At 39.0% G+C, this 72,089-nt stretch overlaps 2 protein-coding genes across 4 annotated transcripts; both read right to left on the reverse strand.

Moving 5' to 3' along the window:
* Positions 1–19,414: 19,414 nt before the first annotated feature.
* On the reverse strand, positions 19,415–23,197 carry LOC140891883 (probable E3 ubiquitin-protein ligase BAH1-like). 2 transcript variants are annotated; one of them, XM_073300554.1, is made up of 6 exons: positions 22,895–23,197; positions 21,352–21,538; positions 20,961–21,036; positions 20,747–20,884; positions 19,997–20,055; positions 19,415–19,911 (listed from the first exon to the last, which is right to left on the reverse strand). In XM_073300554.1, exons 1-6 carry the CDS (start codon positions 23,055–23,057, stop codon positions 19,806–19,808), a joined length of 729 nt encoding a protein of 242 aa, XP_073156655.1. In that variant the 5' UTR covers positions 23,058–23,197; the 3' UTR covers positions 19,415–19,805. The 2 variants fall into 2 exon arrangements, with proteins under 2 accessions (XP_073156655.1, XP_073156654.1); XM_073300553.1 differs by having other exon boundaries at positions 19,421–19,911; positions 20,961–21,203; positions 21,297–21,538; positions 22,895–23,190.
* A 25,595-nt stretch (positions 23,198–48,792) lies between these two features.
* On the reverse strand, positions 48,793–54,428 carry LOC140887344 (probable glutamate carboxypeptidase AMP1). Of its 2 annotated transcripts, none has more exons than XM_073294531.1 (10): positions 53,462–54,428; positions 52,201–52,443; positions 51,595–51,747; positions 51,399–51,467; positions 50,637–50,718; positions 50,412–50,495; positions 50,165–50,253; positions 49,761–49,874; positions 49,493–49,627; positions 48,793–49,058 (listed from the first exon to the last, which is right to left on the reverse strand). In XM_073294531.1, the coding sequence occupies exons 1-10, from the start codon at positions 54,404–54,406 to the stop codon at positions 48,882–48,884; spliced, it is 2,091 nt and encodes a 696-aa protein (XP_073150632.1). In that variant the 5' UTR covers positions 54,407–54,428; the 3' UTR covers positions 48,793–48,881. The 2 variants fall into 2 exon arrangements, with proteins under 2 accessions (XP_073150632.1, XP_073150631.1); XM_073294530.1 differs by having other exon boundaries at positions 50,637–50,724.
* Positions 54,429–72,089: the final 17,661 nt, after the last annotated feature.

The raw sequence follows: 72,089 nt of genomic DNA on the forward strand, positions 1-72,089 counted from the left end.
CAGTGGATTTGCATGCTTATGTGTTGCATATTATATGACATAATGCATGTTATTGTTTTAAAATATTATGCTGCATGTGCATATCTTATTGAGCATGTATCTCCTTCGAGATAACCTAGAGTTGTAGGGAGCTCAGCCCTTGTTAGAATGTTTGACACTGAGAGTCACAGTGACCGAAGGGTCGAGCGGACTCCAGTGATCTAAATGACATTTTGATCCACGTCCAGTTAGAAGTGGGTGGATGTACCCACTGGTTTGACTCCCCGATGGTACTACTCATATCTTAGGCGCCAGTCTGAGCAGATTCTGATTTGTTTACCCTGATATGGATACCCATTCATTACATTGTGTGCATCATATTTGTATGTTTACCAGTATTAGCGTATTGAGCTTTAGCGCTCACATTGTAAGGCCCGGGATTAATTGATTTAATCCGAGATTATTTAATTTTAATTCGAAGAAATTTAATTTGAGAATTTTTAGAGTTTAGATTTAAATTCTAATATTCTTAAATTATTTAGTATTGAAATTGAATTAAAATAAGGGTCGAGGACCGAATTGAAAATTATGAAGAAGTAGGGGCCGAAATGCAATTTCTACATGTAGTGGAGGACACTTGTCATGAATTATGTAACCAACGTGTACGTGTGGATTTGCATCATTCTCAACAGAAGAAGTCGAGATCTTCATTATTTGCAACTCCCAAGTCTATTTCTCATATTTCAAATTTAAATATCTTTTGATCCGGCCAACCGAATTTAATTTCGAGCATAGTTCCGGAATCCTTGCGATGAGAGCTTCGATATGATGTAAGTATCTTTATTTTCCAACATGTTTCGGCATGGTTATGTTTGGAGAAATCAGAATCGAGCATGAATATGTGTTTTTGAGTTTCTATGTATTGTATATTCGAAGTTGGATCAAAGAACGGATGTCGTATGAATTCTTCTGCTTTTCCAGCTTTAGTTCAAAACCTTGCACCTCTGATATGCTAAGATTTTGATGTATTCTTGCTGTTATGTGTTGTATATGATTGTTGGATTGAATTCAATATAGTTTTGGTTATCAATTTTCAGTCGCTACGCCGCTGGTTTATGATTTGAATCCGTTTTGATATCTTGTGATTAAGCTGTGTATGAAGTGTGTTGTTGCTGATAAATGTAGCTTGAATATCATTCATTTTCAGCCTTGTATTGAAGATATCGACTCAAGGAATTCCGTATTTGAATCGGCGAAGAAGTGATGAAGGTTTGAAGTTAGTTTGATTGGATTAATTGTGATAAGGTTTGAGCAGATTTGTGATATATGTGTTCTTATTGTGTTGTTCAGATTTGAAGAACCTCAAGAACGAAGAAAAGAGAAGTTATAAGATGACATTTAGATTTAAGGGATTTGAAACTCGAGAACTACGATTCTTGAGTTATCCCGCTAAAAATCACATACTTGATTTTATATGTGTTTTGATATAGAACTTGAATTGTGAATCCATATCACGTAAATGGATCTTTGAATTATGTTATTTACCTTTGATGTTGAGTCGATTACAATCCCCAAGGCCCGGATATATCCAGATAAAGATCGTTTACGAATCTTGATTCCAAGATTGGAAATGAACAAACGAATCTTGAGACCAATATCAGATACGAAATCTCGAGAACGCGGATCAAATGCCTTTATTAAATATGCGTTCTATTTATGTTATAGCTTGAATTGAATTGTTATCGTTAACGCATGTTTATGTCGATTATACTGAGAATTATATTATCACCGGAGTTATCCGGCTGTTGTCAAGTTTTGTATGTGTGCATGACAACAAATTGGGCAGGAGCTAGCCAGAGACGACGAGGGTAGCTCGAGAGAGAGTCTTAGCAAGTGGTGACTTGGGTTTTAGCAGTAGTTATGAACCATAGACTTGTCAAGCATGTTAGAAGTCATGAGACTTATGTATAATTTTTGAATAATACAAGTTAAACTCTTGTATATTTGGTTCTTTCAATGTTTTGTTGAGTTTTAAGCTCTGAGTTTGATGTAACTTATGCTTGGAAACATGTTTGTATGTTGATATGTATGTCAATATATGTTTTAGACTTGAAATAACATGTTTTAGAATGGAGTTTTCAGAACAGAGCTTGAGCTGCCAAAACAGGGCATTTTCTACCCAGAGCAGCGACCGAACTGCAGAATTTTGCAGCTCGGGCGCACCCCCATTTTTTCCAACCAGAAGGTTCGGCTTGAGGCAGCGCTCGAGCGGTGGTTTTTGACCGCTTGAGCGCACACCTTTTTAAAAAAGAAAAAAATTTCTTGTTTGATCTTTCTCCTTTCTTAATTTATTTAATGATGCCTATTCATTAATTACCCATTAAAATCGAGATTAGAAACCCGGGCCCCCACAACAGGTGGTATCAGAGCGAAGTTAGTTCCTGGAGTGAGAATAGATGAGCAGGGTAGATATAGTCTGATTTATTTATTTTTCTCGCATGAAATTGAGTTTCCTATTTGACTACATGATTATATTTTATGCGAGTATCTTTATTTGGAAACTATATCATACTTGACTTTTGATCAAAACTCGATCTCCTGAGACTGCATTATTATGCCAATCAGAAGGGGGACTGAAACAGAATGGTTGAATCTGATATATTGTTTTATTGTGCACTAATCTGTTTGAATATCAGATATGCCTCCTCGACAAACACAAGTCATTAGATAGACAGTTGCTATTCCTCTGGCAGAACTAGCACCAGTACCACAGACAATGGCAGAACCTCTGAATGCTCAGGGTAGTACATCTGCTGATCCAATGAGTGCGACTGCAACACCGATGAAAACGTTGCTAAAAATATTTCAGTCATTTAAACCTCCAACACTGAAGAGAACTGAGAATTCAGTGGAATGTTAGAGTTGGCTAGAAGATATTGATCAGCTATTTGAATCCCTAGACTATTCTGATGATCGTAGGATTCGACTTGTTGCACACCAACTTCATGAAGTTGCTAAAAGTTGGTGGATTGCAGCAAAGAAAGCATTGGAGAATCGAGGTACAATCATTACTTGGTCTGTGTTTAAAACTGTTGTTTATCAACGGTTCTTTCCAGTATCCTACAAAAAAGATAAAGGAGCGGAATTAGCTAGTTTGCAACAGGGAAAACTGAATATCGAGGAATATGTAGCCAAGTTTACTAGTCTGTTGAAGTTTGCTCCGCACATAGCCAAAAATGATGAAGCTCAGGTAGATCAATTTATCAATGTGTTGAATTCGGATGTGTTTACATTGTTAAATGCGGGAAGACCCAACAACTTTGCAGAAGCACTGAATAGAGCAAAAAGGATGGAAGCTAATTTAATCAGACAACGAGGAGTACCGTTTGTACCACAGCCAGCTAGACAACCCCAGGATCAGCCACAAGCTTCTCAACCACCACCCAGATTCGAGGGAGAAAGTGGTAGCAGCAGTAGAAGAGATTTTGATAAGTGTATTTTATACACTTAATTTATATATGATCTTAATTGTTAAATATTTGTTTCGAGCAGATTTATGTGGGTATTGAGTTGTTTTTGTGATTGTAGGAAATTATCGAGATTTTGTGAATTATGGAATTTTGAGGAGAAAAATAAGAAGTTTAGAAGAGAAAGGAAAAGAAAAGAAGAAAGAAGAAAAGAAAAGGAAACAACGTACAGAGTCAGGAGAGGTTAATGGGCTTTTTGTTATTGGGCCAAGAAAGAATTCTTTAGCGCTCCTTGTTAGCGCTTCTTCAAGAGTTAACGCGCAGAGTTCTGAAATCTGAGAATTGAGATTTTGAGTTGAAGGCACGCCCGCACCGTCTATTGAGCGCCCGCCCCGTTGCTGGATTGGAAAATTTTATTATTTCGGGCAATTAATTCTTGGGCTTGATTTTGTGGGCTTTTGCTGAGCAATATAAAAAGGAATTTTCTTCAGAGGAGAAAAGAGGAGAGCCACCACACACACATTAGGATATCAGAGATTGAGATCGTGAACTTTGAGGATTTTTCTGGAGCTTAACTGAAGAACGAAGACGGAGTTCGATAGTCCGGACACGGTGTCGACGAAGGATTTGTTTCTTATCTTTTATTTAATTCTGAACATGTTTGGATTTATTATTTATTGTTTTCAGAATTTTATTATGAACTAATTTTTATAGTCTAGAGGTCGGATGGAACCTGGTGTAGACACTTTCATTAATTTTTGATTTTATTGAATTGGATTTCTTCTAGATTAATTGTTTTTTCTAGAATTGATTGTCTTTTCAATTATCTGATCAATAATTGATTTGTTATATTTATTTGAAATCATTGCTCGGGAGAGGGGATTTTGAATAGGACATTAGAAAATACACTGCTAATTATTTATGCAGCTCGGGAGAGTGTATGATTTTAACAGAGCTTTTAAAAAGAACATTGTTTTGTGATAGATCACTGCGATAAATTCTTAATAGGGATATTGGAATTTAATTGTAATTGATAAACATTATTTGTTGCTCGGGAGAGGAAAATAATAAACGTAAGTGTTCTTGGCTATTAATCGATTGGAATTCATGAAGATTAATTAATTAGGATTGATTGTTGTTGAAACCAGGTGAAATCTATACCTCTAGACCATTTTTCTCTGATTGATTTTTAATCTGAAAGTTGTGTGCGTGCTTTTAAATCATCTGATTATTTATTTTATTGCAAAATTCTCAAAGTTTGATTTTCTAGATAAATTTTGGACAATTCTAATTACAAGTACTAAATATTTTCATTTTACTCCCTATGGGATCGATATCTGATTTAATCACTAGATTTTAATTTAGAGTTTTTTTTTTATTTTAAGTTACTAATTAATTTTTTCTTATCTTTTAATTGCAGTCTATGCAACGATCTCAAAGTGCTAATTCTCTATTGTTTGATCCGGAGATCGAGCGTACTGCACGTGCTTTAAGACGAGCTAGAAGAGAAGAAATTGAAAGAATTGCTGAACAAGAAGCAAATCAAGCTCTCCTAGTGCCTATTAGAGATCACTTCAGACCGACGATCCAGGCTCACTATTCTGGAATCGCTCGAGGAACTATCAATGCAAACAATTTTGAGCTGAAGCCTGCATTGATCAACATGGTTCAACAGAACCAATTTAATGGGAGCGCCACTGCCGATCCTTATCTACACCTACGCACCTTTTTGGAGATAACCGATACGGTAAAAGTTAATGGTGTGTCTAAGGATATTATATGCTTACGCTTGTTTCCATTTTCTCTCAGGGATCAAGCCAGAAGTTGGTTGCAATCACTGCCACTTGGAAGCATCACTACTTGGGAGCTGATGGCAGAAAAATTTCTTGCAAAATATTTTCCTCCTGCCAAAACCACCCAACTGAAGATCGAGATCAGCACCTTCCGGCAGATGGACACTGAACAGTTATACGAGGCATGGGAAAGGTATAAAGAATTATTAAGACGTTGTCCTAACCACAATTTTGCAGATTGGGAACAGATCGAGTGGTTTTACAACGGACTGAATGCGCCTACAAGGATGAATGTTGATTCTGCTGCTGGAGGTACTATATTTGTGAAGGATCATGTTCAGGCTTATGATATGTTAGAGGAGATGACGGTCAATAGTTTCCAATGGCCATCAGAGCATATAGGAGTAAAGAAGCCAGCTGGAGTGTATGCAGTGGATCCTCTCACGTCCATCACTGCTCAATTATCTGCACTAACTACACAGGTAGCTTCTCTGAATAAAATTAATGTTGCAGATTCAACTGGAGTTGAAGGATCACCGGCCATAGAGCAAGTCAATTATATAAATCCAAATGGCTACCGAGGATATGGAGGCTATAGAGGTAACCCTGTCCCAAATACTTATCATCCTAGCTTGCGTAATCATGAAAATTTTTTGTATGCTAACAATAAAAATGTGTTGAATCCTTCGGGATTCAATACAAACAAGGATGAGGGTAAGCAGTCGTTGGAGGATGTGGTTAGTACTTTTGTGCAGGAATCAGGTAAGAGGATGGCGAGAACTGAGTCTCGACTTGACAGTTTGGAGACGCACATGGCCAACATGGGCGCAGTGTTGCAATCCATGGAGACTAGTATTAGGCAGTTAGCGAACGCACTGAAGGACAACAATCACGGTCAGTTCCCTAGCAATACTGAGGTGAATCCCAAGGAGCAGTGCAATGCCATCGAAGTGCGGATTGCCAAAGACATTGGAGTCCAAATTCCTACTGTTGCGGATAAGAAACGTGAGGAAAAAGTTGAGGAGAAAGAGAAGGAGCTTGAATCTGAGCCAAAACCGATGTATAAACCTTCACTTCCATATCCGCAAAGGTTCAAGAAAAAAGCATTGGACGAGCAATTTTCCAAGTTCTTGGAGATTTTTAAGAAGATTCACATCAACATTCCCTTTGCTGAAGCTTTGGAGCAAATGCCGAATTATGCGAAGTTCATCAAGGAGGTGATGTCCAAGAAGAGGAGGCTGCTAGAGAACGAGGTAGTGAATTTAACGGAAGAGTGCAGTGCGGTGCTCCAAAAGAAGATGCCACAAAAGCTTAAGGATCCAGGGAGTTTTACTATTCCTTGCACTATTGGCTCTTCTTATTTTAATAATGCACTTTGCGATTTAGAAGCTAGCATTAATCTCATGCCCTTGTCTGTTTTCAGGAGCTTAGGACTTGGTGAGGTGAAGCCCACCATGATCGCGTTGCAGTTGGCTGATCGATCTATCACATATCCGCTTGGAATCATTGAAGATATTTTGGTAAAAGTAGATAAATTTATTTTTCCAGCGGATTTTTTCTGTGTTAGATATGGAGGAGGATGCAAACATGCCCCTGATATTGGGGAGACCTTTCTTGGCCACTGCCGATGCCAAGATAGAGGTGAAGAGAGGTGCATTGTCAATGGGTGTGGACGGTGAGAGTGTAATTTTTAATATATTCATGAAGTCATCTAACACCCCTATTGAAAAATTATGCTTGATAGAGCCGGTTATGAATTTGGAGGGTCGTTCAAAAGCCGACATTGCGGTTGATTCATCAAACGAGAGAGCGCCAAAATCACCAAAGAAGGCCACGAAAAAAGCAAAATTTAAAAGGCGGTTCGTGGAATTTATTTGGCGAGTGAAAGAGAAGGGAAAGAATTAATCCCGTTAAAGTCGGGCTGACGACTTTAAACCAAGCGCTACTTGGGAGGCAACCCAAGCATTTTCTTTTATTTTATTTTATTTTATTTGTTTTTATTTTTAGTTTATTTAATTTTTGTTATTTAATTAGCAGTGTATTTTTTTTATTATTTTAAATTTTTGAGCTAATTTTTCTTAATTTTCAAAAATTTGCAGGCTCCAGAAATCTCAAATTCGAGCAAGGGCGCGATCTCAAATTCGAGCAAGAGGCGCGCCCGCCCCATTTATGGGAGCGCCCGCGCCTTACCTGACGAAAGTGGAGTTATTTGGCGACTTAAAGGCGCGCCCGCGCCACTCCATTCGAGCACCCGCGCCTCCCCTTCGTTGCACTAATACACGATAGCTCTTCCACCAGCGCAATCGCGCCCTCTCAATTGCGCCTAAGACAGCGCTAACGCGCATCCTCTACCACGCCACACAAGCGCTATCACGCTCTCTCTACAGCGCTGCATCCTAGAGCTAACGCGCTCTTTAATAGCGCTCTCTTAAGCGCTAACGCGCATCTCCATCAGCGCTATCGCGCTCTTCAACATCGCTCTCCATCAAGCGCTATCGCGCTCCTTACTAGCGCAACATTAGGCGCTATCGCGCTTCTGAACAGCGGCATTATTAGGCGCTATCGCACAAGCATTACTTCAGAAATTTAAAAGCACACTCCAGAGTCTACTCCTCCCAGACTTAAATCACGATCCCTCGTTCGAGTCCATCTTTAAATCTTACGCACTGGCACGATCATCGTAAATCTTCCACTCAACAAAATATCATCATCTCAAGAATTTTGATCTTGATTACAAGGCAGAGATTCTCAAAATTGGTCTTGCTCCATCTACGCTTGTCGAGAAAGGGGAATTTGGAGAATTTGGAAAATGTTATTCGTGAACGGTACAAAAGCTGAAATTTTATCTCTTACATTTGATTCTTGATAAATATTGTGATTTGAGGCTATTGGGTTGTCTGAGCTGTGGTGTGGAGTACGTTTGATGCAGTAAATTCTATATTATTTTATTCGTGCCTACCAAGTGTTTGTTGAATTGCTTGGGTTATATTTGAACGTTGGTTGCTGGAATTGTGGGGAGTTTAGTGCATTGTTTGAGGCATTTGATTTGATTTGAGTTGAATTATTGAGTTACAATGCCACCGAAAACCAAAGGGAAAGGAGCAATTTCTTCGTCCTATGCTGCTTCATCCTCTGCTGCTTCATATGATAGACACAGATTTTGGAATGCCACAGCAGATGAGTATTGTTTTGATGTAATGGAGCGAGGGATGCACAAAGAAAGAGGAATGAGTTTGAGAGAGCATAGTGCGCCGGCGTTAATTGAAGCTAAGAGAAGAGGTTGGGAGACATTTGTGAGGAGTCCACCAGATGCTGTTATATCATTGATTCATGAGTTTTATGCAAATTTGATGGTCAAAGACGTGAATCTGAAAGTTCGAGTTCGAGGGAAATTGGTGCCTTTTGATAAGAGTACAATTAACCGTCTCTATGAAATGCCGGATTTGGACATTTCTGATGATGAGTATGAGGTATTTAAGAATGAGTCATATCCAGAGAATATTGTAATTCAGACTTTGTGTCATGATGGGGCGGAATGGAAGAGGAATTCAAAGGATGAAGCTGTTACATTTCCATCCATCTTTCTTAGACGAGAAGCGAATAATTGGCATGAGTTTGTGGCTGCCAGAATTTTGCCATCTGGGCATACATCTGATGTGACTAAGGTTAGAGCTGGTCTTGTGTACTGCATTGTCACTGGAAAATCTGTTGATGCTGGGAGGGTGATTCAGGAGTCTATTATTGCTCCAGTTAGGGGTTCCTCGACTATCAGTTTACCCCACTCGTCTTTTATTACTCAACTTTGCCGGTTAGCTGGTGTTGTGTGGGATGATACGGAGCAGATTCTTCCAATTCGAGGTCCTATAAGAATTACTGGTGCATTGAGACGGGACAAGAAGAAGAAAGCAGCCAGTACTTCTGAACAGGCAGCTGAACCACCGCAACCCTCGGAGCCACTACCACACTTTGAGCCAGCACCTTCCCATTTGGAAGGACCTATGTCACTACCGACGCATCCGGCCACTGAGTACTCTACTCGTGATGATTCTACGGCCGTGCTTTCTCAGATGAAGAAGCAGTGGAAGATGATGCGAGCACATATGACATATATGCATGACTTCACTGCCGCTCTTGCCCAGAATTATCCGCCCACTGTTGTGCCTTATCCACCTCCTCCGCAGTGGTCTTCTGATGATACTACTGCTGCTGCACCTTCTTTCCATGGAGATGATGATGATTACGCCGAGTCCTGATGCTCGGTGTCGAAGGTATGAGTCTCTTGTTCTTTTTATTGTTTTTAATCATTAGGGACAATGATTACATTAAGTTTGGGGGGTGAATCAATGTTTGATTTAGTTGTTTGGTTGAAAGTTGAGTTTTGAATTTAATAGATAAAATTTTTGTTGAGTTTAGTTGTTTTTGGTTGAGTTGAGTTGAATTTAAAAGAAGTTGAGAAATATATAGATGCATGGCCAATGAAAAATATTTTTGTGCTATAATTGAAATCCATGATTGTCTACCTATCTGACAAATATTTTTGAAAATATGGAACCAATTAGATGAACAATTTCCTATATACTCTGTGATTAATACTTGAATCTGATTTTTGAGACATATAGACATAGATATGATTGAGGCATTGTTTGAAATTTTTGGGCCTAATTTTCATTGAATTTATCCTTAGTTGCCCATTTGAGCTACACTTGTATATTAGTACATTGAGGTACGAGAAAATCTGAATTTTTTTGTGAAAATCATCGTTAACTGCTGATGATTATTTTTTCTGCACTGATTGAGATTTGTATGATTTAATTATGGATTGAGACTTGTCTAGAACTAGTTCGAACACTCTTCGAGGTGAAATACGGGCAAAACTGAGATTAGGAATGATTTAGGCGATTTTTCTGAATTCGTTTGAGCCTTTCAAGCTACCTATTACTATTTTATCCCTAGTACCTTATTTGAGCTTTATTGAAAATCGAATGACATGCATGTAAACGTGTGATAAACCCCCATTCGTCATTATTTCAAGGTCCTACATTGACTACCTAATTAGCTTATACACTAATTCCTACCTTTAAGGGAGTAATTTGAATGCTAAATTGTGATATGCTCCTAGTTTTATTTGTGAAAAAAATGGAATGGTGTGATGATGAATTGAAAAGATGCAAAGAGGTAGTAGAAAAAAAAAATAATTGAAATTGTTGGGAAAAAGGAAAAAAAGTTGTGAAAAAGTTGAGAAATGAAGGAAGAAAGAATGTGAAATTATGAATGAAAAAGGAGTTGAAGTTAGAATGAGCATAAAAATATGAATTACTCCTTATTTTGAATTCTTATCCTTCATTTGTAGCCATGAGCCAGGCCTTACATTATAAGCTGAATAAGTCCTATTGACCGAGTCTCAGTTGCCCAATATACTAGTGGAGAAGAGTTGCAAGAATTTAGCCTATGGACTGTTGATTGATGCTTTTAATGATTATAAATTTTGATCGAAACACGCACACACTATTATTCTTTGCATTTACCTATTTGTGAGTGTTTTTTATTAATATCCTATATTTGATCCTATGCTATCCTTGAAAAGTCCTCATGATCTATGAATGTTTGAATTGAATTCGGATGAAGGTGTTTTGAAACGTGAGTTGCGGAGATTGTGAGTTTATGCGGTTATTATTTTGTGATTGGCTGAAACTTTCAAGTGTTAGTAGGTTGTATATGATTGGATTTGATATTTTTGTGAAATCATTGCTGAGGCCATTGTTCCATAATATTTCTTGACTATTCTTGTTGTTTTTTTTTGAGAGAATGAGTTTTTGGAATTTAATAGTTTTGCTCGGGACTAGCAAAAGTCTAAGTTTGGGGGTATTTGATAAGTGTATTTTATACACTTAATTTATATATGATCTTAATTGTTAAATATTTGTTTCGAGCAGATTTATGTGGGTATTGTGTTGTTTTTGTGATTGTAGGAAATTATCGAGATTTTGTGAATTATGGAATTTTGAGGAGAAAAATAAGAAGTTTAGAAGAGAAAGGAAAAGAAAAGAAGAAAGAAGAAAAGAAAAGGAAACAACGTACAGAGTCAGGAGAGGTTAATGGGCTTTTTGTTATTGGGCCAAGAAAGAATTCTTTAGCGCTCCTTGTTAGCGCTTCTTCAAGAGCTAACGCGCAGAGTTCTGAAATCTGAGAATTGAGATTTCGAGTTGAATGCGCACCCACGCCGTCTATTGAGCGCCCGCCCCGTTGCTGGATTGGAAAGTTTTATTATTTCGGGCAATTAATTCTTGGGCTTGATTTTGTGGGCTTTTGCTGAGCAATATAAAAAAGAATTTTCTTCAGAGGAGAAAAGAGGAGAGCCGCCACACACACATTAGGATATCAGAGATTGAGATCGTGAACTTTGAGGATTTTTCTGGAGCTTAACTGAAGAACGAAGACGGAGTTCGATAGTCCGGACACGGTGTCGACGACGGATTTGTTTCTTATCTTTTATTTAATTCTGAACATGTTTGGATTTATTATTTATTGTTTTCAGAATTTTATTATGAACTAATTTTTATAGTCTAGAGGTCGGATGGAACCTGGTGTAAACACTTTCATGAATTTTTGATTTTATTGAATTGGATTTCTTCTAGATTAATTGTTTTTTACTAGAATTGATTGTCTTTTCAATTATCTGATCAATAATTGATTTGTTATATTTATTTGAAATCATTGCTCGGGAGAGGGGATTTTGAATAGGACATTAGAAAATACACTGCTAATTATTTATGCAGCTCGGGAGAGTGTATGATTTTAACAGAGCTTTTAAAAAGAACATTGTTTTGTGATAGATCACTGCGATAAATTCTTAATAGGGATATTGGAATTTAATTGTAGTTGATAAACATTATTTGTTGCTCGGGAGAGGGAAATAATAAACGTAAGTGTTCTTGGCTATTAATCGATTGGAATTCATGAAGATTAATTAATTAGGATTGATTGTTGTTGAAACCAGGTGAAATCTATACCTCTAGACCATTTTTCTCTGATTGATTTTTAATCTGAAAGTTGTGTGTGTGCTTTTAAATCATCTGATTATTTATTTTATTGCAAAATTCTCAAAGTTTGATTTTCTAGATAAATTTTGGACAATTCTAATTACAAGTACTAAATATTTTCATTTTACTCCCAGTGGGATCGATATCTGATTTAATCACTATATTAAAACTTGACACTCGTACGCTTGCGAGGAAATTTCACAACAGATTTCTTCAAAGCCAAGGGAAAGCCATTTAAGAGGTCAGGAAGTGGTTCGTCCAGTTCTAGTGGGTCACGACAGTTTAGGCCTGGACAGAAAGCTAGTGCATCAGAGGTATATTGTGACAAATGCGGTGGTTGTCATGCCAGCAATAAGTGTAGAGGAGTTTTTGGTAGTTGCCACATATGCAAACAGACTGGTCATTTTGCTAGAATTTTCCCGCAACGTGGTCTTGAGAGAGCACCAGGTGGAAATTCATCTCAACCAGCACCTCAGTCTGATAGGAAATCCTCTGCCATACACTCATTTCAGCTGCAACCACAGGCTAGACCAGAAGGAAGTCAGACTGTGAGCCAACCGCCGAGACAACAGGCTCGAGTGTTTGAATTGACAGAGAAGCAAGCACAGGTAGCACCTGATGACGTTATAGCAGGTAGCTGTTCTCTTTTTGGTTATCCTTCTTATGTTTTGATAGATACAAGTGCATTTCATATATTTATCTCTGAACAATTTGCTATATTACATGCTTTTCCTGTTGAGCCATTGTCCGCTGTATTATTTGTCACTTCACCTTTGGGGACAGGTATCGTATCTGTGAAATCAGTTAAGAACTGTATGCTACAGTAAGAAGGTAATATGATTTAGATAGACTGTATTGTACTGGGTTTGTCAGATTTCGACTGCATTATCGGTAGTGATATGCTAACCAAGTACAGTGCAACAGTTGACTGTTTTCTGAAAGTTGTTCGATTCAGACCTGAGATGGCAGATGAGTGGAAGTTCTACGGTAAAGGTTCGAGATCTCGAATCCCTTTGATATATGTTCTATTTATGACCCATTTATTGCAGAAATGAGCAGAAGGATTTCTTATCTATGCCATAGATGTGTTGAAAACTAGCCCGAAATTGGCAGATTTGCTAGTGGTTAGTGAATTTGTTGATGTCTTTCCTGATGAGATTTCAGATTACCTCCATTGCGAGAGATAGACTTCAGTATTAAACTGATGCCAGATACACAACCTATTTCTAAAGCTCCTTATAGAATGGCACCAGTTGAATTGAAAGAATTGAAGGATCAACTTGAAGATCTTTTGGCTAAGGGGTGCATTAGACTAAGCATTTCACCTTGGGGCGCTCCAGTTCTGTTTGTACGCAATAAAGATGGATCTATGTGACTTTGCATTGACTATCGGCAATTGAACAAATCAATGATAAAGAATCGTTATCCTTTTCCTAGAATCGATGATTTGTTTGATCAGTTGCAGGGTTCTTCAATTTATTCCAAGATTGATCTGAGATCTGGATACCATCAGCTGAGAGTCAGAGATGAAGATATACCCAAAACTGCATTTAGAACAAGGTATGGTCATTTTGAGTTTATTGTTATGTCGTTTGTACTTACCAATGCACCAGCAGTGTTTATGGGTTTGATGAATCGAGTATTCCATAGATATCTTGATGATTTTGTTATTATCTTCATTGATGATATTCTGATATATTTCAAGAATCTGTGTGATCATGCAGAACATCTTAGAACTGTTTTACAGACTTTGAGAGCAGAAAATCTGTATGAAAAACTGTCAAAGTGCGAATTTTGGTTGAATAAATTTGGTTTCCTTGGGCATATCATTTTGAAAGATGGGATTTCTGTTGATTCGAACAAAGTCAAAGCAGTGATTAGTTGGCCTAGACCTACTTCAGTTCCGGAAATATGTAGTTTCACGGGCTTAGCAGGTTTACTATCGCAGATTTATCAGAGATTTTTCTACCATTGCGAAGCCTATAACACAACTGACACAGAAGAATGCACCGTATGTCTGGACTGAAGCATGTGAAGAAAGTTTTCTTGAGCTGAAGAAGAGGTTAACAACTGCACCAGTTCTGACGATTCCTTCAGGTATTGGTGATTTCACAGTTTATTGTGATGCTTCTCACAGGGGACTAGGATGTGTTCTTATGCGGCGAGGACATGTTATTGTTTATGCCTCGAGATAGTTGAAGCCACATGAGATTCGATATCCAATCCATGATCTTGAATTGGCCGTCATTGTATTTGCATTGAAGATTTGGCAACATTATCTTTACGGTGAGATGTTTGAGATTTATTCTGATCATAAAAGCTTGAAATATCTGTTTTCGCAGTCTGAATTGAACATGAGGCAAAGAAGATGACTTGATTTGTATAAAGATTTTGATTGCAAAATCAAATATTATCCAGGAAAGTCAAATGCTGCCGCAGATGCCCTAAGTAGGAAGGTATGTGCTCTATATTTATCTACTATAGGTGTATCTAACTTGATAGAAGAATGTTGTGTTTCTGGATTGATATTTGAGACAGATATGAGGTCTATTCGAGTTTGTGCTATCAGTGCTGAACCGGAGTTGTTGATCAAAATCAGAGAAGCACAGAAAGATGATCAGAGTATTCAGAAGTCGATTGAGATGGTCAGATCAGGGCATCAATCTGAATATTAGGTTAGGGCTGATTATGTTTTATATGTGAATAACAGAATTGTGGTTCCAGATGTTTCAGATTTGAGACAACAGATATTGAAAGAAGCTCATTGCAGTAGATTCTGTGTTCATCCTAGTGGCAAAAAAATGTACAACGATTTGAAAAATCAGTACTGGTGGAAACAAATGAAGTCTTATGTCACCAACTTTGTATCTCGTTGTTTGAATTGTCAACAAGTGAAGGTCGAAAGGAAGAAACCAGGTGGTTTATTTCATAGCTTATCTATTCCTGAATGGAAGTGAGATCACATTTCCATGGATTTCGTTACAAAGTTACCGCGTTCATCCCAAGGTTGCGATGCCATTTGGGTGATTATTGACAGATTGACGAAATCAGCGAGCTTCATTCCATACAAGATGACATATCGACACGATCAGATGGCAGATACATACGTCAGAGAAGTGGTCAGATTACATGGAGTGCCAAAGTCTATTGTATCTGATCAAGATCCTTGATTCACATCTTAATTTTGGCACAGTCTGCAACAAGCTCTACGTACTCGTTTGCACTTGAGTACTTCATATCATCCTCAAACTGACGGACAGTCAGAACGAACTATTCAAACACTTGAGGATATGCTTAGAGCTGTGGTGTTAGATTTTAACACTACTTGGCAAGATGCTCTACCGCTTGTGGAATTCTCTTATAATAACAGCTATCAGACAAGTATAGAGATGGCTCCTTTTGAAGCGTTGTATGGGATAAAGTGTAGATATCCTCTGTATTGGGATGATGTTTCAGAGGCACCTGAACTTGGGCCAGATATGATTCGAGAGATGATTGAGAAAGTAAAGCTTATTCAGCAGAAAATGAAAACAGCTCAGCATAGATAGGCTAGATATGCAAACGTCGGACGTAGACCGTTATGTTTTGAGCAGGGAGATAGAGTATTCTTGAAGATTCTTCGTTCAGGGGTACAGTCAGATTTGGAAAGAGAGGAAAGTTGTCTCCGAGGTTTATCGGTTTGTATGAGATTTTGGAGAAGATAGGCGATCTTGCTTATCGACTTTCATTGCCTCCATCTATATCTGGAATACATGATGTCTTTCATGTATCTATGCTTCGAAAATATCAGCCTGATATATCTCATATTCTTCAACCTAATGAAGCAGAACATGACGAGACTCTGAGTTATTTTGAACATCCTATTCAGATACTTAATTGCAAAGAAAAGAAACTCAGAAACAAGACGATACAGTTAGTCAAAGTTCAGTGGAATCGACATGGAGTTGAAGAATCGACATGGAAACTGAAGAGGATATGAAACAGAGATTTCCTGAGTTATTTCACTGATGTGAGTTCTTATTCAGTATTTCTGTTATTTTCTTATCTTATGTGTATATAGATTGCATGCAGTTTCGAGGACGAAATCATATCTTAGAGGGGGAGAAATGTAAGGCCCGAGATTATTTGATTTAAACCGAGGAAATTTAATTTGAGAATTTTTAGAGTTTAGATTTAAATTCTAATATTATTAAATTATTTAGGATTGAAATTGAATTAAAATAAGGGCCGAGGACCGAATTTCACATTATGAAGAAATTAGGGGCCAAAATGCAATTTCTGCATGTTGTGGGACACTTGACTTGAATTATGTAACCAACGTGTATGTGTGGATTTGAATCATTCTCAATAGATGACGTCGAGATCTTCATTCTTTGCAACTCCCAAGTCTATTTCTCATATTTCAAATTTAGATATTTTTTTATTCGGCCAACCGAATTTAATTCCGAGCATAGTTCTGGAATTATTGCGATGAGAGCTTTGATTTGATGTAAGTATCTCTGTTTTCCAAAATGTTTCGACATGGTGATGTTGGGAAAAATCAGAATGAGCATGAATATGTGTTCTTGAGTTTTTATGTCTTGTATATTCGAAGTTGAAACGAAGAACGGATGCCGTATGAATTCTTATGCTTTTCTAGCTTTAGTTCGAAACCTTGCACCTCTGATATGCTAAGATTTTGATGTATTCTTGCTGTTATGAGTTGTATATGATTGTTGGATTGAATTCAATATAGTTTTGGTTATCGATTTTCAGTCACTACGCCGCCGGTTATGATTTGAAGCCGTTTTGATATCTTGTGATTGAGCTGTGTATGAAGTGTGTTGTTGATGATAATTTTAGCTTGAATATCATTCATTTTTAGCCTTGTATTGAAGATATCGACTCAAGGAATTCTGTATCTGAATCGGCGAAGAAGGTTTGAAGTTAGTTTGATTGGATTAATTGTGATGAGGTTTGAGCAGATTTGTGATATATGTGTTCTTATTGTGTTGTTCAGATTTGAAGCACCTCAAGAACCAAAAAAAGAAAAGGTATAAGATGACATCGAGAGTTAATGGCTTTGAAACTCGAGAACTACGATTCTTGAGTTATTCCGCTAAAAATCACATACTTGATTTTATATGTGTTTTGACATAGAACTTGAATTGTGAATTCATCTCAGGTAAATGGATCTTTTAATTATGTTATTTACCTTTGATGTTGAGTCGGTTACGATCCCCAAGGCCGGATATATCCAGATCAAGATCGTTTACGAATCTTGATTCCAAGATCGGAAATGAACAAAAAAATCTTGAGACCGAGATCGGATACAAAATCTCGAGAACGTGGATCAAATGCCTTTATTAAATATGCGTTCTATTTATGTTATAGCTTGAATTGAATTGCTATCGTTAACGCATGTTTATATCGATTATACTAAGAATTATATTCTCACCGAAATTATCCGGTTGTTGTCTTGTTTTGTATGTGTGCATGACAACATATGGGGTAGGAGCTAGCCAGAGACGACGAGGGTAGCTCGAGAGAGAGTCTTAGAAAGCGGTGACTTGGGTTTTAGCAGTAGTTATGAACCATAGACTTGTCAAGCATGTTAGAAGTCATGAGACTTATGTATGATTTTGAAGAATACAAGTTAAACTCTTGTATAGTTGGTTCTTTTAATGTTTTGTTGAGTTTTAAGCACTGAGTTTGATGTAACTTATGCTTGGAAACATGTTAGGATCTTGATATGTATGTCAATGTATGTTTTAGACTTGAAATAACATGTTTTAGAAAGGAGTTTTCAGAACATAGTTTGAGCTTCCAAAACAGGGCATTTTCTGCCCAGGGCAGCGCCCGAACTGCAGAATTTTGCAGCTCGGGCGCACCCCCATTTTTTCCAACCCGAAGGTTGGGCTTGAGGCAACGCTCGAGCGGCGTTTTTTGACCGCTCGAGCGCACCCCTTTTTTTTAAAAAAAAAATTCTTGTTTGAGTTTTCTCCTTTCTTAATTTAATTAATGATGTCTATTCATTAATTATCTCGTAAGAATCGAGACTAGCAACCCGGGCCCCCACACACGTCCAGTTATTTTCTGTTTTGTCTGGACACCCCATTCGACGAGACAGTTGCAGGAAGTTCGTCTAGAGACTTGTAGTAGTCAGTGATCAAGGTGTGACAACAGGGTTAGCTGTTAGGATATATTCTATTATATTATTCTATCGGGTTGTATTATTTGGGTTTATTTGCCGGTTGTATTCTGTCGATTTAGTATTCTGATTTAATTTCTGCAGTGTGCTTGATTGTGTTTAAATTGCATGCGTAAGTTTCTGATTAATAGGTGATCGCAACGTGAGTCACTACAAAACTTTTCTGATTTTTCTCCATGGGTCACAAGTGCGTTAGTTGTTAATGATGATGTCATTTTCAAATTTCAAACTAAATCTTCTTAAGCTTGTGGGAGGAGGAGTTAGGAAAATTTGAATATGGCATAGAAATAGAAATGGATTCAACAAGTTAAGACTCGTGTTGAACACGATTTTCTTAAGAAGATTTTGTTCCGCTCTTGATGCTGACGGAATACGACAATCTTCTCCTAAGATATAACAACTTTAACTTGTGATAATAGCACAATAAAGCACAATAAATCACAAGTTCGGAAACCAAAAAAATTATAAACTCTCTTTGCAGAAAGAGGAGAAACAAGATGAATGTAGAAATATGATTTGAAAAATCTGAGAACCTCTGTGTAAGAATGATGTTTGATTCTCATATTTAAGTTGTTTGTCTGCAAGAACAAAACATTTCATCATGTTGTGAGTCTCTTGATTCAAATAACTGACAAGAACGGTCAAAAGAAGTCATTCACATGAAATGACATCAGAAAAACTAAAAAAAAAAAGTCAACTTCTCGTGAAAAAGTGCTTCAAGCACCTAGGCGCAACCCTGCCTAAGCCCAGACGTCTAGGCACCACCCATTTTTTTTCTTCTTCTTTTTCCGAGCTTCTCTGTGCATAATTTCAATTCATTAAGCTTTGTTTTTTTTATGTCTTTTCCCTCTATGCGTAATTTCAATTCATTGAGCTCCAAAATTTCCAACAGAAACCAGATGAAAATTTGCATGGGGAAATATATTTAATTGGCTAATACAACTTATAACTTGTTTTTAAAAAAAACTAAGTAAAATAATAATTTAAACAAATGTGAACATAAAATAATTTAACTCGGCACAGGTATTCACCAAAGGAATCTAATTTCGAAGGAGATTCTGAAAAAAATTGATACCGCAAATTATTCCTTCGTTTTCACTCCATGTGCATCAACATAAATTATCTACGTTAAACAATCTTTTGACACTAAATGCATCAAGGATCCATTGCCACAAAACCATTTGACCCACACTCCTTTACATCTTTTAATAAAGCAGTGTTTCTTCTCCCGTGACTTGGATAAAACTTGACCGATAATCCTTGACATATTCTAGGAGCATCGGAAAATATCAGGGCAATGTAGCATAGTATTCTACACGATCCACATAGGAAAACGTCAATATCCAATCATGTACTTGGACTGCATATCCCAGTACATCTTCGTCTGCCTCGAAATTTCAGCTCGTTCCTCAGCCGCCCTTTCCTTCCAGTACTCTTTGCATCTACAAAGTCGAAACATGTTAATTACGTGTGCTTACAATAAGAAAACATTAAGAGGGCGATGCGAAGTGAAGTTACGCTACTTACTGCTTCTTCAAGAGTAGAGATAATTCTATCATGTGTACCGCGTTACCATATACGCCCACCTGTATATCAAGGACCAAGATTTCCAAAATCAGACCACAGGTTTTGATAAACATAACTTAGACTACGAATATAAAGAAAATGAATGGGAAAGGTAAATAATTGCACAACAATGATTCTGTAAAGATCATCTTAGGACAGGAAAATATTTCTTCCAGCCTAATGAAAGATTCTGATACTAGAATTATCATCAATCAATGCATATGAAGTTATACTAAAACTATGAAATTGTCGGTATGTTGGACAACAACAATTGTCCCTACTGCTTTACATGGGTATCACATAGTATATCGCTCTAACCGAAGCATTTGGAGTTTCGGATAGTTGTACAGGTATTAGCAGCTATAACTTTTGATACGGCATACGGTTGAGTTATGATTTGCAAAACTGGCCGAGGAGACCAATCTTTGCTCATATAGACAGGATATTTCATACCCAGAAAGAATGCCATCCCATATAAAATGCTCTTCTTGAATGTGCTGATGCAGTCTTTTTCTTTAACAAGTTGCATTACTACTTGCATTGACAGATCTTCCGCCAGGTTCACGTATTTCAAATAAAATAGTTAAAAAGAAGTTCTTGGTAACAATATGAACACGAACATGTCCGTAGTTCCAAGGGATTATGTTTCGAATGTAAGATCATTAATATATCCAAATTTCTATATGTTGGTACGGCATTATGATATCTAACCTCCCTGCAGACGGGGCACTTCGATTCAGAACTTGCTGCTTTTGGGCCTTCAAAGATCATTACAGAAGCCGCAGAACAAGCACATGATTTGCAAAAAAGATGTCCGCAAACCAAGGCATATGGTTTGAAAACAAGTTCCTGGAAAGGATGACATTCGAAATCGGGTTACGCAACCACAGTGAAGGCATAAAACCGAAAAGGGTGAAAATTTTACCAAGCAAATGGGGCATAAAAGATTGTACTCTAATGTGACCATGTCTGGAAGCATCAATGTCATTTTGGGCTCTGTACTAGTCAGATCACAAGAGAATGGGTTAGGTTCATCAGACCTTCCACCGTTAGATTTACTATACATGTAGAAAGCCCCGAGTTCTATCAACCACGGTGATTGCAATATCTCTATGTGTTCGGAAAGCATTTTAGATTTAAATTTCCTTCCATTGGCCGAACTGTGTACCTAAGAAAATTCATTAGGACATAAAATGTAATCGGTCGAGACAGGGGAGATAGGATGCAGCAAAAAGTATTGACAGAACTTGTTACGGCTTACTTTATCATATTTCTTAAGGATTTTCCTTATAGCAAGAGCATTCATGATAACATACTCGATTAACATTTGACATTCTTCTTCCGTTGCTTGCTGGGGACTTTGAAAACATTGGCGCACAAAAGTAATGAACCTTTGAATTTTATGCTCGTGAAGACTGAGAAGGTGCCTCACTCTTGAACTAAAACATCCAGCTATTTCCGAAGCCTCCTTCGCCAATTCAGAGAAGAACTTCTGGTCGCACACTAAGAGATGCAAAAAAGACTGTTACGAATTGCCAATTCAGAGACGAACTTCTGGTCACACGCAACGAGATGCGGGAAAAAAAAACTATGTTACAAAGCATAATAGCCACACCAACTGTACATGATAAACACATGCAGGTTTTCAATTTTCAAATCTCAAAGTTAAGAAACAATAACATGATGCGTGGACTGCCATACGAATCTCAAACAAGGCCTACTTGAGAAAAAATACAAGTAAAATCATGTTTGTTGATTCCCATTTATTCAAATGTGAACTCGATCCAAAGTATCAAAAGTGAAGCATTGACCAAGGGATGGTATTTGGATTTAGGTTTTGTTAATTTCTACATTCAGAAACATTCCATGGAATTCTCAGCACATAACCAAGATCCATGGGGCAATCTGTGGATGAACTTGCGATGATGGTGCTCGGAGTTTCAGCTTAGGAAACTGTAGAAAGGACACAAAAAGTGTTGTAAGCAAAGAAAAGATCAAGAAAATTGACTTCATGCATAAAAAAAATTTGTTCTTTAAACATCACTAATCATTATGAAAAAGGGTATCAAGAAAGCACATAAAAAACCTCTGTTTCTCCTCCACAGAAGTGTTAAGGAATGAAGATGAAATCTCCTCTTTTAAAAGAAGATGACGAAGAAGGAAATTGGGGTTGCCAAAATCACCACATTTATGAGGTGAATCTATGCTCTGCTCCAAGATTAAAACTTCTTTGAACGTCACTAAAAGTTCACTAATCTGTTTCTTTTTCCAAAACATATAACATGGGGTGAATCTATGCTCTGCTCCAGGACTAAAACTTGTTACCCACTGATATTTACACTCCAGGTACGCATAGAGAGAATTGTCGTTCATGATGCATTTCAGCAACATCAAATGATGATTACGGGTACTAGCCGAACCAACCACTCACTTGAGGTAGAAAAAAACAAAAAGGAAATAATGAGATGTCTTCACACTACAAATATAAGAACAGAAAGGCTGTAGATTTATTCCATGGAAAAAAAAAAAGAAGAGTGATAAGGAGAAGTAGGTAATGACATAGGCATATAATTGACTCATGCGACACCTCATCATCGGATAGAAGCAATACTACGCGGGTGTCGAATTCGTAAAGCAACAAGATGAAATTACAAGAATTCCTCAGGGTTTTCCCCGAAATCGTAATTACATGTCCCTTTTTTAAGCAAGGATCAAAATTATTGAATGAAAAACTAACCATCCACTCTGCATTCTCAAATGTAAGCAGCAATTCAGCGATTTTGATTTTGAGTTTGAATTTGATGCAGAGAAATTGTTGGATATTAAAAACCTAGGGAAGAAGAAAAAGAGATGAGTGACCTGGGCAAGATTCGCATTGGCAAGGCGGAGACAGCGCATCGGAGCATCTGCTGCAACTTTTGAGCACATTCTTGAGCCTTTTATACTCGACGTGGCAGCAATCTTCCAATACCCTCTCCTGATGTGCCTCCAGATACTCCGTAAATGCCTCCCCGAATTTCATCCCAATTATTTGATCCCCTTCTCCTGCGTGTGAAACGGGAGAAGGTGGAAGATATAATGAGGAAGAGTTTAAAACTCAATGAAACCTATCGAATGAATGAATGGGAGTTCTGCTTTGCATGTAATCTGCTTTCCTCGTACACGTGTTTCTTTCATCCTTGGTGATAAGCCTCACTTACATCTTTTGATTCAAAATCATTTCTTTTTTTTTAGACCCAAAATAAGGGTTTTTTTTTCCACCTTTTTAGGCCCAAAATGACTGGGAACTGGCCTGGTATTGTGAAACGTCGGATTTTAATAGACTATACGATGATAAAATCTTCATTTTTCTTGATAATATTGATTATCTTGAGATTGTATCGAGATAAATTAATATAAAAAATATTGAAATTGTAAAGTTTTCGTATACAGATAAAATATATGCAATATAATCAGATTAGACTACTAAGTTATCTGCAACCAAGAAGGAATCAAATATTGGCGATAAAATTATATTCAAACTTTGAAAGTTAGGTGTCTTAGTTGAACCTAATTACTATTGGTGCCTATAAATATTGACTTCCTAATTAGAAAAATACACCACGAGAATTCTCTCTAAATTTTCAAGTAAGATAGGGTTACAGAAGTGGCGAAACGCTAGATACGGTTAGAGAAGAGGCGAAACGTTATGGCATAAGATATTATCAATATGCAGTCCAAATTTCAGCCCGATTCACGACCTTTTTTAAGAATTCTGCACATATCCTACTCGAGAAGAAAGCAACTTCTATTCGTCGTCCAGAAAAGAATTTAAACGACCTTCAAACCAGATCTCCACCATTCACAATTTAGAGGTTGTTAGGCTGAGTTTATAAGCTTTCAAAAATAACTTATAAGCTATTTTGGAACTTATAAGCTCTTAAATTTTGTTTGGTAAAAATATTTTCAAACAGCTTATAAGCTGTCAAAATAAGTTGTTTGATAACTTGACAGTTTTTTAAAAAAATAAGGGTGACCTTACTTTTTTGAAAAAATATCTTATTTTAAGATTATATCTCTCTAAAATATCCTTGAATATTTTCATAAATCTCCATAATATTCTCCACCCATTAAATATTAAATATTATTTTAAAAAAATTTCCAAATCACATAAATTTTTCTAAATTAAAATATTAAAATAGTTTTATTTTTTTAATATAGATTTATTCTAAACTTATTTTCATATATGTATAAGTCGAAACATTATTTTCATACGATTATACCCTTTTTGATAATTTTGACAATAAAAAGATGTTATACACCAAACATATCAATATCTTTAAGTTGTTTAAAATAAGTTTACCCAAACACTTTAACAGCTTATTTTTAATATAATTCCAAACAGCTTATAAGCTCTAAAAACAGCTTTTAAGCTTTAGGACCTTATAAATTCTTTTTAAAAAGTTTAGCCAAACATCCTCTTAGATAACGTCCTTATGAATATCCTAAGAAAATTTCATTTCGATACAACTATTCGATATGTCTGTAACCTTTCTGAAAGTTGTCTGAATTTTCTGTAAGTGGACTTTATGTTTTAAAGTAATATATATCTTAAAATTTGATTGTTCATAATATTTTGAAATTTTCTTAAGTGCTTTCGACTCTTGATACGACATGAATTATGTTTTGTTACAAATGATTTTACGTCACTGTTATGATTTGAATTAATAATGGAAAGAAAATTTTTGAACCATGATAATTAAGGCCCTGATGCGGTGGGTAATAATAAATGTTCTATGACCTTACCTTTTTAGAAGGATTACATATAGAGGACTGATCTGTTAGCCAAGAATAAGGAGATGAATATCAGTGTCATGAAAAGTCATGTTACGTATGATAAGTCAAGTTATATTATGGCAAGTCAAGTTACGTTGTGATAAGTTATGTTATGTCATCATAAGATATGCTATATTATGAATATGTTTATAAATTATGTTATGTTTTAAAGCCAAGTTTAAATTCTGTCGATAATATATATATGTGTGTGTGTATTTTTCAATATTCGTATGTTCGATCAGCTCACACTTGCTAAGTGACGACCATATCACTCACTCCTTAATTTTTCTCACTGATGATAGCGAAGAACGAGTAGAGGAAATAGAACAGCATATGTTTTGGGATGGTCAAGAAGAAAACTCTCGAGATCCACTTTTAAGTTGAAGTTTAATTATTGGTTTTTTCATTCTGATTTTTAAGTTATAATACGCTTCCACAATTTTATTTCGTTTTTGGGAATTTTGGATTTGTAAAGACAATTTATTATTGAGTTTATTTATAAAATAGACTTATTTTAGTTAAATTTTGAACAAAGAGGCTTGTTGTTTTCGAATTTTATTTGAAAGCAACGCCAATGTCATCGGCTTCGAGAGCAGGGCGTGACAAGTATTCTATCAAGTCTTGCTCAGTCTAGGCGTTAATGAGTGTGCAGTACCATATGGGGTCAACTCCGTATGATAACTCCAAATACTCTTCAATATCACTGCAGCGTCAGTCTCCATCATCACGACATCTTCCAGTGTCCGTGTTACGTGATTTCGTTCACAAGCGTACAGTGTCAAGTTTTAATATAGGAATTAAGTTCAACGATCTCTCAGAGAATGAATAAAATGATATTATATTAAACATTTGTAGCTAATAAAATATCAATCCTATTTAGAGCTCCGATGATGATATGAATTCAATTAACTAACAATTTCAGCGAATAAATTTAACCAACGATGAGTTAGCAAGACGTAAAATCAATGTGAAATAAGTTCTAGAGGTTCAACTTCACTTGACTATCCATCAAGATTAATTCCTATTCATTTCTTAATTTTAAAATGTTCTAATTTATTAGCGAAGAATCCAATCATTTTCTACTCTCTTTATCAAGTGATAGTAGAATTTCGTATCTAATATCAAACTCAATATTCCTATCAAAGTATGAATATTAAATCCGATAAACAGCACAATAATTCTTATGATGGATTTAATGGAGTTATATGTCTTCCGAACAATATAAACACCAACAATGTATTTTTTTATGTCGTATTCAAAATTGTTGGGATACCGCTTCCTTGTGCCCAAGACGCAGAGAAAGTTTTAAATTTTTTTTGACATTCAAAACATACTTGGACACTCGTATTATTTAACTAACATTCATATGATATTATAGAATTTATGTCTTTAGTTAATAGTTCACTTGTGTAGTGACCCGTCAAGAAATCACTATCTAAGCAACGCTTAAGCATGCAAAATAACTTACAAGACAAATAATAAATAAACCAGCGAAAACTTAAATAGTTCAACTAAAACTGCCGGCAAGGATACAACCGACCCTAAGGCAAATATTTATAAATTTTATGCAACCCAATCGAATGAAATACTAAATTCCACAAATGGAAACATAATGCAGTACAATCCACCCTGCTGCAGCTCAACGACCGCTACCTTCCGGTCCGTCCAACCTAAGTTCTACCCCGTAGAATTGGCTGTCCAAAACCGAGTACATCAGCTAACAATGCTCAATACTAAAGTATGAGTATACACATGCTATAAATGCTAAATGCAAATGAACGGTACCAGATCTATCACGGCAGAAACACTTGCTCAACAAATGGCGCCATGGTATGTAGCACACTGGGTTAGGGATGGCAACGGGGCGGGTTCGGGCAAACCCGAGACCCGCCCCGTGGACCCGGCGGGTCCAATCCGGGTTAGACCCGTTGGACCCGTCAAATTAAATATAATTTAAATTTTATTAAATAAAAAAATTAAATAAATTAAAAAATTAACAAATAATCATTAAAATTATTTTTTAAATTTATATTAATAATATTTAGGAAAAAAACATATTCCTAAAAATTAAAATATATCATTTTTTATTTAATTAATAATTAATAACAAAAGAAAAATCATAATAATATATTTTCATATTAAAAATATCATAATATATTAAAATTATTTAAATCCAAAAATATTATAAACTCAAATTAGGTATAAAATATTGATTATGTAATATAAATAATATAATTATATATATACATGTATATTTTATATTTATATTAAAATATATTTAATATATATTTTTGGCGGGGCGGGTTCGGGGCGGGTCCGGCCAAACCCGGGACCCGCCTCAGACCCACATGTGGACCCGCTTGGTCGGGTCTAAACCCGTCCCGCCGGGTCGGGTTCAATGCAGGGTCGGGTTTAGACCCGACCCATTGTCATCCCTACACTGGGTCGTCTCATCAGGAGATACTTCCATACCCTAAGAAATAAGTAGAATATCCGAACCCAAATCCATGGAATCCATACACAAAACTTCGGGGCTGAGAAACCCCTTTACTATTAATATCAAGGTGTAAGCTCAACGTGATAATACATGCAGCATAATAATCGTGACATAATAAATACACATATGTCATCTCATATAGACCATGCAAATATAGAACATGTATACTGGTATCTCGGATAGTACGTCCGTACCTCAGAATAAGCAACCTAACGATACTGGTTCTTTAGTCTAAGCCTATAAGCAGACAATCACTGTATCACTAAACGTGTACTAAAATCCTTAACTAGACTAATAGCTATTCGCCGAATCTAATCATAGTCTAGTGATATACCTGCGTTCGTAGTCAGCTTTTTTATGACGATTGCCCTAAACTCAAGGCAAAACACTGCTATGATCCCGGTAGCGCTTCAGCACCATCTAGCCCTTGAATACGATGCTCGGAAACCCCTAAAAACTAGCTAGAACGAGAGAGAATTTTGAGAAATGTTGTAAGAGAAGTGAAGCTCTCGGTCCCTATATATAGACCTCGATCGAAACGTCCGATCTCTTGTTCGAAGCTTTCGAACGCACTTCGAAACCTCCGATCGTCCTTCAAAGCTCCTTTTACCGAACGCGTGTCTTTGATTAGACAAAACATTGTTTGTCGACACAGTTTGGATTTACCACAATCTAGTTCAGAGCTTCCAAACTCTCTCAAGTCTAATCACCCAATCAAAACTCATACCCTGTCTGTTTTACCCAAGATCTGAGCTTCCGATATGTAGTTTGGGGCTTCCAAACTGCTCGGTACTTCCGTTTACCAACACTGGCTTCCGAACTGCTCTTCGGAACTTTCGAACTGTCTCAACACTAGAAACCCTCGAAACCATTTTTTATCGTTCCAAATCCTATTTTTCAACTCCTCAAACTCACTTGAGAACCCCTTAATCATGTTTAGGCAGTATATTAGCTTAATTATGAGTCGAGCTACTACATTCTCACTAGTTTAAGAGATTTTGTCCTTGAAATCCAAGCTAGGGTAATCAGAACAATAATCACTGAAGCAACCTTATTAAAACACTGCAGTTTCAAATGCTACTACTGCTCAAGAAAAAAAATACAATCAAAACAACTCCGGATGCTCGGAACGCATACGACTTTCTAACTCCCAAGTCGCTTTCTCGGTGCCTCGGCGCTGCCACTGAACCATAATTAAATGAATGCGTTCATTCCAAAGTACCTTGTCTTTCCTGTCTAGAATTCCAAGCGGTCTCTCCACGTATGACAAATCAGGCTCTAGCTGGACCTTTTTTGGATGCAGAATGTGCGACTCATCTACAATATACTGCGGAGTAACAATACATGGAACACATTGTGAATGCTAGAGAGATACGATGGTAATGCCAAATGGCAAGGCACATCTCCAAACTTTTCTAGTATCTCAAATGGACCAATGAATCTAGGCGCTAACTTGTCCTTCATATCGAATCTCATCACCTTCTGGAAATGCGATACTCGCAAGAAAACATGTTCTCCCGCCTTAAAATGCAATGGTCAGTGCTTAGTGTTGGCATAATTGTCCTGTCTGTCTTGCGCGGTCTTTATCTTTTTCTTGATCAACTCAAACTTGTCCATGATTTCCTAGATCAATTCCGGTCATTCAACTTGTCATTCCCCTACCTCGTCCCAAAATAAAGGTGTCTGACAACGACAACCATAAAGAGCCTCGAATGGTGTCACGCAATACTATGATGATAGCTATTGTTGTAAGCGAATTCTATCATCGGCAGGTGAACCTACCAGGATAATACAAAATACATCACTAAAGTCCTCAGCATATCTTATAATATCCAAATAGTCCTCTCGGACTGACCGTCAATTTTCGGATGATATGCAGTACTCAAACTCAACATAGTACCCAAAGATCGATGAAAGCTACCCCAAAATCATGAGGTAAACCTCGGATCTCTATTGCTGACTATGCTCAAAAGAACTCCATGCAATCGCAAAATCTACTGGATGTATAACCTTGCCATGCAATCAAAAGTAAACTCGTGGTTATACAGAAAAAAATGAGCAAATTTGGACAACTATCCACAATAACCCAAATAGCATCACACTGTCTGAAGGACATCAGCAAGTGGATGAAAAAAATCCATCGTCACTTGCTCCCACTTCCATTCTGGAATCTCCAAGCTCTGCAGCAGACCACCTGATTGACGATGCTCAGCCTTGACCGGCTGACAAACAAGACATCGAGAGATTAACTGGTAAACAAACTCTTCATACCTTTCTACCAGAATGTTACGTAGATACTTATACATCTTTGCACTGCCAGGGTGCATGGTGAATACACTACGATGAGCCTGAGACAAATCTCCTCTCACAAGGTCGAATCGTCAGGTTACTAGCACTCTACTAGACAAACATAACAATCAGTCTACCAGAGAAACATAACAATCCATTTTTCTGAAAATAGAAACCGAATGTGTTGTCTCCTTGAGCAAGTCTTGCTAATTTTTGCGTCTTCGGATCAAAAAACTGCATCTTTCGGATGCGGGCAAACAATTATGGCTCCGCTAGTACTGAAATTACTCGAATCTCCTGTTTTCCTTTCTTGTGATGGAACATGTAGTCCAAAGAACAACACTCCTGAACTGTACTACCCACTGCACTAGTACGGAGAGCACTAACACTCACCTTACGGCTAAGTGCGTCTGATACTGGATTCGCGGAACCTGGATGGTACTTAATCTCACAACCATAATACTTAAGAAGATCCATCCAATGACGCTGTCATATGTCCAACTCCGCCTGAGTGAACAAATACTTCAAACTCTTGTGGTCCGAAAAGATCTCAAACCGCTCGCCATACAGATAGTGGCGCCAAATATTCAGTGCAAACACAATCGATACAAGCTCTGGATCGTGCACTAGGTAATTCCCTTCATGAGTTTTCAAATGTCTAGAAGCATAGGCAATCACATGCCCATTCTGTGTCAGCACACAACCAAACCCTTGAATAGATGCATTGGTGTAAACTACATAGCCACGGGGTCCAGATGGTAAGGCAAGAATAGGCGCGATAGTCAGTCGACTCCTCAACTCGTCGAAGCTCTACTCATACTCGCTTGACCAGGCAAAAAAAATGTCCTTCCTTGTCAACTTTTTCAGCGGCCTAGCAATTTTTGAGAAATTCTCGATGAATCTTTGGTATAGCCTGCTAAACCCAAAATGCTACGAATCTATGAACATGTCGTAGGACGTGACCAATTCAATATAGCTTCAGTCTTACTCGATTCCACTGATACACCCTTCCAAGAAATGACATGACCAAGGAATACCACTGGGTATGTAGTGTGAGACCCCGTTTCTAATCTTCTAATCTCGAATAATTAACTACAATCGAACACAAAGAGCCGAGAAAATGAAACAAAATTTTTTTTTTGGATGAATAGTGCCGCGCTCGATCCTACGAGTTCGTAGGATCGAGCGCACCACAAATGCGCTAGGTGCTGCCCGAGAAATTCTAGGGCTGCGCTTGATCCTACAAACTCGTGGAATCGAGCGCACCCAAAAACGCCAAGTTACTGCCTCAACAATCAAAAGGCCGTGCTCGATCCTACGAACTCGTGGGATCGAGCGCGCCCTCTGCCCAGAAAACAACAGAACATAAATTAAGGCTATCCAACTCCATTCAAGCCATTCAAAACATAAACATGCATTACAAACTCCACATGCATAAACAATACAACACAAGTCGAATACAATCTAAGTTCGATGATATCAATCAATCGACTAATCAAAATATCCAAGTTCAAAAGGTACAATCCTACGACACACGATGTCTCACTTCTAACATTCTCACCCCGAGCTAACCCAAACGACTCGGTCCAACTCTTGATCCTCCTGTTGTCAAGTACACATACAAACAAAAACAACAGCCGGATAAACTGGTTAGTAATATAATTTCTAAGTAAAAAAGACAGGCATACAATATCAATTTAACATCTCATATCGAAATGTATCAATCAATAACAAATCAAAATGAGAATCAATGTATGCATGACTTTAAAACTCGGGATTATCAAGTCAGATAATCAAAATATCAATCGGTACTTGGTTGGGATCCCGGGGCCAAGTATTCACGAACAACTCACCGACACACCCATTTGGGGTGGATGTCGTTCAACTCAACCCCTAGACTTCAGAGCAACTATAAGAAGTATTCTAATACTTGGAAAAACTCAAAATCCAAGGCCACTCCAATATAGCTCCCTAAATCGTCTAATTTCAAAACGAATCGAATATTCGGCTCAATATGAATGCAAGTGTAAACAAATAAATCAATCAAGTTCACACCAACAAAATAACATGCAGTATGTGATTTTCGGGACTCGAGGATAAGTCGAACTCTAGTATTCAATCCCATTCAATTCAATGTCGTCTTTTACCTATCAAGTTCGTCGAGGATTCAAATCTGAAAATAACAACGAATTCAAATCAATAATCAAAACGAATCGAAATGGAGAAGCTCAAAAATATATCGTCTTCAATTCTCAAATCGATTCAACTCCCAAGTTTGATCCAAAACCGAAACTCCAATCCAAATCTGAAAATGAAGATTATACGGATTCGATATCAATCTACTAATTCAAACCAAACCCGAAAATCAAACCAAAACGAAACAACCGATAATCCAAACTCGATTTCGACGGCATAACGGCTATAAACGGTAAAACCAAAAATCTCCAACATCATCAAACAACTCCAAACAACCCATATCATCTTCTAAACCAACAAAACAATCAAAATCCAACCAAAATCCAAAACCCCATTTTCTAAATAGGCTCCAAAAAATCATATAAAATCCAAACTTTGTTCTTTTTCCGAACCGACTTCGAATACACGATCTATGCTAGCTCAAGAACAACATACTCGAATATTATCAAATTCTGAAGACTCGACAAAAATCAAAGTACGTTGATTGTAGCAAAACTTACGTCAAAACGAAGCCCTCGTTGCGGTGATCGTGAATCTCAACTCGGAACGAAAATCTAACGGTCGGATCGAGCTCGAAGTGAAATTCCAAATCTTGGAAAAGCTTGGTCTCGGCTTCAATGGGGGGAGGGCACGTGAGGGAGAGAGAGAGGATGAAGATAGAAGAGTCAACTTGCTAGATAATATATAAAATTCAAGTTTTGCACTTTAGCCCCTCAATTTCCCAAAATTTGCAAAATAACCTCTGCAAAATATCAAAATGGCCCTCAACTACTGAAAACTCTGATTATCTCAATTAAACTCAATTATAGTAAAATCGGGGCATTACAATTCTCCCCCTCTAAGATTCGATTTCGTCCTCGAAATCAGACAGATCACAACTGAAACAAGAAAGAATCAAGCTGAAGAAAACTCACATCAATCGAATAACTCTGGAAATCGCTGCCTCATATCAAATTCAGTCTCCCAAGTTGCTTCTTCAACTCCGTGATGACTCCAATGAATCTTCACTAACAGAATCGACTTGTTTCTGAGCTGCTTCTCTTTCCTGTCAAGAATCTGAATCGGTCTCTCTAAGTAACTCAGAGTCTCATCAAGTTCTGCCTCGTCCGGTTGAAGAACATGGGACGGATCCGGATGATATTCCGCAACATCGAAACGTGAAACACATCGTGGATGCCTGAAAGAGACGGAGGAAGAGCAATCCTATAGGCAAGATCGCCTATCTTTTCTAAAATTTCATACGGACCAATGAATCTCGGCGACAACTTCCCTCTTTTTCCGAATCTGACAATACCTCTGAAAGGAGAAATCTTCAAAAACACACGGTCTCCCTGATCAAAACACAGTGGTCTGCATCTGACATTCGCATACTTGGCCTGTCGATCTTGGGCTGTCTTCATTCTGGTTCGAATCAACTTCACCTGCTCTGCCATGTCACGAATCATATCTGGACCCAACTCAAGTGATTCTGAAATCTCATCCCAAAATAACGGAGATCTGCACTACTTCCCGTACAACGCTTCGAAAGGTGTCATTCCAATACTCGCTTGGAAACTGTTATTGTACGAAAATTCCACTATAGGCAAAGAATCTTTCCAACCTGAGCCAAAATCAAGCACTATTGCTCAAAGCATATATTCCAAGGTCTGGATCGTATGCTCGGACTGACCATCGGTCTGAGGGTGATACGCTGTGCTCAAGTGCAAACGATTACCCAATGCCTCCTGAAGACTGTGCCAAAAATGAGAAGTGAACCTTGGATCTCTGTCTGATACTATCGACTTCGGCACGCCGTGCAATCTCACAACCTCTCTGACATACAACTCGGCCATCTGATCGTGACAGTATGTCATCCTGTATGGAATGAAACAAGCTAATTTTGTCAACCGGTCAATCACTACCCAAATCGCATCACAATCTCTGACTGAATGCGGTAGTTTCGTGATGAAATCCATCGAGATGTGATCCCATTTCCATTCGGGGATAGGCAAACTGTGCAAGAATCCACCTGGTTTCTTCCTATTGTCTTTCACCTTTTGACAATTCAGACAACAGGACACAAACCTCGTGACGTCTCCCTTCAACCGTTTCCACCAGAACTGAGTCTTTAAGTCATTATACATCTTCCGGCCTCCGGGATGAACACTGAACCGACTGCAATGCACCTCTCGAATAATATGCTGTCTCAACTCAAAAACATCGGGCACAACAATACGGTTATTCACGAATAAAACATCACCCCTAACCTTAAATTCTGACTGATGACCTGATCTGACCTTCTCTATCGAACTCTGACTGCTCGGATCAGATCTCTGAGCCTCTCTAATCATCTGAAACAACTCTGGTTTGGCCTGAATCGCAAAAACTCTGATGGATCTCCTATCGGTCTCAAACTCCAAACCAGAAGTACAACATTCTCCAATCAACTGAGAGACACCAATCGTTGCAAGATATAAGGAACAAACTTTCTGACTAAAAGCGTCTGCAACTGCATTCGACTTTCCAGGATAATACTTGATCTCACAGTCGAAGTCCTTAAGCAAATTCATCCATCTCCTCTGTCTCATGTTCAGCTCGGACTGGGAAAACAAGTATTTCAGGCTCTTGTGTTCAGAAAATATCTCAAACGACTCACCATAAAGGTAATGGTGCCATGTCTTCGAAGCAAAAACTATCGCAGCAAGCTCAAGATCACGGATCAGATAACGAGTCTCGTGCGGCTTCAGCTGCCTCGAAGAATAAGCTATGAAGTGCTTCCTCTGCATCAGAATGAATCCAAGACCACGGTGAGAAGCATCATAGTAAACGGAAAAACCTCCTGTACCTGATGGAATAGACAAGATCGGAGCGCTGGTCAACCTCTTATTCAGTTCAATGAAACTGGCTTCGCACTCCTCGGACCAAACAAACGGTGCATTCTTCTAGGTAAACTGGGTAATTGGCTTTGCAATAGAAGAGAAATCTTTGATAAATCGGCGATAATACCCCGCTAAACCCATAAAGCTTCGAATTTCTGGCACTGATGTCGGTCTCGGCCAATTCATAACTGCCTCGATCTTACTGGGATCCACAGAAATTCCATCTCCTGATATAATGTGGCCTAGAAAAACAACTCGGTCCAACCAGAACTCGCACTCTGATAGCTTAGCATACAACTGTTCGGCTCGCAAAATCTGCAATACAATCCTCAGATGCTCTGCATGGTCTGAACGGTTCTTCGAATAGATCAGAATATCGTAAATAAAGATAATGACGAACTCATCTAAATACCGCTGAAAGATACGATTCATCAGATTCATAAAAATTGCTGGAGCATTGGTCAAACCAAAAGGCATTACTATGAACTCGAAATGCCTATATCTGGTTCTGAAGGCTGTCTTAGGCACATCCTCGTCGCGAACTCTCAGCTGATGATACCCTGATCTCAGATCTATCTTCGAATACACTGAAGAACCTTTGCAGTTGATCAAAAAGATCATCAATTCTAGGTAGAGGATACTTGTTCTTGACTGTCGCTTGATTCAACTGATCACGATAGTCGATGCAGAGTCGCATAGAACCGTCTTTCTTCCTCACAAAAAGGACCGGAGCACCCCAAGGCGATACTCTAGGTCGGATGTATCCCTTGGCAATCAAATCTTCTAACTGCTCCTTCGACTCCTTCAGTTCTTACGGATCCATTCGATAAGGCACTTTCGAAATAGGCTGAGTACCTGGTGCAAGTTCAATGTTGAATTCGATCTCTCGAATAGGCGGCAAACCAGGAATCTAGAAGCTAAAAAAGGGTATCCTGAGCAATTGCAATAATCCATTAGATAATGAACTATTGGTTCTAAGCCAAGCAATGTCTCCTTGCATAATATGGATTCCAAACATTCATGATCTGGATGTTCGGCGGTTCGATCTATGATTTATCATTCACAGGACCTACCCCCCAACCTAGAGTAGCTAGATGGGGAAGTAAAATTAATCCTTGTTCATAGTAGATATACCAAGTTATCGCTGCAAACCCCGAGATATTATTATGGCAAAAGATGAACAAAAATCCTCTGGAAATACATCAGGAAACTCGCTAACTACCGGTATCTCGGTCAACTCAGGGATAGACCTTTGAACATCCACTGCATAAATCAGAAATCACTCTGCCCCTCTCTGGAGTAAACGGGACATGGATAACACAGAAATCAAAGGAATTCTGGATCGAGAACCCTTACCGAAAAACTTCCAATCGTCTGCCATCTCAGGTCTGAATCGGACCACTTTTTGAAAGCAATCTACTGTCACCCTATACTTGGTCAGAGCATCAATCCCGACAATACAGTCAAAATCAGATAATCCAAGTACAATGCAGTCAATCTCAATCGAATTCCCTTCAGATTCTAACACACAATTACGGAGCAATCTCACCGAAACAGTTTCCCCACCCAAAGGTGAAGTGATAGAAACGACATCAGATAATGTCTCAGCAATTAAATTATGCATCACGACAAATCTTTCAGAAATAAAACAGTGATAAGCACCCGTATCAATCAAAACATATGCAGGATAACCAAAAATCGAACAGTTACCTGCTATCACATCATTCGGAGCTGCATTGGCTTGATCTTCTGTCAAAGCAAACACCCTCGCCTGATGTCGAGAAGTTTGGTTCTGATTCTGATTACCTCCCTGACGAGACTGCTGCTGGGGCTGAAAAGAATGGACTGCAGAAGCTGATCTCTTGGGCTGAGCTGGCATTCGAGAAGAACTACCGCTCTGAGCTCTATCGGATCCTCGCTGAGGACAGACTCTAGCAAAGTGACCCGGCTGCTGGCAGATATTACAACTACCAAACACGCCTTGACACTGATCACTTGGGTTGTTGGAGAACGCAGCGATCAGATCAATCAGAATTGATACCCGGTGCAGCGGAAGTTTAAAAATTTTATATGGAACGATTCCATAATGGGTATCAAAACTTTACGATTAAATTGTGTGTGTAAAAATTAAATAACAATTATAAATTTTTACCTCCAATCTCGAATCGAGATTTTGGACACCAACAGATTGCTCTGCTCTTGTTGTATATCCCTGGAACTGATGGACGAACTGTTCTTCAATCAGGTCCACGAACGGATATTTAATCCCTCTGATAGATTGCACTAGAAAATCTATCAGAAGTTTCTACGAAGAGAATTAACGAATTTGATCCGTTAAACCAGACTGTAATTCAAAATTCACAGACTGGATTTTTCCGAGCAGAGGGAAGGGGGGGCGGCGGCCACACTTAGAAAAATAGGGTTTTTCGAAAATAATTTTGTGACCTGTTGTGTATAATTTCTGTACTGCAATAACTTATTTATAATGTAGGCCGCTAACAGCTTAGGGCCCATTAGTCATAAGTTCAAGCCCGACAAGCAAAGCCCGCATGTTCAGAAATTAATATAAAATTCATCATGACTCCGATTGATAAACCGATTTCACCAATGTGCACAGAAACCATTTCTGCACCTTTTAAAGTCAAGATAAATTTTTCTGAATTCGAATTCAGTGATTTCCAAAAATGCCCATCCCTATGTCATTTTAGGAAATCTTACTCCTCTACTCTTAAATAAGAAGTCCAACTTCTTTGTTCATTAAATTTAACTCTTTAAATTTAACTATCTCAACGGGGATTAAAAATCCATTACTCTGTGTGACCCTCAATGGTTCAGGGATACAGCTAGCCGTGGGCTCACAACTCCTTGTGACTCGGAACAACAATTTCCGACTTTCCCATCGAATCATGGTAAGAGCGCCTAGCAACATCGCCCCATGATTCCCTAGGTATCACTGATAGTGCCTGCAAGAACCAATAGATTTTGGTTAGCGTACAGTACGGTCCCTTCATCCAAATATCCCGATCGAATCAACAACCATTGGTAAATCGAGAGTCGTTCGTGATTCGATAACTATGCAATACATCTTGAAGATCAAATAGTGACATCGCATGTGTTACTAAGAAACCATTTTTTAAAACACATCATGTACTCTGGCCAGATATTCGTCACACTAATATCTCCTCAGATCGCATAGGATATCCACACTCGCAAGTATGTGGTGAATCCTTGACAACAAAGCATCGACTCCTATATGTGTTGTAACTGTACCCAATCCCGACACCTGATGACCCCAATAGAGTCGGTAAACGAGTCAAAGCACAGTACTAGCATATAGAGTCTCAATGATGTTTCAAGTAGTAAGGACTAATGGTGTACAACCAAAACCGCGGACTTTATCCACTCGATAAGTGATAACCACTTGGAAAGTCCAGATAGGGTAGTTTGATCATTCATCATATGAATATCCATTTGCATGCTTCGAACATCTCTATGTTCCTTACCAATGAAACGTGGTACTCTGCATCGCAAATGCTAGTCTCAAACTCGAGCGATCCTTATCCTTATTATCGGACGGCTCAATCGACTAGGAACAGTTTAGAATATACAGTGACTATAAGATGTGTTTCATGATAGACATCTCCATGTTCTACCACATCTTACATACACTATAGTATATTCAAGGTCTTTATCAAAATAACAATAGTATATCACAATATAACAATATGAAGAAAGATAAAGTCATTGTCATTAATAAAAGTGTAAATTATATTAAACAAAAGATTGTTTATACAAAGAGTCATCAAAGCCCTTAGCCACAAGTTGGCTCACCGGGCACCTACTCTTTCATGGGTGACGTCCTCCACACTTACTGCACGATGCTCCTGAAAACCCTGAATTCTACCCAGAACTGAACTGTCTAGAGCCACTGGAACTCGATGAACTGCTCCCAGACTTCTTAAATTGCTTCCATTTTGGTCGATACTGATCTCGCCTATTTTTGCCACTGTTTCCTCCCTCAACCCTCTGAGACTGATTCGACTACTGAGAAGGTTGGTACTGATACTGAGACTGCTGAGGCTGAAACTGAACAGGCTGATTCTGAAAATATCTCTGCTGCTGCTGAGGATCTATCTGATTTCCTCGCTGCATCAAAAGTCCAGCTTCGGCTCCCTTTGCCTGATCCATAGCATCTGCGAAGTTGTTGGGTCTCTCGGTATTGACCAAAGTAAAAATCTTCGGGTTCAAGTCGTTGATGAAATGATCGGCTTTGGCTTCCTCGTTGTCTGCGATGTGAGGTGCGAATCTCAAGAGACTGTCAAACTTGCTCACATAATTCTCTATGCTCAAGTTCCCTTGCTTCAAATTCGCAAATTCGGCACCCTTTTTCTTTCGGTATGAGACAGGGAAGAATCGCTTGTAGAACTCAGTCTTGAATAAACTCCAAGTGACAACGGTGCCTCGATTCTCATTAGCTCTCTTGGTTGTAGTCCATCAATTCTTAGCAACACCCTGAAGGTGAATGACTAACCTGATTTTGCGGTCATCGGTATAGTCGAGAGAATCAAAAAGCTGATCAATGCCCTCTAGCCAACTTTCACAGTCAACGGAGTTCTCGGTACCCGTCAAGGTAGGCGGTCGGAACGATCGAAATCTCTTCAATAGAGTTTTCATAGGGGTCGCGGTTGCATCAAACTGATCCACTCCAGTACTACCCTGATCATTCGGAGGAGTTACTACTGGTTGCGGATTTTCAGTAGAAGGAGGTACCAAAGGTGCTTGATTCCTTCTCACAGATCGTCGAGGTGTCATCTGATATCAAAGGGTTAGGACACAATATATCAAACTCAACCTCAATCTCATAACCTTGGTGCCCAAAACTCTGCTCTGAGTACTCATGAATCTCAATGATATACGAGAACAAATAATAGCACAAATACAGATATATATCACGTAATTCATGCTTTATAAATTAAATCACAAATCATGTAATTCAATTAGTTCAAGAATCAATAAAGCATGCTCGCACATATTTAAAATAATCATTTAAATAAATCAATCACATGCGAGAATTCAATTCATGCGGACTCGATCTACCCCGCTCACTCTAGTTCAATTCCAAGAATCTTATCGCTCTGATACCACTTAATGTGAGACCCCGTTTCTAATATTCTAATCTCGAATAATTAACTGCAATCAAACACAAAGAGCCGAGGAAACGAAACAAATTTTTTTTTCGAATGAATAGTGCCGCGCTCGATCCTACGAGTTCGTAGGATCGAGCGCACCACAAATGCGCTAGGTGCTGCCCGAAAAATTCAAGGGTTGCGCTCGATCCTACGAACTCGTGGGATCGAAAGCACCCAAAAACGCCAAGTTACTGCCTCAACAATCAACAGGCCGTGCTCGATCCTGCGAACTCGTGGGATCGAGCCAACCTCTGCCCAGAAAACAACAGAACATAAATTAAGGCTATCCAACTCCATTCAAGCCATTCAAAACATAAACATGCATTACAAACTCCACATGCATAAACAATACAATACAAGTCGAATACAATCTAAGTTCGATGATATCAATCAATCGACTAATCAAAATATCCAAGTTCAAAAGGTACAACCTTACGACACACGGTGTCTCACTTCTAGCATTCTCACCCCGAGCTAACCCAAACGACTCGGTCCAGCTCCTGATCCTCCTGTTGTCAAGTACACATACAAACAAAAACAACAGCCGGATAAACCAGTTAGAAATATAATTTCTAAGTTAAAGAGACATGTATACAATATCAATTTAACATCTCATATCGAAATGTATCAATCAAGAACAAATCAAAATGAGAATGAATGTATGCATGACTTCAAAACTTGGGATTATCAAGTCAGATAATTGAAATATCAATCGGGACTCGGTTGGGATCCCGGGGCCAAGTCTTCACGAACAACTCACCGACACACCCATTCGGGGTGGACTCAACTCAACCCCTAAACTTCAGAGCAACTATAAGAAGTATTCTAGCACTTGGAAAAACTCAAAATTCAAGGCCACTCCAATATAGCTCCCTAAATTGTCTAATTTCAAAACAAATCGAATATTCGGCTCAATATGAATGCAAGTATAAACAAATAAATCAATCAAGTTCACACCAACAAAATAACATTCAGTATGTGATTTTCGATACTCGAGAATAATTCGAACTCGAGTATTCAATCCCATTCAATTCAATGTCGTCTTTTACCTATCAAGTTCGTCGGGGATTCAAATCTGAAAATAACAACAAATTCAAATCAATAATCAATCGAATAAAAACGAATCGAAACGGAGAAGCTCAACAATATACCGTCTTCAATTTTCAAATCGATTCAACTCCCAAGTTCGATCCAAACCCGAAACTCCAATACAAATCTAAAAATGAAGAATATACGGATTCGATATCAATCTACCAATTCAAACCAAACCCGAAAATCAAATCGAAACGAAACAACCGATAATCCAAACTCGATTTTGACGGCATAACGGCTATAAACGGTCAAACCAAAAATCTCCAACATCATCAAACAACTCCAAACAACCCATATCATCTTCTAAACCAACAAAAAAATCAAAATCCAACCAAAAACCAAAACCCCATTTTCGAAATAGGCTCCAAAAAATCATATAAAATATAAACTTCGTTCTTTTACCGAACCAAATTCGAATACACGATCTATGCTAGCTCAAGAACAACATACTCGAAGATTATCAAATTCTGACGACCCAACAAAAATCAAAGTTCGTGGTTCGTAGCAAAACTTACGTCAAAACGAAGCCCTCGTTGCGGTGATCGTGAATCTCAACTCGAAACGAAAATCAAACGGTCGGATCGAGCTCGAGTGAAATCCCAAAGCTTGGAAAAGCTTGGTCTCGGCTTCAATGGGGGGAGGGCACGTGAGGGAGAGAGAGAGAGGAAGAAGATAGAAGAGTCAACTTGCTAGATAATATATAAAATTAAAGTTTTGCACTTTAGCCCCTCAATTTCCCAAAGTTTGCAAAATGACCCCTGCGAAATATCAAAACGGCCCTCAACTACTGAAAACTCTGATTATCTCAATTGAACTCAATTATAGTAAAATCGGGGCATTACATGTAGTGACCCGCACGATTATCACCTACTAATCAGAACTTAAGCATGCAATTTAAACATAATATGCGGAAAGTAAATCAGAATACTAAACCGGCAGAATAAAACCGGTAAATAAACCCAAAATAATACAACCCAATCGAATTAAATTAATACAAGTAAAGTAAAACCTAGTAACTAACACTGCAATCCTGCCTTGGTCACCACCTAATCTCCAAATCCCCGAGAGAACTACCTGCAACTACCCCGTCAAATGGGGTGTCCAAGAAAAACAGAAACATGGACGTGATCAAACTATGCTCAGTACGAGAGTATGAGTATACAAATATTATATGAGCATGAATGCAAGTGTATGGGTTACCAAGACTCGAGGTCAAGAATATCTGGTCAAGAACAGACTTGGGCCCTAGGTATGTAGCACTCTGCGCCATCGCACCAGGAGGTGGCTCACATACCCGACAGTGGATATAGGTGACCTGATCACGAATCTATGTGTCCAACCATCCACTAAAAAATAGGGTAAGAACCCTACTACATGATATTACAAGGATACAAGCTCAAGATGACCATGCATGAAGCATAATAACATGACATAATATATGCAGATAAAATCATGCCATATAAATAATGCACCACATAATACATACATACTCAGTCAGTGTATCTCGAACAGTACTTTCGTACCTTAATAAATGTCCTAGATGTTCCAGCATCTACATTTCATCACTACAGTTCAACGTAAATCATGCATTACCCATAATGCTCTAAAAGTCTTAACTAAGCTATTAAATACTCTCAAACTATTTATAAGATCTCGGGAATACCTTCATCCGCTAAAGAAGGAGATCGGAAGCTCCGAACTCCAGATCGGACGTTCCGATCTCTGCATGCATGCCACGTTCCAAACTGCCACAATCGGAAGATCCGATCCCTACTTCGGAAGTTTCGATCCCATACATGAAGTTACGTGTTCAAACGTCAATGACACGTCAAAAGGCTCATGGCCTAACTAAGATCAGAAGCTCCGATCACGTTCGGATGTTCTGAACTCATCGTAGCTTCCGAACTCCTTTGCCCGTTGCGATCACTTCGGACCCTCCGAACTCTACAAGCATTGGGTTCGAACCTTCCAAACCACTTGAGTCCAAATAAGCCCATTAACCATTTTTGGACATTCTGGATCCGATTTCTTGTTCCGTTTGATATAATTAAAATCTCTTAATCATGTTTTATTAATTCTAAACATTTTTAACCAAATTAATCTTGTAAAATGGGATTGGGCTACTACACGGTATATTCAAAACTCACACTTACTGAACTTGGAATATAACTACTTTTACGGAGAATCTGCAGTACAAGCCTCAAATGTTGTGCATGCTCATCAATAATACATGAGTAGACCAAAATGTCGTCAATAAAAACTACGACAAACTTGTCTAGATATTTGCGGAAGACTTTGTTCATCAAGTCCATTAACACTGCAGGTGCGTTCGTCAGTTCAAAAGGCATCACTAAAAACTCATAGTGATCATAACTGATACAAAACGTTGTCTTTGAAAAATTCACATATCAAACACGCAATTGATGATACCCTGACCTCAGATCAATCTTGGAATACACAGGTACCCTGAATTTGGTCGAAAAAATATCAATGCACGACAAAAGATACTTTTTCTTAACTTTCGCTTGGTTCAACTATCTGTAGTCAATACAGAGACGCGTGGAACCATCATTCTTCTTGACGAAAACTACTGGTGTTCCCCAAGGAAAAACGCTCGGTCGGATATATGTCTTATCCAACAAATCCTGCAACTGTTGTTGCAACTCTTTCATATCTGCTGGTGCTATACGATAAGGTGCACGAGAAATTAGTGTCGTCTCGAGCACAAGCTCGATCACAAACTCGACTTCTCGAATTGGAGGAAACCCTGGAATCTCATCCGAAAAGACATCTGTGTACTCGCAAACTACTACTAACTCCTCAACAGACCTGCTACCTGTGGATGTATCAATCGCATAGATAAGGTAGCCTTCTTCACCCGCCTCTAAAGCCTGACAAGCCTTCAGAGCTGATTCTAGAGGCATAAGGGGTTGCGCTCCCTCACCATAGAAAAACCAACTATCGCCCTCAACCATACGAAACAACCTTTTGATAACAATCCACATTAGCTCGATAAGAGGTCAAAACATCGGTACCCAAAATACAGTCAAAATCCTCCATCGCTAAAATCATAAGATTTGCTGATAACTCAGAGCCCTCAAACTCTAATGAACAACCCAAGGCTAGACGCTTGGCCAAAGCCGAATGACCTGTCAGGGTAGATACGGAAAGTACTACGACTAGGGATATGTATGGCAATCTATGGCATTTAACAAAACATGCCAAAACTAATGAATGTGATGCACCAGTATCTATGAGAAAAAAAGCAGGAATTCCGCACAAAATAAATGTACCTACAATAACCTCCTCATTCTCTTTGTCAACTTGATCTTGGCTCAGTGCAAGGACTTGTCTGAGAATACATGGCCTCTGGTTAGTTATCCCAATCGAATGTCTTAATGGCCTCTGCGGAATTGATGCTTGGGAACCAGAGTCGGATCTTGATACTCCACTCGTCTATGGGCAATCCCTCTTCATGTGACCCATCTAGCCACAAGGGACACAAGCACCACCTGTTCTATGACATTTGTCTGTACGATGACGTCCTCCATACTTTTCGCACTGACCTCTCTTCTACCAAAAGTGGAACACACCTCCACCAGAACTTGAACCTGAAGTAGAAGATAGGACCCAAAGAGTTATCTGGTCGAAAAAAAGGAGTTCCTGTTGCGCTTGATATTTTCCTCTGCATGTCGACAACGGTTAACCAACACCTCATACAATGTCGGATCTTCGCAGATAGACACACGTGAATCTCCAGATTAAGGCCCTGAATAAAGTGGTCATACTTGGGCCTCGGAGCTATTGGCAACGTACGAGAAATACGGTAACATATCAAAGAAATTATGTTGGTATTCGTCTATAGTCATGTTGCCCCGCTTCAAGTTTATCAGCTCGTTCATCTTCTCATGACGGAGCTCTGGAGGGAAATACAGCTTCCTGAACGCCTAACAGAATTCGACACAAGTAGCTGCGTCTCACTCAAATATCAAGGGCGCAGAAGTGGACCTCCACCACTTGCAGGCACTCCCTTCTAAAATAAAGTTGACGACCTACATCTTCTACTCATTGGTGCAGTGATAGAACTCGAAGTAGTTCTCCATCCTCTCTAACCAGTTCTCCGCGTCCTCCGGAGTCTCGCCGCCTGCCAATGGCTTAGGATCCATCTGCACAAACCTACACAAATTCAAAGCGATGTCTATCATCTTTGTGGTGACGGTATCTCCGAGGATGATCCCTCTCCTCGTCATCTCCACAACGCCCACCGACACTCCCATGGCTCTCGTCTCCACGTCCTGCCAGATATAAAAGTAACAGAATTTAACCTCAAGACTGTTTATCTATATCCCAAATCTCAATGCATGCTCTGATACCAAAAATATACTGACCCGTCTCGGAATCACTATATAAGCAATGCTTAAGCATGCAAAATAAATTTAAACACAAATAAACAATAAACCAGCGGAAACTTAAATAGTTCAACTAAAATTGTCGGCAAGAAAACAACCGGCCCTAAGACAAATATTTATAAATGTTATAAAACCCAATCGAAGTTAATACTAAATTCCACAAATGAAAACCTGATATAGTTCAATCCACCCCGTTGTAGCTCAACGACCTCTACCTCCCGATCTGTGCAACATAAGTCCTTTCCCGTAGAATGGGGTATCCAGAACCAAAAACGAGGATGTGAGCTGACAATGCTCAGTACGAAAGTATGAATATACACATGTTATGAATGCTAAATGCAAATGAATGGGCGCCGAAAACCTATCACGATAGAAACTCTTGCTCAACAAATTGAGTCATGGTATGTAGCACACTAGATCGTCGCATCAGGAGGTAATCTCATACCATAAGAAATAAGTGGAATATCCGAACTCAAATCCATGGAATCCATCCACAAAACTTCGGGGCTGAGCAACCCCTCTACTAGTAATATCAAAGTGTAGGTTCAACATGATAATTCTTGTAGCATAATAATCGTGACATAATAAATGTAGATAAGTCATACCATATAAACCATGCAAACATAAAACATGTATATTCAACCAAGATATTTCGAATAGTTCGTCTGTACCTCATAATAAAAAACCTAGCGATACTGGCTCTCTAGTCCAAGCCTATAAGCAGACAATCACCGTTTCACTAAACGTCTACTAAAAGTCTTAACCAAGTTATTTGGTTTTTGTGCGCTCCAAAATTCTCCTAGCCGTTTTCCTTGCTACAAACCCTCGAAATGTCCTCAAAAATATGCCCAAAATTCCTTTTTAAGCCACCAAGAAAAGTTTTCATAATTCTGCAAATTGTACAGTGCAGGTGCATTATGGACATGAATATCTGGCGCGGCTGTGCTAGTCCACGAGCGCGAGTGCTCTCTATGCTATGTGAATGGGCGCGGGTGCGCTATATACTGGGCGCATGGGCGCTGATCATGGTCAAGAATTCTTCGAAAATGCTATCGCCTAGCGCAGGTGCGCTACCTTCTAGGCGCGGCTGCGCCCTGTTTAACACCTATTTCTTGCTCCGAATTCGATGTCTGTACTTCCTTTCGCTTCGATCTTATCTCCTTCTCCTCATTTCATCTCATTTAACTTATTTTACACACCAAAAAATGATTACTACCTAAATTCCTGCAATCGATACAAACAAACACAAACACGCATAATATCGCTCGATACATAACAGAAGCCAAGTTAAACAAGCATAATATCACATGATGGGGATGTATAAATTATGTTTCATCTTGGATTTTAGGACCGGTTGTATTATGTCGGTTGTTTGTTGTAAGATTTTATTTTCGCTATTTATTGATTAGTGTTGTAAAACTTATCAGCATGCTTAAGTAGGTGATTTGGGAACGAACACTAGTACAATGTCATACTTTAATTACTAAACTTTTGTCCCAAGGTTTTAATTGTTCTAGCCTAAGTTGTAGCCCTAGTCCAAGCTTTTTTTTTTTTTTTTTTTTTTTAAAAAGAGATAGGTCTCGATAATGTTATTCGTAACACTTTAGAGACCCACCTTTAAAATAAATAAATAATCCTTTGATCAGGTCTATACGGGGTAAAGGTTACTTATTCTTTATGATTACCGAGTTCTTAGACACTATCCGAAAAACATTTAAGAAAAATTTTGTGATATTACGAATATCAAGTTAATCAATTTGAGATATCATAGAAAATCGTGATAATATCAATTTTTTATAATATCATGCTTAACATTTCTAAAAACGTAGCATTACTTTATCTAAAAAAAAACTTATAATTATTATGAATATAACTCATATAATCCTTTTGATATATTAAATTAAATTTTACTTGTAGTTGCATCACATTTGAGTTAATTTTCAACTTTATTTTTTTTTACAATATAAATATATTTTAGTGTGTAATCGATTGTATGTTTTGATCAATTATTTATTTATTTTATTTGAGAGAATGTTATTTACGATCCGAAAATTATTAATCTAGCATTATTTTATATTTTAGTTATTTTATTTGATAAAGGTGTCATCACACGACTTTTTTTTATATATCTTCCCTTATATATAAAGAATATGTCCCTTAGACACCTTTTTTTTAACCAAAATTTCCTATGTGATATAGATATTACGTATACTTTTGTTTTTTTGTATTTTTTTATTTCGATCTTTCAAATTATAATTTAGTCACTCGATAATTTTTACAAATATGATATTAGTCTTATTTTAATATAAATCAAAATAATTACAAAAATATTATACAAGTACGCAATGCATGTATCAATACAATATTATAATATTAATTGAATGGCCTTTCAAACTTAAAATTTTTCATAATAACTATTATAATTTTTATTTTTAAATACTTATAATTATACATGTAATTAAATAAAATAATTTAATATACATTGTAAGTTTAATTTATTAATATATTTTTACTTAGATCTTGACTTTATTGAAATTGTATAAAGCTTTCATTAAATAAAATCAAACATAAAATATTAATTAAATTTACATGTGTTATTAAATTTAGTTCTCTTATTATCTTTTGATTTTTAATTTTAAGGATATATTTTATTTTATTTTTATTCATGATTTTTCTACATGATTGAATGAGAAATCAAATCAATTTTCAAATAAAAATATTTTTTATTAGATTATTTTTTAAAAAAATAAATCAATTATCTAGATTTACTGATATATTAACTTGATTTCATTAGTTCAAATAAATTCACTTAAATTTATTTAATTGATTGTCAAATCAAGTAATATACGTAACCATATAAATTATATAATATATACTTGAATCCAATATTACAAAATCACTACAAACTTAAGAAAAAAAACTATAAAAATATAATATTATGATCCTAATTAATATAGTACAACTGAATAAAAAAACTACTATGGTATAACCATATTCTTTTGCATATAATATAATATCATTTAAAAACGCATAATATTAGTTTTATAATTAAAATATTCAATGACATAATCTCTTAAAGTTTTTTCAAATAAAGTTTTTTATATTATAATAATATAATTCATGTCGTAAAATAATTTTAAAAAAATGGTTAACTTTTTTTTTTTTGACGTAAAAAAATTGTTAACGTATATACTATATGTGGAAGTTATATTTTATTGTTATGCAAATATATCTAATAAAATAGAAAAGTATGTAAAACTTAAATATATCAATTGACTTTCCTTTTCTTTGTGAGATTTGAAACGAGCGGCACTGTATCATCTATATGTGTATTATGTATTTGTGTGTTCATTTCTCAAAAAAAAAAAAAAGAAAAAAAAAGTAGAGGAGCTTCTTTTTTCAGACATAAAAAAGCATTTTTCGTGGAAAAATAAATTAATAAAAACATGCATTCCATCATTTGAGTACAGGAATTATACACACTACACAATCTTGAAATTATCAAGTTAATTCACCTCTCAAAACATAGGCAGCTCTTTGAATGGCCCTTGCAACTCTCCATGTCTCATGCCTAAGTATCGCCTCCCTCTCTCCTTCCATCGTTCTTGGAGACATTGCATCTGCTATTCCCGGAAAGAACGAAATCTTGTTTCCGGAATCACCACGAGGTCCATAAACCTTGCATTAAACCACCTCAATCACGTGAGAATCGAAATGTAAAGATCCAACACCACACATCATATCTCGGATGATAATGATTAATGAGCCTATCTCCCCGTGCAAGCAATATTTGTTCAATTTCACGAAATGATTATTCCAAAAGAGTATATGACTCGATCATACACCCTTATAAACTTGGACTGGGGGACAGCGGGACGTCATTAAATTTAGTTTTTTACCTACAAAATGTACATATTTTATAAGACGATTTATGTTTTGATCCCTACAATATATATGATTTGAAAATTTGTCATCTAGTTTTGGGCACCGGCTACGACCGTGTTTGTAAACACATTCATATTGATATTTGTGTTTCCATTTTCCTTGAGAAACGATAAAAAAATGCAGTATTGTGATTGCAAACCAGTTCAGCATTAGAAGTGTGTTCTCACAAGATGCTTGAACCATTGCCGTCCGGTGAGCCCTTCCGAGTCTGTAAATCCTCTTTCAGCAAGCATTAGTCGATCATTCAATATGCGCCTCCGCAATATAGAAAAGTCATCCAGGCTCTGTTCCCCTCTAAGTATCTGCAGTGAAAATCATATCACAATAATGAACTCATGCCCAAATTACATTTCCCCTTTCCAACTTCAAATAAGTGAAGAAAGTTCGTATTCAAGGTTTCAGAATGGGGCGTTGAAAGTAGTTTCTTCATCTAACCTTGGCCTGCTCCTCAGAATCAGCAGCAGCATGAGCAAAATCTTCGATGGCAGCGGCTATGGGTTGTGATGACACGGTTCCCTCTAACAAATTGCTCAAGACATTTTCGTATTCCTACAAAATACATGCCTGTTAAACTACACGAGCATAAATGGAGACGTACCTAAAAGCTACTAAACAAGAGATTTTTTGCAAGACATGGAACAAGATCTTATCAGAAACTGGTAGCAATCAATCTCTCCATAATACGAAAGTAATAGCTCTGGCACTACATGTGTCATATGGCATTATGAAGTAGATAGTAATACACAAGCAGAAGTCAAATTCTCTTTGTAGGCTGTTCCCATTGCACGATTATACAAACATAGAAATCTTTTACAGAGCAAAGTCTATGGTGTTATTACCAGTAATTCAGCAGCATATGAAACATAGTTAAAAGGCAAAATTGGATCATCAGCTAGATGAAGCGTCACTAGGCCCCACACTCCTGCCACTGAATTTTAAAGAGGACGAAGATGACAATAATGTGAGACGAGAGTCGTGCCACAAAAAAACTTACAAGACTCTGAAAAAGATAAAGGAGCTGGAAAGTAACTAAAACAGGAATTTGCTGACAATTAAATGAAGACAATAAACAAAACAAGAGAATACCTGCCACGTGCCGTTGGAATGAGGGATCCCCAAAGTTTGCCATCCAACCATATGAGTCAAAAGCTGTGTGATAGACGGGAAAATCTGCTCGAGAATGAACATGACTTTAGGGAAGTTGTTTAAGACGAACAAGACACACACATCCACTTCAAATAATAGAATCTATTCTATCAAAATTCTTTGTAAATAAGCAAGCACAGGAAGCACGTGGCGGCAATAAGGTACCATTTCCGAAGTATAAATCTACTGAAGGAATCCCCACATGCTGCAAAAATGGAGCGAAATCTGAATCAACTCTGCTCAGTCTCTGAATCTAGCCAACAAATTAAATCCATAAATTTCCAAGCCAGCGACTAAAGGAACAGACTAGCAAAAGATTGTGGAAGGGAGTGAAATGGAACGAAGGGGCCAACCATGAAAGAAATATAAATATATACATAAATATGAATATAAATATAGACATAAATATGATTGGACATTTGCAAACTACTTGAGGCTGTAAAGGGACATGATTATCTAATATAAGAACTAATAGCATGCCTGGAGTTATCATGGGTTGCACCAGAGTAATTCTACTCATCTTTACCCGACTTTATCCCATGCAATTTAGACGATTATACACCCACCATGGCTTCAACTACAGATAAGCCGTTATTGACTGCGAGGAATCCATTTAATATTCCTATCCTGCCTTTCAATGCTCATCAAAGACAACCAGAACAAATCTAATTACACAATTCTCTGAGTCATCAGACAAAAGTAAAAAATTCCAGCACAAAGTATCAGGGATTTTGAACCTCTTGCTTTGACTCAATTACTATGTTCAAAACTTCTTTTTAAAAAAAAAAAATAGCTTTGTGGAAGAGTCGCAACTCGCAACAAAATTATTAAACTTTAACACGTATGCACACACAAAGATTCAGACATAAAAAGAGGGGCACCAGAAATTCAGAGCATTTTTTGGAGTTTATGCCTTAACGCACTTACATTGACGCCTTTGTTGGCAGCCATCCATTGTTCATATAAAAATGCATTCTCTGAGTCGGGATCTTTAATCTGAGCAGAAAGTAAACATTGCCAGAAGAAAAAAACCGAAAAATTAACATAATTATAATAATCATGTCACCGTCGATACTGAAGAAGTCAACAAACTGTACTATAATGTCTAAGTCCCTCTAGATACCTTCTTCATAACCTCAACAAGAAGGTCATCTAGCTGAGGGGTTGCACTAACAAATAAACCAGGTCCTTGAACCGCACAGTCCACATTAAGATAAGCCACCGCTTTTGAACCAAGATTTGCAAAGTTTTGCTCAACCCACTCAGTTGATCCTATCTGAAACCAATTAAATCAATAAGTTGGATATCACAATTTGAAGAAGCAGCTCATGCATGGTTTGATCACTTCCAGAATGTGCACATGCATTCATGGACATGATTACAGAAGGAGAATACAGAGTACACAAACTCAAGACAACACAATATCAAAAGATTTACAGCATTAATGTATTGATACCAACCCTATAACTATTTGATTTGGAATGTTAGTCTTTACAATAAATGAACCACATATCCCGTCGCAAGAATTTCAACTATGACGGTCACAATTACTATATAGACTCATGACATATAATGTTAAGCCATCACTCAATCACAGAAGCATGTCCACTTATGTACCTTTCCTGACTCTATCATAGAAACAATGCCCATTTATACATCAGCATGGTTCCAAGCCTAGGTACAGATAGTGAGAGATGCTGGCAATTATAGGTGGTGGAATATTACCTACCATTCCAAACTCTTCTGCATCCCAGCTGCAAAGAATGATTGTTCTCCTAGGATTCCAACCTGAACGCATAAGGAGAGCATATCGACGGGCAATGTCAAGTAGAGTAGCAGTTCCACTATTCGGGTCAACAGCACCATATGTCCATGCATCTCTATGGTTTCCTAGAAGCACAAAACGATCTGGCTCTTCTGTACCCCTTATTACTGCAAAAACATTATGGATGTTTGCCGTCTTTTGTTCGCCCTGTAAGTAGAATGGAAAACCAGAGTTACAGAGGTTAGATTTTAGTTACAGAGATAGAACTCTTTAAATTATTCTCCAAGTGATTATCACCACATTCCACAATTACAAGGTTTCAGCATATTTCTCGACTTATGATACCTGCTAGAGTCATAAAAAAGAAGATAATTTCATTTTATCCGCCAACTCGACTTTCAAACAGTTGATCAAACCCTCAAAATCCAACAAACTGATTTGATTGCCAAAACAGCACACACACACACAAAAAAAACAGGGAACAAAATCATTGGATCATATGCCCATGATGAGAGCCTAAACCTAAAAGACCACCAGCTTACTGGAGCAGAGAGCTCCTGAGCTTCTTAGTCACTCCACAACAATTTGTGTAGTTGATGGGGGACAAGATTGTCCATTCAATGAGAAATTAACACACATGGTGTACCATTCTATACCGCTCTCATTCACTTATCAAAGTTCTTAGTCCGTACCTTACTCCAGCCGACAATGTGAAAATCACATAATCAACACTAACCAATTGAATAGGCCTTCGCTCGTTGCTCACTCCATCCTGTTGTTTGTTGATAAAAGCTCAAACACTGAATACCTGCTGGATGCATGATCCATCCATTCAAGTTTCTCGGGCGCCGTCATCGTGGCCGGATTTTTAACAGTTTCCAAACATAGAAGGGGACTTGTAATAATAAGAATGAAAATGAAGCGTCTCTCCAAGTTTCACTTAGAGCACTGTTCCAGAGGCCCACTTTGAGACAACTAATTGCAATAGGAAATTTGGGACAAACATCATCAACATTCTACCTTGTAAAATATTTTATCAGAAAAGCAAGTGACTGTACGTACACCCACAGATTTATAATTCAAAATAGAGACTCCACCCATAAAATCGACACCTTTGCACAAATAAAAATGGAAAAAAAAAATCAAGAAAGCAAAGCGCACAACATAAGCTGAAAACACAGCCTCTGGTTATTATCAAGCGACAAGCACACATCATCCAACTGACCTCATACGTCAAATTGAGCATAATCGGGCCGGGCCCCACCGTTGTACTTGTACTGCGGCCACTCTCGAAAATCTTCCTCCACTCATACGGCACTTTGGCCTCCTCCAATGACATTAGTATACTCTCCGCCGCAGCTTCCGACAACGGCAGTGAAGGAATGCCCGGAAACCTCTCCACCACCGTCGGATCATTTAACCCCAATTTCTCACCGCCTTCAACTCCGGCCCACCCGGGGCTGAGTGGGTCCCCCAACCCATTCATAACAGTCCCCCTCTCCACCCCTTGTCTGTATCTATCATCACCACCCTCGGTGTACATCAGCACCGCTGCCAACCCATGTGCCGCCGCATTCTCCACAGCCTCGTACCTCGACATCTCTCCACCTCGGCGTAAAATCCCCACGCAGTCCTTAACCTTCACCCCGAGTACAGCTAGCTCGCTGTAGTCCTGCTCCCGGCCATAGTTGAGGAAAACAGCCTCACCATAAGCTGAACCAGAGGGGGAGTAGGCGTGGTACGGCCTGACAGCTCCATTCTGGGGGACATTAGGCTCTTCCAGAGAGACAGATAGAATGGTTCCGTCGCTAAAGTGAACGGAGAGGGAAGCGTGCTTAGGATATGACAGAAGGGAGGAGAAGTTGACGAAATGAGTGGCGAGGCCAAGGGATTGGAACTGGGTATGGACATAAAGCGCGGTGGAGAGGGACAGAGGAGTTCCTGCGAGGTGGGGGTGGAGGGTTAGGTCCCGGAGGTAGGCGGCGACGGTTTCGTTGCTGGCGGCAGAGGTAAATGCGTCCCGGTAAGAGAGAGAGTTTCGGTCGCTGAAAGGGGCGGTGGCGGGGGAGGGAAGGCGGCGGTGGTGGTGGTGGAAGGTGGTGTAGATGATGAGGAAGGTGAGAGTAAAGGCGAAGAGGAGAGTGCATGAGGTTTTCCCTTCGATAAGCATTTTTAGTCAACCAGAGCAAACAGGTTTAGTGATGTTTTTATGGTATCATATATACAAATACACTCTCTTATATATAATAATATATACAACCTTCATATGTTTATATTATAGTATTATATTATATTTATATATTTGTTTTTCCAGAATTTAGTCATTTACGTTATTAAATTAAATTGTAATATATTTGTATATTTTAATTTTTGATAATTTTAATGATATTAGATTGTTAATTTAACACTGCACCCGTGTGACACGCTGTATCATATTAAGATGAAAAATTCATGCTAGCATGTGGTCTCGTATAAGATGAAAAATTTTCATACACTAATTACTATGCTTACATGATTTTCTTTTGTTGGGTTGAGAATGATATGGAGTTTAACTATTATAAGTGCAAGAATTAGATTTGAAATTCGCATTGAAAGTTTAGTCACCACTACGTGAGATTTGATTTAGTATAATTTATACTGGAATTCGAAATAAATTTAAGTATTAATCACAAGAATATGATTTGATGTGAACACATTTGCATAACAAGGATGGTGATATATTATACTACCGAAATTTGATTAAAATATATCATTGTACATACGAATAAACATATCTTATTATCAAGTTCGTTGATATTTATTATTATACATTGTATTGGCTACAAAATCTTCAATGGAAATAAAACCATGTCGATGATGTGTAGTTCATTTGGCATCAAGGTTCCAAATGTGGGACGAGGTCTCGAGTTCGAGATCCAATTGTAACAACAATCCCCTCTCCTAACTCAAAAAAAAAAAAAACAAGTTGTTCAATACGTATACGTGATCTTTATTTTTGGTACAAAAATGTTAGACAATAGTACATTCTTTATAATATTGAGCATAATTATTTATTTTTTCACGTTAAGAAATTGGTTTTACTAAGAATAAAATTAAATGACAAATAAAAATAATTTAAGATCGAATAGTAAACAATTCAGAATAATTTCGAATTAAAAAGGTACAACATGTGACATTCACAACACAAACTGATGCCCCTAAAAATATATGGGTCTGGTTCGACCCGAGCCCAATAGTTCATACCTGGGAAATTGCCCCAAGATTCACTAAGCCCTCTTATATGTGAAGCTCAAGCTGGATAAAAGTCCAACTAATAACAAAAGGTAAAGATTATATGTAAAAATCCAAGCTACTGAGCCCATTGGGCCGAGCCCTGTCTGAGTAGTGAAGAAGCCCGACCTAGGCCTAGCAAGGGAAGTCTTGAATATTTGAAACACTTGAAGATCTCTAACAGATAACGAAAGATACCAAGAAAATCAATATTATTATTAGACTATCTGGATGGCTCGGAATCCTAGCCGCCATGGCAACTGAGCCCTACCGGTATTAGTCTCCTACCTTTTATAGAACTCTACTTCAACAAGAATTCTACTCCTACGACATAACGACCGCTCCTATCTATATAAATACCAGGTATTTCTTATGGTTTTACACATTAACTTTTGCTCACTCCTTCGGCGCCCTCTAACCCTATTTTTGTCTGTGCAGAACTATGTTTGCCCGACCCGACCCGTGTCTTGAAAGATCGGAAGATCCGCTCTATCAGACCAAACTTGAAGTAAAATTTTGGTATCATCAATTGGATTCGTCTGTGAGAATTTAAAGGAAAATATTCAAGATGGCAGGATTCGAAGACCCTAATGCAAATGGATGAAATCCGACCTTCAACCCGACGGAACTCACTCAACTGATCACCGCCACCGTCGAACGAGTGTTGGCGGGGAGAGATGGGGCAAACCAACCTCCCTACCAGGATGCGCAGTAAGAAGAAATAAAAAAACTAAAAGAAGATATGGAACTTCTGAATAAAAAGCAGGATGGGGATCCGGCAGCATTGGTCCGGAACATCCCTTTCTCCTCCAAAATACTGGAGGCGGAACTCTCCAAAAACTTCAAATTCCTGAAAATTGGGGAATACAATGGAAAGGGAGATCCGGAGGAACACCTGTCTCATTTCGAAAATGTTGCCCTGTTGCACAGATATTCTGAACCGATTAAATGTCGAGTCTTCCTCACCACCCTAACCAGCCCAACAGTGGTTCTACCTACTCCATCCAAAGGACATTCATGGATTCAAAACTTCAGCAAGGCTTTCCTCCACCACTTCACCAGTAGCAAAAAACACCCACAACTACCTTCAGTCTTTTTGCCATCAAACAACGATAACAAAAAGGCTTGTGAGCGTATATTCGGAGGTTTAGAGCCTTAGCCCTCGAATTCCCGATCGCCACAACCGATCTGCTCATCAGTTCTTTCATCCAAGGGCTTACTACCGATGATTTCCTCAAATCGCTATTCAAAAAACCGCATGCCAATTATGATGAATTGTTGGCCCGTGTCGAGAAATATGTGAATTTGGAAGAGATACAAGCTTCTCGATTAGGTAAGAAGAAAGACCAACCCAAAAGTCCAAAGAAGGCCATCCCCCCCTCCTGCCTCAGAGGAATGGGCCATCGTCCTGACCAGAGATGCTAGGTCAATTCGCCTATTACACACCTCTAAGGGTGAGCAAGGCCCGAGATCTTCAGACCTATGATGAAAGACAACTTGTACAATGACCCCCCATGGACTGAGCATGGACAACGAAAGCCGAAATCGGACAAGAATTGCGAATTTCACAAAGAATATGGGTACATTACCAACGAATGTTGACAACTGGAACAAGAGATTGAGAGAATAATTCAACAAGATCCAGTGATGAAAGACATATTGACACATCAAGGGGGAGGATATTAGCCCCCCAAAAGGATGAGGACGGTCCTGACCACTTTGAGCGAAGGAGAAGGCCTGACCCGCCACATGGGCAATCTCAATGCCCGAACCAAAATCAGCCAGGGAACAATCAAGAACCGCCCCCTCACAAAAGAAGAGTCATTAACATGATTTATGGAGGACCAACGAAAGGGGATTCTAACAGATCAAGGAATACGAATAGTCGAAAGCTGAAAAACATGAAAATTGGAAACCAGGTAGATCGGACGGGCCCGACTATCTCCTTTGGTCCGGAAGACTTGAAAGCATATCTGACACTCACAATTACGCTCTGGTCATCCGGGCCATGGTGGCCAATTATGATGTGGCTTGGATGTTCTTAGACTCGGGAAGCCCAGTTAATGTACTTTTTCAAGAAAGATGGATCAAATGGATTTGATAGAATAAAAAATGGAGCCAGTGTTAACAGCATTGTTCGGATTCACTAGGCATGCGATCCATCCCATAGGTTTAATCAATCTACCACTCACTTGTGCAAAGCACACATGCAGAAGAAAAGGATTGTTAGTTTCGTCGTTGTGGACACATCTTCAGCGTACGATGCCATACTAGGAAGACCAGATATGACCACTTTCATGGCTGTGGCCTCTGCCCTGCATCAGAAGAATAAATTCCCGGTAGGGAGTGAGGTTGGAGAGGTAGAAGGAGATAAGAATATTTCTCGCAAATGCTACGTAGAGGAAATCCGGATATAATAGAAAGCCGTCAAGCTCGATTACCAAGACCAGCCCAGACCCCGTGGTCGAGAACATGTGAACATCATGGAAGAAAATATCTCAGTCACCATAGAGGAGGAAAGCGAAGAAATCTTGATCTCTACCGCAACAGGGTCCGTGAAAGTGGCTCAGAATTAGAGACACATCTCAAAGAACAACTAGTAAAGTGTCTGCTAGAGAATAAAGATGTCTTCGAATGGGCCATGTCAGACCTCTTTGGAGTTCGGAAGGAAGTAATGAAGCAAAAATTAAATGTGATAAGAGAGTGTCGCCCTATTGTTCAGAAAAAACAACACCTCAGACCAGAAAAGGATGCGATAATCCGAGAACAAGTGGAAGAGCTGCTGAAGGCTGGACACATTCAAGAAATTAATTTCCCGACCTGGTTGTCAAGCATAGTGTTGGTACCCAAGTCTTCGGAAAAGTGGCACATGTACGTGGACTTTTGAGATTTGAATAAATCATGTCCCAAAGACTGTTATACCTTGCCTCGGATTGATCATCTCGTCGACTCCACCACCGAGCATGAAATGTTGTGCTTCTTGGATGCCTATAAGGGATATCCCCAAATTCCCTTGGCTGAGGAAAACCAGGATAAGATAAGCTTTGTCACCTCCAAGGGGACCTATAGTTATGTGGTAATTCCATTCATACTCAAAAATATTGGCGCTACCTACCAAAGGCTAATGAATAAGGTATTTAGAGAACAGATAGGGAAGAACATTGAAGTATATATAGACGACATCTTGTTTAAAACCCGAAATGTCGAACAATTTATAATAGACCTGAACCAAACGTTCCGAACACTGCAAGACTACCGATTGAAGTTAAATCCGAGCAAGTGTACCTTCGGGGTACAGAACAAAAAATTCCTGGGCTACATGGTCACAAGAAGAGGAATCGAGGCTAACACGGAGAAATTCCAGGTCATCATCTCCATGGGATCTCCCAGGAATGTTCAAGAAGTGCAGATACTGACCAGAAGAATTGCAGCACTGACACAGTTCATAACCAGATCAGCTGATAAGAGTTTTCCTTTCTTCAAAGCACTTCAAAAAACAAAAAAAAAATTGAGTGGAATGAACAAGCTTTTCAAGAGCTAAAAGCATACTTGAAAGAACTACCAGTGTTGAACAAGCCAGTCCGGGGGGAAGAGCTTTTTGTTTATCTATCTATCATAGCCTGAGCTGCCAGCTCGGTTTTGGTTAGGAAAAAAGGAATGAACCACAAGCCCGTCTACTTTGTTAGCCATGCCTTAAAAGGGGCAAAACTTAATTACACGACTCAAGAAAAATTGGCTTTAGCTCTGGTCATTACAGCTAGGTAACTGAGGTCTTACTTCTTATCACACCTCATCATCGTTCCGACTAACATTGCTTTGGAAAAAATTGCACCCAATCTGGACACATCAAGAAGACTTATTAAGTGGATTACACGACATAAAGTTTGAGCCCCGAAATGCTATAAAATCTCAAGCCCTAGACGATTTCTTGGCGAAAACCGTCCAGCTTGAACAAAAAGAGTAATGGAAGATCTTCGTGGATTGGTAATCTTGCCAAACAGGAAGCGGGGTCGGTATTGTGATAATCTCACCTTGGGGCGAGGAGACCAACATCTCAATTGGGCTGGGCTTTCGAGCGTCCAGTAATGAAACAGAATACGAGGCACTCTTGCTCGGACTCAAGGCTTCTCAAAACCTTGGAGTTTTTCGAGTCGTCCTCTACTCGGACTCTCAGTTAGCCATACAACAGAGCAATAAAAAATTTGACATCAAGAACAAGAAAATTATAAAGTACGCCAAAGCACTTGACAAAGCTAAAGACGAGTTCGCGGATCTCACTATGGAGCTAATTCCTCGCACAAACAATGAAAAGGCAGATAATTTGGCCCGCATGGCCAGTTCCATAGGGGGAATTCCCGAGCCAGGACTGAGGGGTCGGGAACTCGTCTCTCAGTTAGACCACCTGGACGACATCATAGCAGAAGTACTAGAGGGAGAATGGAGGTAAGATATACATAGATACTTAACCAAATATGAACTCCCGAGCGATAACAAGAAGGCTCGGGAAGTCAAGAGAAGAGCCTTGCGCTTTGTAATGATTGATCGAATTTAGAGCCGTCAATTTGGGTTAGGCTCGTCGGGTCGACCCGCCCCGCCACACAATTTAAGTGGGTTGGGTTGAAATTTTTTCAACCCAACTAAAAGGTGGGCCTAGGTAGGCAAACCCGCCTAGGCCTGCGACCCACGCGGGTTGGCCCACGGGCCTGGAGAATTATTATTTTATTTTTATTTTTATTGTGATATATGTATTGTTTAATGAAAGTTTTGAATTTTTTTTGTATTAATTACTTTATATAAAATTTTCACGTATGAAATCAATAATTAAAATTTTTATTAATATGTTTCTATTCATATTTATTTATGAAATGAAATTTATAATTAATTATAATAATTTTTATTTATTTTTATTTGTAGTGAACCAACCCGTGGACCGGTCCGCCTAACCCGAAACCCACCTGGGTTGGGTTGGGTTGAGGATTTCCAGCCCGTCGGGACGGTGGGACGGTTGGTGGGTTTTGGGTGGGCCGACCCACCCTGCCATGGGTTGGTCCGTTTGACAGCTCTTATCGAATTATTTTTACGAGGTATTTCTCCATACCTCTCCTGAAATGCTTGGGGACAAACGATGCGAATTATGTTTTACGGAGAATTCATGAAGGGTGTTGTGGAAATAATTTAGGCAGCATAGCCCTAGCCCAAAAAGCCATCCTAGCTGGTTTTTTTTGGCCCACCATGCGAAAGGACGCGTCCATCTTGGTTAAATCATGTTATAGCTTTTAGAGGCACGCGAACTTAAAGTGGAGACCCACTGAATTTATAAAAGCAGTCGTGGAGGCTTGCCATTTTTATCAATGTGGAATGGACATTGTTGGACATTCCCTATCAGTAGTACAAGACAAAGGAAGTTTTTATTGGTGGTAGTTGACTATTTCTCCAAGTGGATGGAGGTAGAGTCCCTGGCCAAAATCACAGAAAACGAAGACTGAATTTCTTGTGGAAGAATATCGTGTGCCAGTTCGGGATACCACGCCGACTTATATCAGACAATTGGAGGCAATTTTGTGGATCCAAAGTCTGAGATTGGTGTGAAGAAATGAATATCGAGTAGATCTTCACATCTGTCGCCTATCCACAATGGAATGGAGAAGTAGAAGTCACAACAGATCAATCGTCCAGGCACTCAAGGCGCACGACTAGACACAACTAAAGGAAAGTGGCCAGACAAGCTCCCGTCCGTACTGTGGTCCTACCGCACCACCACCCAGTCCAGGACTGGGGAAACTCCATACAGTATGGTGTGAGAAATGGAGGCAGTCCTTACCTCAGAGATCGAACAGGAAAGTGCTCGGATAATAGCATATGGTCCGGACAACAGAGAGTTGCGGGCAATGGATTTAGATTTTGTGGAAGAAGACAGAGCTAGGGCAGCTGTAAGACTAACAACCTATCATAAAAATATGACCCGAGCCTACAACAAGAAAGTCCATCCCCGAATCTTCCAGGAAGGGGAAGTGGCCACCTACTACTTGGAAGATCTTCAAGGAAAGAAAGGAAAAATGCCATGGAACGCCCAACACTTGATGAAATATTACGCATAGGAACCCTGACATGCCTACTCCATTGCCAGATATTCTAGAGTTTGTTGTGAGTTATTCAGCTACCCTTTTATTTTATTTTATTTTTGTAAGTAAGTGTAAATTTTTCTTTTTGATTACGAGTTTGAACATCGAGTCTTTTCATTGTCCGAATTTTTGGAGTTATATTTTTGAAATTATTAATAAATATACCTGTTCGGGTCTCACATGACGAATCTTCAAAAAGCCCGACCAGCTCGACAAAATGTAAGCCCACAACACACGTGGCCACCCCAAAAACCCAATCGGCTTGGCAAAATGTAAGCCCACGCCAAACATGGTCACCCCAAAAAGCTCGACCAACTAAGCAAAATGTAAGCCCACACCAAAAGTGGCCACCCCAATAGCCCGATCAGCTCGGAAAAATGTAATACTACGCCAAAAGTGGTCACCCAAAAAAGCCCGACCAGCTCGGCAAAATGCAAGCCCACGCCAAACGTGGCCACCTCAAAAAAGCCCAACTAGCTCGGCACTATGAACGTCCGCTTAAAATATCCGATGATCGGGAACCTCAAAATCTTATTTGGTCATTCTTATGGTTGAAATATCGCGTTGGACCAAACACATGAGTTCAAATGCTAGAGATTTTACACATGAACTCGGAACTTCAAAACCAGTGTTTGGATTTCTACATTAGTGGTCAGATTTACATATTGATGCTCAAATTCTTAAGAGGGTGTCCAGAGTTTTGCTCCCATAATCAGAATCTTTACACCAGACTGATCTTCGCCCATACAACGAGCTAGTGTTAGGACACACCAGCACAGATCCTTTAATATTTGGTCAGGTTGGGGTTTTAAGATTAGATGCACAATGTGGTTGTTAGCATTCGAATTTTTTGCACATGTTCATACTTTCACACAAGCCAGGATTTCTACATGAGTTCGGATTTTTAGTACGGGTCGAGATTATATTCATCTGCCCGGCCACTCTAGCTCGTGTTTTCTTATATAAATTTCTGACTTACTCAATTTTCATAACTTCCAGACATATATTTCGGGACATCTATCTCGGGCTCGGATTCTCTTGCATAGCATTCATGTGCTCGGGATGGTCAATTTGTTGTTCGGGAATGTCAATCTTACTTTGACCATTTTAGGATTTTTATACATATTCGGGATAGTTAACGTGTTGTTCAAGAATGTCACTTTTACTTAGTCGATTTCAGGGGTTTTAGTTAAACATGCATGCTCGGGAAGAGTGAAAACACAACACCCACTATGGAAATAATGCATAAAATATTCTCACACATCAGAGAGAGTTAGAAGCAAAAGGAAATGACCATGCAGGGTCCCAATAAGAAGATGAGTGTTTTACTACACAAAAACTGTAGTGACCCGTACCGTGATCACCTACTAATCAGAAGCTTAAGCATTCATTTAACTTAATTAAATGAATCATCAGAAATATCAGCCGAAAAGCATAAATAAATCCTAAATAATATAATTATGATACAACCATATCGAAATCTATATCAATCCAAAAAAAAAAATAGAAACATAAGCCTAGACAATAATCATGCTGGCCATCCACTGCCTAAGCTCTCATGGAACCACCCACCTCATCCAGCCGCAGACCTGCCCCACGGAATAAGGTGTCCAGATACAACAAAGTACGGGAGGTGAGCATGAAAAGATCAGTACGAGAGGATGAGTATACGGTATTATATGTGCATGTATGCAAGTGAACTGGGTACCAAGACACTCAGGTCAAGAAACAAGCTCATAGACCAGGCCCAGGGTATATTGCACGCTATGCCGTTGCATCAGGAGGTGGCTCCTATACCCGGTGGATAATGGTGATCTGATACTAGTACAAGTGTCCAACCATAACGGTGACCTGACACAGGACTTTCGTATCCAACCATCCACAAACTCGTAGGGTGAGCTCCCTACTACAGGATACCTCTAAGGTAAAGGCTCAATATGCTCATGTATGCAACATACAGTCATGACATTTTGTATATAAAAGCATATAAAACATGCATTCACATAATCCATTCAAACACATAATACATGCATACTCAATCTGGATATCTCGAATAATACTTCCGTACCTCATAACTAGGCAAGCTAAACCAGCTCAATGTCCAAGCCTATAATCCGCACTTCAATGCAAAGTACTCATGCATTATAATCTCATTCTAAAAGATTAACTATGCTATAGCATACTCCCTATTTACTATAAGAAGCCAGAGCTATACCTGCATCCGTCTTCAGCATGCTGATGATGACTGCCCTATAATTTGGGCATCGCTGCACAGCAACCCTGGAGCCCCTAGCCAGCTCTCGGACCAAGCCTAGGAAGGCTGGGATCACCCCAAAACACCGAGAAGGCCTAAAGACCGAGAGGGGAGAGTGAGATTTTGGCGTGAAATTCTGAAATTCGGATGATCTACTTATAGATGGAGTTCGGATGGTCCGATCTGGGACTTCGGACGGTCCAAACCTTGCATGCGCAACGCGTCATTGCATGCACACTTTGGATGGTCTGATCCTGCTTTCGGACGCTCCGATCTTGTTATGCGTTTGGTCAGTCTTGACACCTCACACTTGCATGGCCTAACTTAGTTCGGACGTTCCGATCCCTCCATAGACTCCAATCCTTGGTTCATCCCTCTGAAGTGGTTCGGATCCTCCGATCCTGGTTCGGACGGTCCGAACCCACCTTGGTCAAATTTTCATAAATTGTCCAATTAATTCTAAATTAAGCCCCTAATTCATGATCAGTCATTTTTACTTAATTAATCTTGTAAAATGGAACCGGGCTACTATATTCTCCCCCTACTTAAGATATTTCTTCCTCGAATCAATCTTACGTACTGAATGCAGTAAAAAATTAATGAATAAACATATTTTATTCAAATTGTTCATTTTACAAGATACAAATGGAAATGCAATTAAAAACAACTCTGGATAATCTGTACGCATACGACTCTCAAGTTCCCAAGTGGCTTCCTCAATGCCTCGGCGCTGCCACTGAACTAGAACAAGAGGAATGATCTTGTTGCGTAACACCTTATCCTTGTGACCAATAATACACAAAGGTCTTTCCACATATGTCAAATCCATATCCAACTGTAACTCAGACGGCTGTAAGATATGAGACTCATCTGCCACATACCGTCGCAAAGGTGAAACATGGAACACATCGTGGATACTTGACAAATACGACGACAAAGAAAACCTATAAGCCAGATCTCCAACACTTTCCAACATTTCAAATGGACCAATGAACCTAGGAGATGGCTTACCCTTGAGACCGAATCTCAAAATCCCGCGAAATGATGAGACTTTCAGAAACACTTTCTCGCCCAATTCAAAATGCAAAGATCTGCGCTTGACATTCGTATAACTAGCCTGCCAATCCTGCACAGTCTTAATTCTCTTCTTGATCTGTCCAACAATGCCAACATCTTGCTGGACTAACTCTGGTCCCTCAACCTACCTGTCGCTCCCCCACTTCTTCCTAGAATAGTGGAGTACGACACCATCGCCCGTACAACGCCTCAAATGAAGCCATCTCAATACTGCGATGGTAACTGTTTTGTACGCAAACTCAATCAATGGCAAATGATCTTGCCAAGTTGGACCAAAATCCAAAGAACATGCTCGCAACATGTCTTCAAGAGTACAAATCGTGTGCTCTTACTGCCCGTAAGTCTCTGGGTGATATGTTTTACTCAAGCTGAGAGTAGTACCCATAGCGCACTTAAGAATCCCCCAAAACTTGGAAGTAAACCTGGGGTCTCGATCGCTGACTATGCTCACAGGCACTCCGTGCAATCGAACAATCTCTTGGATGTACAAACGTGTCATCATGTCAAAACTGTAGTCTCGTTTATAAGGAATGAAATGTGCAGACTTGGTGAGTCGGTCCACCACAACCCATATAGCATCATAATTCCTCGAGAACACCGGTAAATGGGTCACGAAGTCCATCGTAATCAACTCTCATTTCCACTCAAGAATGGATAAACTGCGAAGCAAACCTCCAGGTCGTCGGTGTTCTGCCTTGACCTGCTGACACACCAAAAATCTAGAAACATACTGATATACACTCCTCTTCATTCCCTTTCACCAGATTGTCGTAAGAAAATCCTTGTACATCTTGTTGCTTCCCGGATGAATACTCAACTTAGAACGATGAGCCTGGGATAAAATCTCCTCCCTCAGAGTATCATCCTCCGAAAAAACAATACGGCCTGAAAAACAGAGAAAACCATCTGACTGATAGTGAAATCCAGACGTACTGTCCTCTCTGACTAAATGATTCAAACGTTGGGTCTTAGAATCAGACATCTGAGCATCTCTAATCCAAAAATACAAAGCTGGCTCAGATAAGATCGGAAACATCTGGATACTCTGCATAACTTTCTTATGCTATAAGGTATACCCTGAAGAACAATAATTTTCAATTGCACTTGCCACAGAACAGGTCTGAAGTGCTGACACTCTCACCTTGAGACTCAAGGCATCAGCTATGAGATTAGCACCCCCTTGATGGTAATTAATTTCACAATCATAATCCTTAAGCAAATCCATCCAACGTCTCTGTCTCATGTTCAATTCTGCCTGAGTGAACAAATACTTGAGACTCTTGTGGTCTGTGAAGATCTCAAATCTCTCGCCATAGAGACAATGACGCCAGATCTTCAACGCAAATACAATAGTTGCTAACTCAAGATCATGAACTGGGTAATTATTCTCGTGAACTTTCAACTGTCTAGAGGTGTATGCAATCACATGCCCACTCTGAGTCAGGACACATCCCAGTCCCTGAATAAAAGCATATGTGTACACCACATACCCTCTAGATCCAGACGGTAAAGCCAACACAGGTGCAGAAGTCAACTGTCTACGAACCCACAGAAATTCTCTTCACATTCTGAAGACCTTTCAAAATTTACGCCCTTCCGAGTAAGTTGTGACAGGGGTTGAGCCAGCTGCGAGAAATACGCGATAAAGCGACGATAATATCCTGCTAGACCCAGAAAACTACGGATCTCAGCTACTGTCGTCAGACGCGACCAATTCATTACAACCTTAATCTTGCTTGGATCCACATAGACTCCATCCCTGGATATAATATGGCCAAGAAATACCACGCAATCTAGCCAGAACTCACACTTACTCAATTTAGCATACAACTGTCTATCCCTCAGAGTCTGCAACACAATCCTCAGATGATATGCGTATTCATTCACATCATGTGAATACAACAAGATATCATCTATGAAAACGACGACAAACTTATCCAGAAATTCCCGGAATAATAGATTCATCAGATCCATAGATACAGCCGGTGCATTAGTCAACCCAAATGGAATCACTAGGAACTCGTAATGCTCATACCTGGTCCTGAATTGTAACGCCCCGTTTTAATCTTAAATGAGTTTATTTGAGTTAATCGGAGATTTCAGAGTTCTCGAGCCAACTTGATTTTGATCAGGGTCCTTTTTGCAAATTTTAGAAACTTCAGGGACTAAAATGAAAATATGGGATTTTATATATTATCTACACTTAGATTTTTATTTGAGAAGTCTCTTCTTCCTCCCCAAACCGTGAAGCACCATTGAAGCTTGGGGAAACGCCTTTCAAGCTTTTCCAATCTTGGTTTCCGGTCGATCCGTCCGTTAGAAATTATTTCTAAAGGCAGATTAGCGATCACGGCAACGAGAACTTCGTTATATCGTAAGTTCTTCTTCGATCCGACGTATTCTAGTTTTTTGATGTTGTTAGAATCGTTCTAGATTCGAGTATGTTGTTCTCTTCAGAGTTCTGATCGTTTATTATCTGTCGGTTTTGAATTAGAGCGACGTTCGGATTTGTTATGATTTTTGGAAGCCATTTTCGAAAATGTGGATTTTGAGATTGATGGGTTTGCTTTGTTTTGGTTGTCTTAGCATTGTTATGAGGTTATATCGCTATTGAACTGCTGTCTGCGTTGTCGGTTTGTTCAGTTATAGCCGTTATGCCGCCGGTTTGAGTTTTAGAGATTTGAACCGTTTTTGGGTTGTTGGAATTTTGCTTGAGTTGAACGTTGTTGTTGATCACTTTTTATCTCTGGACAGATTCGTTTGGAGTTTGTCAAGCCAGAGTTAACAGCATTTTGATCGTCAAGAGTTGGACGAAGATCGGTAAAGAGTTTTACCTTGAACCATTGTTGTTGTTTAGGTTGTATAGTCGTCGATACAATCTTTTGTTGTAGCTTGTCCGGAGTTGGATCTACGACATTGAAAGGTAAAAGCAGTCATTTTAGCGGGATAGCATACTCGATACTGTTGGTTCTCGAGTTTCCCTTTCAAATCACATATTGCATCAATACTTGTTCTAGCATGTGGAACTTATATTTTGGGTTGTTATTTGAGTTGTTTATGTGGCTTATGTTTATGTTTCTATTCTGCATTCATCTTGAGCCTACGTTGATTCAGCGGGCAGAACCGCCCTTTTTGTTTGGACGTTTGGGAACTATGATTGAGTGGCCTAGGTCGTAGTCGTATCGCCTAGTGCTAGCATACTCATTATGGTTGCTCAAAGTCTAGAGGAGCGAGATATGTGGCACCACCTCGATTGGGAGAGTCGGTGAGTCGTCACATGATCTCATCCTCGGGATCCCAAAAGCACAGCATCAATCCTTTGTTTATCAGACTTGATATCCCGGTTTAAAGACATGCATTTCATTACGTTGTTATTGATGGTGTTGTTGTCTTGGAAGCATGTTTATTGTTGTATTACTTGATATATTGCTTTTACTGGGATTATCATTCTCACCGGTTATCCGGCTGTTGCTTTGTTTTTTATGTGTACTTGGCAATAGGAAGGGCAGGATCAAGTCAGCATATACCTGGTTAGCGCCCAGAGCAAGAGATAGAAGTGAGACTCGTTTAGAAGTCGAATCAGCATGTCAACCTAGTTATGTTTTGCGAACATGTTTAGTCATTCGAACTTCTCGTAATTGTTTTGTAAGCAAGAAACGATGTAGGTACTACCGTATTGAATGTTTCTCTTCCCTAAACCTTTCTTGTATTGTTTTGGCATGTCAAATACTCTTAATGCAAGTGTTTAGGTTTTGATTGAGTTTATTTCAGTGCCTTCACTTTTCTGGGCGAGGGGACGGCGCGGGCGCGCGACCTCCTTGCGAGGTGTGGGCGCGGGCGCTCTTACTTAGAGCACGGGCGCGCTGCCTTAGGCGCGGGGGCGCTGGTTTTTGCGGGGCTTAGGCGCGGGCGCGCTGATCTCAGCGCGGGCGCGCGAGCCTCCTTTTAAAAAAAAAATATTATTGGTTTTTTGTTTACATATCGCTTGTTCTCTGATATTAGTTGATTAGAAACGAGGTCTCACATTAAGTGGTATCAGAGCGATAAGATTCTTGGTTGAACTAGAGTGAGCGGGTAGATCGAGTCTGCGTGTATTGGCTCCTCGCATGTGTTTGAATTATTTTAACTGTGTACTTAATTCCATGCGAGCATGCTTTATTATTGAAATTATTGAATTACATGGTTTTGTGATTTAATTTGTAAAGCATGATCTACTTGAGATATAACTGTTTCTGTTATCGACTGGTATCCGGTATTCCAAGCGGTTGTAAGGGCACTGATTGTAGCGATTGAGATATCTCGTGTCCTAACCTTTGTTATCCAGATGGGTCCTCGTCGAGTGATAAACAGAAACACACCGCCAGTTATCCCTGCGACTAAGCAAGCTAGCACTGAATTTGATCAGTTGGATGCTTCAGCAACGCCTATGGAAACCTTGCTGAAGAGGTTTCAGTCGTTCAATCCGCCGTTATTGATGGGTTCAAAAAATCCAGTTGACTGCGAGAGTTGGTTGGATGATATTGATCAGCTGTTCGATTCCATTGATTACACAGATGATTGCAGAATCAGGTTAGTCATTCATCAGCTACGTGGGGTTGCTAAGAGCTGGTGGATCATGATAAAGAAAGCAATGGAGAGTAGAGGTACGGAAGTTACTTGGACTCTTTTTAAATCTGAATTTTATAAGCGGTTTTTTCCTATCTCGTATCGCAAAGATAAGGGAGCAGAGTTTGCCAAACTGAGGCAAGGGAATCTGAACATTGAAGAGTACGTGGCTAAGTTTGATAGTCTGTTGCGTTTTGCACCGCTAATTGCCGGAGATGAAGAAGCTAAGGCAGATCAGTTCATCAATGGTTTGAACCCCGACGTCTTCACGTTGGTAAACACCAACAGGCCTAACAATTTTGCGGATGCCATGAAACATGCAAAGGGAGCAGAAGCAGGCTTGTGGAGGCAAAGAGGTAACCAGGTAGCACCTCAGCAACAGAGGCAGTATCAGAACCCACCATCTCAGTATCAGAATTAGCCACCGCAGCATCAGAACCAGCAGCAAAGGTATGAAGGTGGAAACAGTGGGGGAAACAGAAAGGATCAGTACAAAGCAAGAGGTAAACATTTCAAGAGGCAGGGGAACAGTTCTTCTAGTTCCAGTGGTTCGAAGCAATTTGGTTCAGGACAGAGTTCTGGATCTTCAGCCATGTACTGCAGCAAGTGTGGGGGAAGACACTCACCGGATCAGTGTGTGGGAGTATTCGGTAATTGTAACACCTGTCAGCAACCGGGACACTTCTCTAAAGTGTGCCCTTAGCGTAACAGAGATAGGTCATGCTATTCACCGCAAGGAAATGCAGGTCCTGTTCAGGTTAATGAAGAGGCCCGTAGGCAGAAAGAGATCGACGACTTACTACTGGGAATCGTGGGTGCCGTAGAGCTCAGAGTGGAAGTTCATCTCGACCTGCAGCTCAACCTGAGAGGTAGTCTTCTGCAGTGCACTCTTTCCAGCCTCAGCAGCAGAACAGACAGGGAGGTAACTCTAGTGCGAACCAGCCTCCGAGACAGCAGGCACGAGTCTTTGCTTTGATAGAGGATCAGGCTCAGGCAGCACCTGACAATGTTATAGCAGGTAACTATTCAATTTTCGGTTATTCTGCTCATGTTTTGATAGATACAGGTGCTTCCCATTCCTTTATCTCTGAGAAATTTGTGTTATTGCATGCTTTGCCAACTGAATTGTTGCCTACAGCAGTAGCTATTACTTCACCTTTGGGTGGAGGAATTGTTTCTGTCAGACTAGTCAGGAACTGTGAACTTTGTTTTGAGGGGAATTTGTTAGAATTCGACTGTATTGTTCTTGGGTTGTCATATTTTAATTGTATTGTCGGTATAGATGCTTTGACCAAGTACAGGGCAACAATTGATTGTTTTCTGAAGGTTGTCAGGTTCAGACCTGAAATGGCAGACGAGTGGAAATTCTTTGGTAAGGGTTCTCGATCTAGAATCCCTTTGATTTCAGTGTTATCTATGACTCGTTTGTTACAGAGAGGTGCAGAAGGATTTTTGGTTTATGCGATTGATGTACTGAAATCTAGCCCAGCTTTGGTTGCTTACTAGTGGTTAGAGATTTTGCTGATGTGTTTCCGGAAGATGTTCCTGGATTGCCACCTATTCGAGAGATCGAATTCAGCATCGATTTGGTGCCAGGTACTCAACCTATTTCAAAAGCTCCTTATCGTATGGCACTTATTGAATTGAGAGAGTTGAAGGAGCAGCTTGAGGATTTGATTGCCAAGGGATACATCAGACCTAGTGTATCGCCTTGGGGTGCTCCTGTGCTTTTTGTTCGGAAGAAGGATGGTTCTATGCGGCTCTGTATCGACTACCGCCAATTGAATCAGGCTACAGTAAAGAACAGGTATCCTTTACCCTGAATAGATGACCTTTTTGATCAACTGCAGGGTTCTTCTGTCTACTCTAAGATTGATCTGAGGTCAGGTTATCACCAGTTGAGAGTGCGAGAGGAAGACGTTCCTAAGACCACATTCAGAACGAGGTATGGTCACTTTGAGTTTATAGTCATGCCGTTCGGTTTGACTAACGCTCCAACGGTTTTTATGGGTTTGATGAACCGTATCTTTCAGCGTTATTTAGATGAGTTCGTCATTATCTTTATCGATGATATTCTTATCTACTCGAAGAGCCGTACTGACCATGCAGAGCACTTGAGGACCGTACTGCAGATTTTGCGAGTTGAGCAGTTGTTTGCCAAGCTGTCTAAGTGTGAATTCTGGTTAGATCGAGTTGTCTTTCTCGGTCATATTATTTCTGAAGATGGGATTTCTGTCGATCCCAGCAAGATTGAAGCGGTTATGAATTGACCTAGACCGACATCAGTACCTGAGATCCGAAGCTTCATGGGTTTAGCAGGTTATTACTGTTGAAAAACTGGCGGTCAGATCAATCACGATTGATACCCGGTGCAGCGGAAGTTTAAAATTTTTTATCATGGAACAATTCCATGGTGTGGGTATCAACCATTCAACGATTAAATTATTGTGTGTGTAAAATTCAAATAACAATTAATTAAATTTTACCTCCAATCTCGAAGCGAGATTAATGGACACCACACAGAT

The sequence above is a fragment of the Henckelia pumila genome, chromosome 3, assembly GCF_033568475.1.
Source record: "Henckelia pumila isolate YLH828 chromosome 3, ASM3356847v2, whole genome shotgun sequence".
Taxonomy (NCBI): domain Eukaryota; kingdom Viridiplantae; phylum Streptophyta; class Magnoliopsida; order Lamiales; family Gesneriaceae; genus Henckelia; species Henckelia pumila.

What these genes read in the sequence shown, in the direction of transcription:
- LOC140891883 (XM_073300553.1), bottom strand. Translation starts at nt 23,057, where the DNA reads ATGAAATTCGGGGAGGCATTTACGGAGTATCTGGAGGCACATCAGGAG. An exon ending in CCAATGCGAATCTTGCCCAG is followed by an intron (nt 21,539 to 22,894) that starts GTCACTCATCTC and finishes TGCATCTCTTAG; the next exon opens with TGTGCGACCAGAAGTTCTTC. An exon ending in TTTTATGCCCCATTTGCTTG is followed by an intron (nt 20,885 to 20,960) that starts GTAAAATTTTCA and finishes CATCCTTTCCAG; the next exon opens with GAACTTGTTTTCAAACCATA.
- LOC140887344 (XM_073294530.1), bottom strand. Translation starts at nt 54,406, where the DNA reads ATGCTTATCGAAGGGAAAACCTCATGCACTCTCCTCTTCGCCTTTACT. An exon ending in ATGCAGAAGAGTTTGGAATG is followed by an intron (nt 51,748 to 52,200) that starts GTAGGTAATATT and finishes AATTGGTTTCAG; the next exon opens with ATAGGATCAACTGAGTGGGT. An exon ending in GGCAATGGTTCAAGCATCTT is followed by an intron (nt 49,059 to 49,492) that starts GTGAGAACACAC and finishes GTTTAATGCAAG; the next exon opens with GTTTATGGACCTCGTGGTGA.